Below are 72,089 nucleotides of genomic sequence, written 5' to 3' on the forward strand. Positions count from 1 at the left end.
GGTTATGACCTTCACTCTCCCCTCCAATAATGGAGCAGTTATTCTTTATTTTTGGAGTCTTCTTCTTCTTTTGAACAAACAAAAAGGACCCATCTGTTTGAAAGTCAGTCTGTTCCCTTTGTGGCTTTTTGATTTTACAGGATGCCTCTTGGGTCATAGATATCAGGTGAGTTTGGAAGTGTTCCCTGCTGTCAGGCAGGTTAGATGTAGTTCCTTGAGCCCTCTCATTCTTCTTCTCTCAATGGTCAAACCTGCATTGAATCTGCTTCTCACCTGACTTCTAAAGAACCAGGGTGTGTTCACTTGGGAAAGAGGCGTTAATTGATCTCTGTAAAGATTTTTCCTTTAGACTTATAATGAAACTTATACGGAACATATTTTGTGTTTTCAGTTAGCGGTAAGAACTGAACTAACAAAAAAAAAAAAAGAAAATAAGGAAGAAGAGAAAAATGTAATTTGTAGCCAAAGTTCTTGTTACTGGAATAAGAGAATTCTTGCAGAAATAATTGGATTTCTTGCAGATTTATGTTCTGGACTTTCACTTTTGCAGCAGCTAGGAGATCTCAAAAAACTTCTGGGTGCTTTTCGTTGGCACTGTAAAATTCAGTGAGAAACGGATGCTTCCCTTGAGAAATTTCAGCTATAATTCTGTCCATTTAGGCACCTTTCTTTGCAAAGCAGATCATCATAGCCAGGCTGTGCTCTCCTACGTGTGTGCGCACAGCTTCCTCCAGGCTCAGTAGGATTTCTATACATATGAGAGGGGAGAATTTGTCCCTCAGCTTATCTTAGAGTAAAAGGATCATCTGTTACTGAGGACAACAGTGCAGCTCTGGAATGCTACATTTTAGTAGTATATCTGGAGAACAACATCCTGTATTGATTTTTCATTTTATTTTGTTTTTCCTCAGGGCTTTTTTATTGGTATGATTATGTGAGTTTGCTTCCACCTGCTACCAAGCACTTGCTTTCATCTTATAGGCCCTCATTTGAATAAAACCTAAAAGTGAGAGATAATAACAAATATTTGGCTATTTCATGAATTTTAAAATTGTTTTCATTATCAGGGAGAAATATTTTTGCATAGCCTTTATTTCCTACTGAATTTTTTACTACTATCCTTAAAAAAAAAGAAAAAGGAATTTCCTGTTTATGTTCTCCAGTCTAGTATTTTACATTTGCTGAGCACAAATGCTTTACTGTAAAAGCAATCTGATTAAAAGAAAGCAACCTGCTGCCAGTGCTGTTAAATTCCCAGTAATATTATGGTATGAAAAAAGGAAAGTCCAGTAAGCCAATGGTCCAGTTAGGTTTCTGCCAATCCTAGAAAGGTTTCTTTCAGCTCTGAGAAAGTTGCACATTATATTAAATAAAAAGAAAAAAAGCTCTCTTCAGCTGTCACACTGCTGTGGTAGAATTTGGTTCTGTTCTCAAGAGCTTCCTTGTCCCATGAGTGCAAAGACAATAGTACACTGTATAGAGAGCCAATAAATCAATTAGCTTTAACAGCCAGCGTTCAGGAAATGCATTTATTCTCTTCAATGAAAACACAGTTTTTACTTGTAGCCATACTTCATACTGTTAAGGTCAATTTTTCATGTGGAAATTAAATCCAGTGGATGAAAAACTGCTTGTATATTCCATAAAGCAGGAAAGAACTGTTCTTAGTGATGCGGGATCACAAGTTTGTTTTATTTGTAATTATCATTCTTTAAAGTAATTGAGATTCTAAACAGGGGCTAATAGCTTCGCTGTCTCAAATTACTACTGCCTGTAACTTTACCTTTCTAAAAATAAGTGAGCGTTTCAATTGTAATACAACTACTAAAGCCTGGGTCATTTTAGAACAATTAATTGAGAGAGGTGATTAATAGCTTAATAATGGGTTGCTGTGTAAGTGCAGGGAACACATTGAAAAAGAATATGCAGTTTTGTGCCCCTAAAACATTGCCTAATTGAAAACGCAGTGGTTAGCCTTCCATGCATGCCTAGGACTTTTCTTTTGAGATCTTGGTTTGATGTCATCCAAGGCGACCATAAATCTCTGCTTCCACTTAACCTCTCTGGTATTGAGGGCTGTGCCATGTGGAGGAGTACAGGGCTCCGGACAGGAACACACACCTGAAGTCAGAGTGTTCTGGGAAGCCTTTAAACTTGTGGTGTGATAGCTATGCCAAGGGACTGGGCAATAGGTGGATACTATTAGTCCCATTTTACAGACTGAGGCATGAGGAACAAAAGCCAGAAGAATCACCCACAACAAACCTGGAGAAGCGGAATTGGGATTTTCACTCTTGTGCTTTTTCCTCCGCTTCAAAGGTGTTCGATATCCATACTCCTGGCTCTGTTGGAAGGCTATAAGCTGCTCCCAAGGGGAAGAAATGAAGCTGGAGAAATGCAAATGTAAAGGAAAAAAGGCAAGTTTATAATCAGTGGTCTTAAATTCTTTACATGGGAACCAATACCTCCAAGTTCTAAATAAATTAAAAAAAAACCCAACCAACCAACCAACAAACAAGCAAAAAAATCTGACAAAAAACCCCAAACAAAACCAAAACCCACCAAAACATAAAAAACAACCACCACCACCAAAACCCCACAAAAAACCCCAAACCCTAGGAAGAAAACAAATCTTGAAGGAGAGCCACTACTCAAGATCATGCTGCACAGGAAATCTCAGTGAGACAGAAAAAACATGGTACATTGCCTTGCTTAATGTGCAGATGCTACGTGAGAAGATGCTCATGCCAAGCGGTGGCTGTAAAGTAGGACTGGATTTGTAAAGAGTTACCAATGGGCTTGTATGAACTGGGGTTGCCAGAGAAGGCAGAGTCTGAGCAGAATGGGTCAGGACTCTTTCTGCAAGGTGTTTCAGGTCTCAAGCTGATGTAGGTGTGAGTTGTGGCTTCCACTCCTGCCTGCAGTTAGGAAAAGCAAATTCTGTGTCAGAAAAGCAACTTCTGGTTCACTTTCCTTTTTCTGCAACTTTCCTGGTGCAGGTCAAGTAGATGCAAGGTAAAAGGGGTCTTGTCCATGACCACAGTGCATCACTAATAACGTGTTCACACTTTCTATGTTCGTGTAGGTAGCAGTGTTATGCGGACATGTGTGCATGTGGGATCATCTGGTCTGGACTTTCTGGAACAATTTCAGTAACTTTTCGAAAATGTAATTTCAAAGCCCCAGCTGAGGGGCTGCGAAGGTTGGAAGGCCAGTGCACAGGCCTGGGGCTGCTGCTGTAAGTACCACACACACCACACACTTCGTACTGATGCACAGGATATGTTCTGGGCTGGATCAGCCTGGGGAATGATCAATCTTTTTCTACCCCTTCCTTTTTTCATTTTTTCTTTTTGCTCTCTGTGGGCATGAATGATGTTCACAGCCTTGGTAAGCAATCAGCTTTGCCAGAGGGCTTTGGGCCTGGGGGTCTCTGACAACAGCTAACTTGAGCTTCACCATCCTGGGTTGCACTGTAGGTCCAACCTCAACCACCTGTCTGCTCATTGTAATATGTTAGACGAAGGTTCTGTAGCTTTGGTTTGTGTATGAGAAGTGCACTGATGACAATGCTCAGGTTTGTGTGCCTGAACCTTTCCTCTCTTCAAAGTCACAGGCTTAGCTTTTCTGGTTCAGATGTCCAGAATGAGGCTGATGCAGGCACTTTGTGGGGATAACAGGCGTCAGCTTTGCAGGTAATGTGAATTCCTGAGCTTTTGAAGAAGAGAAAGGGAGTAATTGATGAAGCTGCTATCCCTGATAGTTTGCCTTGAGATTTTTGTACTGGTGAGTGTAAAAGTTTTGTTTTTTTCTTCACCCTAGTTATACAAAGCGAGCAGAACAACTTCAAGCTGCACTGGTTTATCTTATACAAATCATGCTTTGGGGGTCTTGCACTGGCCAGTCATACAGTGTGCCCACAGGGTGTTTGCTAGCAACAGGCACAGCCCACCCCCCAGTGATTTATAGGACAAAAAACTCTTTACAGCCTTTGTCCTCAAATTTTTCCCGAGTTTTGTGTCATATTTATAGAGCTCACGTAAATTTATCTTGGCTTGCTGCTACCCATGCTGTTAACAGGCAGAACAACACAAATCCTTCCAGGGGTCCCTTCCAGCACTTGTTCCTTGGGTATTTATTGTAATGCAAAGACCGATGCAAGTGATAAGAGCAGGCAGTTAAAATGGAACTGAATAGCTTTGTGTCCACAGAGAAAGGTGGAGAAGGGGCTGGAGCTGCTTCAGCGGCAGAGAAGCAAGACCTGAGTTCATGATGCATGTTTCAAAATGATGAACTGTAGTAAAAATATTCTTTATGCTTGGTAGAAGTTTAAGTAAACTTCATTTTAAAACCAGTTAATGCATTCATTTACATTAATTAATGCATCTTAAGCTATAGTAATTAGTTGTAATTATCATTTGGCTGGAGTACAGGTAGAACTTGGAGTGTGACTGTTCAGTCTGATATTTTTGCGTTTTCCATAGGCAAAGCAATTTCTGCAAGATTTGAAGATATTCTTGAATAGTAGATATTTTTGTATAGATTTGGATACTGAATGTCAATGAAAAGATGCTCAACAATTCCATGTAAAACAGTTTAAACTGTCTTGCAGCAATATTACAGGGGCAATACTCTTCAGTGGTGAACTCCAGTATATAAGCAGACAGCCTGTATTTTGCACCAGTTTAATTTGTGCAAGTTTTAGGAGAGCTCATGTGGCAAAGAACAGTGAGAAACGACCATTTGGGAGTGCCAGTGAAAACAGCAGGAAGGCAAGCATGCCCTAAGTACTGGAGCATTAGAAGCCATACTGGCACTGCAGTGAGGAAATTGGGCGGGAAGGGGTTTTGTAAATCTGTGTTGCAGTAGTTGACCTCATGCTGAGTTTCCTCAGACTTGGGTCAATAATGAACACATTTATTCTCTCCTTTTTGTCTGAGAAGTCCATCAGAGAGAGTGAATGGAGGTAAATAGAACAGGTCTCTGAAAAGGGAGCAGAAAATAAGATTTTTATTGTAGCATTTGCATAATAGTCATCTTGCAAAATTGCTTGGAAATAATAGGAGGAGGAGATGGGGATGAATAGGTTAAGTAGAAGGACAGTCAATTTTTAATCATGTTAGAAGTGGTAATGTTTTCTCTTTGATACAAAGAGTAGTACTCCCCATGTAAAGAGGGGAGTTTATGGCAAGGATATGTGAGAGATATTAACTGAATAAAGTGTGTAAAGCTAGAGTAACATTGCACTGCTATTCCAGTCAAGGAGATACCTGGTCAGGAGGAAAGAATATGAGCTCATTATTAATGCTTTGCATGCTGGGTTGCCGCTTACAGAGCCCATGCACATCTGGCACGTGGAACGTCTGTGTGGGCCATGAATAACCAACCTCAAGGACAGCTTGTGTTGCTTGTGTGTAGCAATCTGATTGGGTTTTTTTGTGTGCAGAGGGTGAAGAGCTAGGTGAAAAACACTTATTACACTCAATACATTATAGTAAGTATGTGGACTATCTTACAGATTGCCAGTTGACCTCTAGGTAGAACTTTTTCTGTTCCAAACAGCATCAACTTATTTTTCCCATTTTTTGCACTTGATCTGTGCTTGCAAATGGTGAGAGGCTTAGCATGCATTGCCTTATCCGTCTGAGCTAACAAATGCCGTAGGTAGTACTGAGATCAGGGAACATGATTCTGATTCCAGTATATGGACCCTCTACTGTGGACCAAGGGACTGAGAGACTGCCTGTTGTTATGTTACAGGCAGATTTCTCCACTTGTATGGAGAGTCTTTGAGGCTGTCGTTTACGTATTTTTCTCTTTTCTTTGTGGTTTTGTTTTTCCTCATTACTGTAATGTCAGCAAAGAATATTATTTAGAGAAAATTAACTTCTTGAATAATTTGGTTGTTAGCAAATTCATCAAGCAGCTGAAGTTTCTTCATGTTATGCTGTCAGAACTATTCAACTTCTGTAAAAATGTTAAGATTAAATATACTGACAATGGCAAACCACAGCTAAAATGATAGAAACACGCTTGTTTATTTGATGCTAATTTTGGTGAGTTTGTGAGGTTTGGAAAGAATTTAAATTTATGCTTGAAATGTATTGATTAGTGAGACTTAATTTTTCTTTAGCTCTCTCTAATAGTGTTGTAAATATTTTCATTTGTTACGCATAACAAAATATACATTAATCTGTCAGAATATAAATGGTTTTCTGCTGGCCACTATGGCTTGAGGGATTTATTCCAAGTCAGTCGTGTTACTGTTTGCCCTCAGGATGTATAATATATATTTTAAGGGAATGTGGATTACTGCAAGACACTTATATTATTTGTGTGATTAATATTAGTGTTACAATGAATGAGGTCCTATGGTGTTACTCTGCTCTTATAGTGACTTAATCATTTCTCACAACAGTGAAGTCATCTTAATAAAACATTCTGTATAGTAGTTTGTTTTTTCTCAGATATGACAAATGCAGCTGCACTAAGATGTGAATTTTCTGTTATTAAATATATAGTATCATGAATTTAATTTACTGTAAGACATATACATGATATCATTATGTAGCAGAGTGAAATTTGAATTCAAGCCCATTTCTCGTAGCCCGGGTGGGACTAGAAGGAAGACTATGGTAAAACAGTATATTTCTGAAGTTCATTTCTCAGCACAACCAACTTATTCCTGAAGTTTTGGATGTGGAATTTCACAATCTGAAAAAGGTCAGCCCTGTAGAGGCATATTTAAAGTTTCATGGGTGTAATTTGCCACGACATGTGCACAAACATGGTCCTCTGCACACCTTGGGCTACATCTCCCAGCACTGCATCTTCTCCTTTTTCACTCTGAATCCATGGTCCCAACCTCATGCTGCCAGAGTGGAGTCCAGTTTAAGCATTAAAGCCATGATGGGAAGGATATAAGGCTGACATTTCGCCTCCATGCTGCTTTGTTCTATACTGCGTCAAGAGCCCTGCCAAGCTGACCAAAGGGTGTGGAGAAGTCCCAGCTCACTGTGGTTGCTCTCAGGGGATGCAAATTCCGAAGTGAATTCAGGTCCATGATATGGGCTGAGAGGTGGCCAATGGGCAGGCCTTGCTCACCACCTTACCCAGCAAGGTAGGGGATAGCTGCTGCAGTGGTGGCATGAAGTCCAACCATCACACCTGTCTTCTAGTGCATAAGCTGTTCTCCAATTAAATTATTTAATCATATTACTTGTTAACTGCTATCAAAGCCTTAATAGCTGGATCTTAAAGGAGCTCATTCTGGAATTATGCTCCTGCATGGGGCTTGCAGAGGTGCCTCAAAACTGGTGGTCGAGCACCAAAAGTGCTGGGCAGGAACCCAGCCCCATGTAAGGGAAGTGCATGGGAGTTACCATTTCTTGTTAAGCAGTGAGCATTTGTGTGTTGCTTTAACTAGCTTTTAGGTATGCTTACTATGACTATATTAGCACAGCCAAAGGTTGGCCTGGTACTCTTGCACTTCTTTAAAATCAGTAAGTTAATAAGATGTATTACACACAGCAGCACAACATGCAGTTCAGTATGGCGTGTTTGTGGTAATGGACATTACCATGAGGCAAAGCCAGTGGAACACTCAGTTAAATAAATTCCCACCTGAGTAGGGTGTCTGCACCCTTTTTGTGTGTCTGACCACTTGGGAAAATTCTGAATAGATAAATAATCTTTGTGCTGTCTCCAAGTTGAAACCTTTTGCCCCTGTGGCAGGATACACCTCCTCTCCAGAAGCACCGTGTCCCCAGCAAGAGATGCATGAGTGGAGATGGAGGCTTTGATGGCAGAGGTGGTCAGCCATGGTGTCTAAGGTGCATAGATATTGCCCCTAAATTTAACCCATGCACTGCTGTGCCACTTGCTATGACACTGGCTCTGTGTTATTAAGCACTGCTTTATGGTACAGCAAATAATGGATGTTCAGGAAGCAGAGACCCTTCTCCAAAGCTTTGAAAACAGCTTATGTGGTGTAAACAGGATGTTTTATGAAAGAACCATAGTAAAACACTGGCCTTCTGACGTAGGAAATATATCATGCATTTTGCGGTTTAAAAGTACTTAAAATTACCATGCTTCTAGTGAAAGTTGTCTACAGCGCAAAAGAATGGTGTCGGTAATTACAATAAATTCAGCTAGGATACGGTGGACAAGAGCTTTAAAAACTTCAGAAACATCAATTAAAGCCCAAGTTCTGTGCAATAAGCATCAAAAATTGATAAAAACTCAAATTTAGGTTTTTAGATTTAGTGTTTAAATCAATCAACTGCAAACAAGATTTAATTAAAGAATATTATTTCAAAGTGTAATTACCTACTGGGATTAGAATGAACCTCTATTGCCCATAATGTTCTCCTACTGTGATCCCACACTGAAAAATGTTGAGTTTTAGATTAATATGCATCTTGTAAGTACAAGTCCTAATCTCAATCTTAAAGGACATTTAAAACACACTTGGAACCTTCTATGCAATCAAGCACAGTGTGACTACAATGTCCACCATGCTAAATTTGTGATTACATTTTTTATGTGCATGATTTAAATCGCTTTAGCAGCCGTCCAGGGAGCATTTTACCCTGCATATTAATTACACAAAGGCTTTGTCATGTGAGGGTCTCAGTGGTCATGGTCATCCAGCTCATTTGAACTGTGAGTACAGTTTTTGAGCATGCTGTGCACATCAAGATCAGCTATAAAGCTAGAATATGCTGAGATGGTTAACAGGTATGGTTCCTGCTTAAGGAATGAATGCCATTTATTTAGTTATATCTGCAAACTAATTGTTTCAAAATCTGAAACTGAAAAAGTGTGCTCACAAAGCTTTTGCAAGTACATGGTAGAAGAGGGTCTGTTATTCCAGCATCTTCTTATCTCCAAAACTCAAAATCCCAGTAAAAAATACTAGAAAACAACTGCAATTCTTAGTCAAATAGATACTAGTGTTGTTCTTTTGACTCAAACAACCAACAGTTAAAACTGCTTAGTACTTTTTGATTACTTCTTTCTTCTCATCTGAATACCCTTTCCTTTATAACCCCCCCCATCTGGTCTATTTTTTTCACTTGTCCATCTTATTTAGATCATAAGCTTTTAGTCTGCCAGAAATTTACTCTTGTGTATGGTACTGCAAATCAAGTCTAACATTAATAAAGCTGTCGTAAACATTTTGATACACATACTTTTCTCTGCATGTCTTTTTAAAATAATTAATAATTTTAAAATCCATCATTATCGTACCTATGAAAATATATGTTTTGTGATTAAATCTAGGAATACAAGTGACGAAAGAGCTGATGGGATCCCAGAGCACTGCCTTCTAGCTCAGGAGACTAGGCTGAACTGCGTTTGCCACATGCATTGCATGGTCTTATTCTCATCAATAGATTTCTTGTGTCAACAAAGAGACCAGGATTTGCTTTTTTAGTTTAGACATAGACCAGATGCTTGAGATCCTTAATTATTTCTCACTTAGGAAACATTTAATTGAAGCCATAAGTAGGCCATATTCTTATTATTCTAATGAGATTCACAGGACTAATCGTATAGCAGAGACAGACTTGGAACCTCTGTTCCCTTTCCTTTTGCACAAGAGCAAAATGAGAATAACTATACTTTAGAATGGTGCTCAAACCTTTAGAAAAAGCACTTTTTGACAAATCTGTGTGAGCGGTTTGTTGAAGGCATTGCCATGCAAAATCAGCTCACCGACAAACTTACCAGTATTTAAGAGACACATCTCACTAGATGTGTCTTCATGATTAATGGCAAAATTTTTGGTAGAGTTAAAAAACATGGTCACTGGGGCTGGCTGCTGTGAGCAGCTCTCACAGCTCCCAGAGTGCTCCAGTGGCTCTGTGTGATGAGCTCTGCCCATTCTCAGGAGCAGATACCATGGATCCAGAATTGGAGAAGGTCTCCCCACCTGCAGCTCCTGCTGCCAGGGGACCAAGTGCAGGGATGTGGTGAAGGGCAGCCTAGCCCAGCAGGTTTGGCTTTGCTGGCTCCCTCTGTACCTCAGCCACTTAATGTTCACTCTGTGGGGTCTCTGGGAGAGGAGTGGGCTGCAGCTAGGTCTCCTGCCACTTTTCCATGAAAAGCAGGCAGCTATGGCATTTTAGTGTGAGGTAGAACAGAAAACAGTCAAAATCCTGAGCAGTACAGAATTCCAGAGTATTAGGTCTTTGCTGCATAACAGGGAGCCTTCTCAGGCTCTTGCACCATGTTCAGCAGAGACAAGGAGAGAGTAGGCAGTGCAGTGACCAACAGGACTTGGAACTGATCACTTGACTGCTGATGGACTTTTTGCTCGTTCTCTGGTTTTCTTAGGAAACACAGATTACTTTTATATTCTTTGAGGTTTGTACAACTCCAGATTTTTCAAAATGTGTATTTAGAAGAATCAACCACATTTCAAGTGATAGGATTTTACAGTTAACTAAAAGGAAGCTTTTTCCTCTCAATTTCCCCCGTTTTTAAACTTGATTTTATTAAATATCTCAAGATACTTTACCTGTAAAAAGACAAAATGCCAAAGCAAATAAATTTGGAAAATGTATTTTTGTTGTTCTACTCCCTGTTTGTAGTTGTGCATATTCTGTTGGTCTTAACAAATAGGGAAGAAAACCCAACCCCTTTTCTAAATAATCTGGAGTAGGGGTTGTTATAGTTCGTCCTCATGAAATCTGAAGGGTAGTTTGCATGGTAAGGATACTGGTAGGATTCCAGTTGGTGAAAGAAATAGGAGAGTGATGTCTGTGAGTAATTTCTTAATTCATAACCTAATTTAAAAGAGAAACAAAGTAATTTCAGTTACATCATTTGAATGGAAACCCTTCTTCTACCTTTGTCTTAAGATTTTAAATACTAAACGAGTAAGCAAATTGGAGAGGAAAGCACAAGACAAAAAAACAAGCTCTGTTTAGCTTTGAAATATTCATATAAAATATTTTTAACGTTTTTTTTTTCCACAGTGAAAACTGTCAGATTTAGCCAAATCTGTGAATTTGAATCTTTGAGCAGATGTTTTCCTGGTTTTTTTTTTTTTTTTTTTTTTTTTTTTTTTTTTTTGCTTTTCCCCAAAATATGATCAGACCAACCATAACACACACACATTATTAATAGTTACTCTTTGCAGTTCCATTTCTGGTGTTTCCTGAAGGGAACATGTGCTAGCTTCAGAGCAGCTGGTTATTTCCCTTGACCAGTGGAGTGCGGTCAGTGCTGCGTGGCAGGCGTGACTCTGTGCCCAAGGCAGAGCTCAGGCACTGCCACTCTCCAGCCTTCCAGCAGAACTTTCTTTTTCTTGAAACTTATGCTAAAAGATCCATGCAGATTGTTGAAGTGAAAATGCCATTTCAGCGCTCAGGCTGTGCCTCTAATGTGTTTTATAGTGCCTTCTAATAAAGATGCACATTAATGAAATCTATACTTGCAAGTTGGGAAGCCATTTTTCTTGAAAACCCACCCCAAATCTGTGGCCTTTTACATTAAATTTTAATCAGTCTTGAATTTTGAAATCTCAGCATAAAGCTGTTGATATCGGTCTCCTTTGATAAATTATAAAGGTAAACTTTAATGAACAGTGAATAGAATCACCTTTGATACTTGGGGGTAATAGAATAAAAAAGCAAACAAACACATTTTTCTTACTGCCACATGCCTCTCCTTAATAATAAGTTTTGTGTCTTCTGCAGAAATAGATGCTGTATAAAGTCTCATTAAATTAGCTGACTGATGGAATAAATACACAGCCCATGGCTCTCCAGTCCATAGTAAACTAAGCAAGGGTCTTGATATCTCAGAGTTCTGCTTATTTACACATGCCTCGGACTCTTCTCACAGATATGTAAATTATTCTGGTTAAAACTAAATGCTAAAGTCTACACCATTAGTCTTCCACTTCATGATCTCCACATGGGGCTGTTAGAGGGATAATGTACCATACAATACACGGTTTACTTTTAATTAATAGAAAAAAAATGTGAAATGAATATTAAATGTAGCTTAATGTGAAAGAAACCTCAAAGCAGTATGGTTGTTATTTTTTTTTTTTTCAAATACTCAGCTCTGCTTCAGCATTAGAAAATAAAGAATCTAGTAACAGCCTGGAAACATCATTAAAGCATGGGAAAAGAAGGAGAAACAGGTAAAGACACTGGCAAAAAGAGGTCAGCCCAGCCTGTTTGCCCTTGGAGGGGGAATGCCTGTCAGGGAGGCACGAGGGGCTCTGCTCAGAGCCCCCCAGATAGATAGCAAGCATGGTTGTGCTCACAGCTCCCTGGGCACTTGGCTGGAGTCGTACCCCACCACATAACACATGAATTGCAGAATCTGGTATTAAATCTTAATATAAAAAAGCCTTCATCAGATACAAGCATTTAATTAAAACACAAGATCTGTTTGTGTGCGTTATAATTCAATGTGTCAAAATTAATGCCCCTGTTTTTAATAAATAGAATTACCAATTCACAAACAGTTTATCACACTGTTCGCAACAACGGAATGGAATTTTAATTATATACCATTATTTATTGCAATGAAATGAGTGTGTTCCATAATATTTGCCAACAGCACAAGTTAGGATTTAAGAAGAAAAGCTCTGTTAAGTCCTGATTTTCCCAGGTGGCACCCCCTTTGTCTCACCTAGGATAAGGTAGGAATCTTGGAATGAGACAAAGACTGTGAACAGCCCTGCGGAGGCTTTAGGTGATAACAAGGTACTCATTGAAGGCACTTATTTGTAAGATTAAAGGGTTTGAACTAAAGCCTGAAATTAGTAACTTTTCATCCCTTTTACCCAGACAAGCCAGTGTTTTGCAACAAAATAAAGACCCTGCATTTTAAAGCCCCTTCAGCAAGTGGAGTGTGAAAGTAAATGCTACTTGCTCATTTCTAAATTATTCATACATTCTTAATTGTGATGTTATCCTTATAAATGATAGTAATGGCACCATTTAAAGCCCCAAAACTTGCAAGAACCTACCAGTGAAACAGGTTCATTTAATGCATGGCAGCTGAATCCTTAATACAGGGGATAAATGAGAAGGTTCTGCTGGCAAAAAGTGAGACACTCAATTTTTACAGTAAGGTATTAAGTAATCTGAGCCAACTGCTGGCTGGGAAGGGAAATCCAGTGCCTGGTTCCTGAGGAAAACTCACAGACAGGATAGATTAACTGTCCTGGGCTCTGGCTGGAAAATACCAGTGAATTTCACATGCAAGAAGTTCAACTTCCAAGGAATATTTCTCTTTTTACTAGAAAAATGACCTAGTCTGTGCACATACACATGAACAAGGTAAAAGCATGAACCTCAGCTGGAGAGTGGTGGTTTTATGCGAGGGGCACAGCCTGGGCTGCTGACACAGACCAGTAGTGGTCTGAGCCTGTGGCTTGGGGACATTTCCTTGCTGTGGTCCTCGCTGTGTCCTGTCATAGGTAGGTAGAACCATAGGGCACACCTTCCTATACCATGGTATTTCTTCTAGCAAACAAGAAGAATTACAGAAGAAATATAGCCCATGAAGAAGAAATAGGACCTGGAGTGGGTGGTGCAAGTTGTCTCTCAAGCAACAGGCTGATGCAACAGTCAGTGTTCCCATGTTTAGAGAGGGCACATCCCTTCTTTTGATTGAAATAACAATATTGTTCTGAAATTTGCACTTTTTAAGGATTGGTCATTGAAAGCAAAAAATAAAGATCAGAACTTCGAACACTTATTTTTATTATTTAAAGTTTGCAAAGTCATGTTGGTTCAAAAAATTTCAGGAGATGCAAGATTGGAGTTATTTTAAATCCACTGATCAACAGCTGAGCACTAGGCTTTTGTGCACAAAGCTATATTGATTTCTTTGTGATTCCTGAAGTGGGTCACAGTTTGGGAGGCTTTTAAGGGCTTTTACATCCTCTTATTTTTCCAGACACTCATTCCTACTAGGCTTGTTTGCAGTCAACCCAGTCACATTACTCTTTGAGGCAGCTGCCAGTGCTTCAGCTGAACCCTTCTAAAGCTAACGGTGTATTGCCACAGATGGTGGTAATGGCAATCATCTTCCTCGTTGTCTTGGTATGGTCACTTGTTTGGGAGGAGTAGTGTGTCTGGGAAAGGAGGGTCATGGGCAATTTCTTTCATTAACTGGTGGGGTTGAGGCAAAGCAGCTCTTGGGAATGTAAAGCAATGTGCTCCAGTGTGGTTCTGGGAACAGGAGTGGTTAGGTAAGCTCTTGGTGAGTGGAAGTGGAAAAGAAGCTGTTATTTGGCTATGGAATGTTTTTAATTTATTTGCAGCTTCTTCAAAAGCAGTAATCAAGAAACATACTTAAAGTATAATTTTCTTTTTAAGATGTATTTTTTGTGCATCATTGAGACTGCTGGTAGCTTGCATTTTACTGGGCTCTGAGGGGGTGTAAATCAGGTGAGTTTTGTTTCTGTTTGGTTTCACTGTCTGCTCCTTGTACCACTGCCAAAGACCACTGAACAGACAGAGATGAGGGGGGTGTGAGCTGTCTCCAGGGAAACGCTGTGATGTGGTCTGTTTCTTGATCTTTTAAGAATCATTACTGTTGGTTACTAAAACACTAAATTTGTGACAGGGGTGAGGAACTCTGGAACTATTTTAGTGGAGTCTGAGATTTTCTGAAACTTTTGGTGGCAAAATGGGCTTTAAAAAACTTGTGTGATTCTGTTTTCTGGAAATTCTTTCCTGTTAGGGTGGTGAGACACTGGAATCGGTTGCCCAGGGAGGTTGTGAGTGCTCCATCTCTGGCGGTGTTCAAGGCCAGGTTGGATGAAGCCTTGTGTGGGATGGTTTAGTGTGAGGTGTCCCTGCCCATGGCAGGGGGGTTGGAACTAGATGATCTTGAGGTCCTTTCCAACCCTAACTATTCTATGATTCTATGATTATGTTAGCTCTAAACTGAACTGATATTTCTTTTAATGTAATTAATGCAATTAATTTCTGGATAGTTTTTATAATTATGTTTATTGAATGCTTCTTTGGGATCTCTCAGGTTGTCTCTTGGAGTAAAGTCCCTAAGTCTGGTGGTGGCTGGGACTTTTTGTCTCTTGGATGCTGGTGAAGTTAAGGAAAAGGCCATATTGTCCAGGGAAATGCCTTTTGCCTTCCAGGATTTGGCTGTAAAACTCAGGAAGGATGCTTGTTTATTAGGGTAGAATAAAATACTTGCTTCCAGAGCCAGGCACTTGTCTTTTTCCACATGGGCCAGACTGTGGAGGGAAGTGTCCCTCTAATTAGATTCTGTATCTTTAGTTAAAAATCTGGAAAGATCTTTTCTTCACAATTGGTATTTGGAACCTCACCTGCACCACAAACCTGATAACATGGGAAGCCTTCCTGTCTGATTTTTTACCTTTAAGGAATATTGTGAACTGCCCATTCTAAGGGGAGAGGAGGCAGAAGGTAATTTCTTTCTGGTGTGTGTATCTGAAATCTGCTGTGATAGATAAGATCTGCAGTGAAATAATCACTGTTAATCATGAGTTTTCTTCAGAATTAGAAGCAAACAAACAGAAAAGCCGCAGTATTTCCTAGTGTGCTCCCTAATATGTCACTGGACTTTAAAGTGAATCTAATGAATGCATTCTTGTATTTTACAACAAACTCACAAGAAAGTATTACTAGCACTCCCAGTCTCTGTTACAGGAATACACTTAGCCCAGGCTTATTTATAATAAGCATCACATTTAACATCACTCAAGATCCCAAAAGCCAAAATAAATATATTTACAGATGAATATGTCCCAGTGCTGTAACAAATGCAGCAAATTCCCAGTGGGATTCCTTTTCCATGCTCTCTTCAAAGCGTGAGTCACAGACAATTTTCTGTACGGGTTGTGCCTCAGGGCACTGTTGGGGGGTGAATGGAGGGAAGAAAAGTAGATTAATTTAGTTAATCAGTCTTTTATACCTTTTCTTCATAGTCAGCTCTAGGTAGGGTTTTAATTTTCTAAATAACAGGGCCCAAAGCCCTGGTTTGGGAGTCTCATTGATGCTACAGGGACTAACTTTTTTACAGGATAAAAGAACACTTTCAGCTGTGTTTGTGTGTTTGTTTTGTGTTTGGTTTTGGTTTGTTGATTTTTTTTTCTTTATCTCAGCATAAGGAAATGCACAGTCCTAGCAAAGCCCAGAACAGTAAGTAAATATGAGAGGAAAACTGCAAAAGCTGTGAGAACAGTTGTGAATAGCTTGTGTATGATGTTAGCAGGATGAGTGGACGGAAGACGCTTTTCTTCCCCCAGTAGGCTGGGGTCACTAATACTGCAATCTGAGGGGCCTCTGGGTGCACACCCCTGGAACCACGAAGGGTTGCCGAGCCAGATGTCTTAACAGTCCTCTTGGTGTTGTCCATCTGTGAAACTGTATAGCATAAGCCAATCTTGTGTAGGATGGATGTTGTATGGAGTAAGCCAGTCTTATACTGTATGGTTAGATTCCCCTATCTTTCTGGGGAGGAAAAGAAATCTATTTAAATGTACCTTTAGTGAAATCTGAGCACAGTAGTTTTATAGACAGCAGGGGCAGTCTTAATTCTGTAGATGTGAGCGTTGTTTGCGAATAAATGCCCTTCATAGTCTCTAAAAATTATTATTCAGGATGTCTTCCCATCTCACAGATGAACTATGAACTAATGGTTCCTTTTTGCATAGTTCACTTGACAAAGAATTGGTAGATTTTCTGTGTAATTTGCTATTATCCTAAAACTCTCAGCAAACCAAAATGCCAACCTGGGTTTTAAAATGTGATGTGTTTGAAAATGGAAATTTGACCACTCCAAATAGCAAAATCTTCATTTCCATTAGGATTTTTATGAACTGTCTGATTATAGATCAGAAAAACTCACACTGTTCTACACCCTCCTGCGATGCACTAGACAAAATGATGAAAACAAAGGCAATTATTTGTACTGGGAATGGCGTGTTTCATTTAATGTTTTATCAGAGAATATAGTCACATTGGAGGCTATTACATTTCCAAGGATTTATTTACTTTCAAAGGCTGTAAGTCTCTCTCAGACCTTGCACTCTTCTGTCTATGGAGAACAAGTGAGATCTCCCTAGAGCAGAAGGCAATGTGGCAGAGCACTGTTACTGTTAGGATGCATCTACAACTCCCTGACATGCTGACCCCACTGAGGACATTGGGGATGTCCTTTTTGGCAGAAGCAGGGACTGTGACTGCTGCCATGTCCTCTCCTTGAGCTGGGTTACCATCTCATGGCCACAGTCTTGCAAGGCACTGGAGCAGTACAAGAGGGGTAGGCAGGGACAGCAGCGTTCAGCCTGTTTGTGAGGGTTGCCCAGGGTTTCCAAAGGAGCCTGACATGTAATTTTGGAGAGGTGTATTGCTTTCAATAACTTTTCCCCTATCGTGTGGATTTTTCTTCAGTATCTTGGCTGCAGGGGGAATATGTTGTCAATATGTAAGCAATAGCTCTTGCTCCTTTGTAATTCTTTGTGCTTGCCATTCAGGTGTACTTTGATGGAGCAAGGGTGTGGTTTCCGGTCCGACTAGCTGTGTAACTGATGTTGCCTCTTCCCATCAGTAATGGCTGTCCTGAGCAAATCTATCAGCAGGGTTTTATGTTAATGTGCTCCATGTTCAGTCCCTCTCTCCAAGTGAGGCTCTGCTATCCCTGGGGCTCCTAAGGCGGCTGGATGTGTTATTGCCTAAAGCAACCTGTACACAAAGGAAGCCACGATTCACAGTGAGATGTGGTTCTGTCCCCACAAATGTGCAGCACAGCTGGAGGAGGTCTCCAGCGGCTCATTTGTATCTCTTCTCTCCCTCGGGGCTGAGCCTGTCTTTGGTGCATAAGCAGTGTCTTGGGAGTGGTGCCAAGCCTCAAAGTTCCTGTGTGCGCTCACTGCAGCCCAAATCCCAAGGACTGAGTTAGGATCCCTGTATGCTCCCTGACTGGATTCCAACATCCCGAGCAGACTGCAAAATTATGATGCATGTCAAAACTGCCAATGGGCAGAGACGGGAGCAGCAGGAGGAGGCAAAAACACAGTTCCGCACTACTCTGAAAGCTCGCTTTGCATCAAATGCTTGTGCCAGATTGTGCTACGATGTGTGTCCATTTCTAAGTAGGTCCCTTCACTTTGTTGCTAATCTATACAGTCTGACTAGTGTGAACTTGTATGCATACTGGGAAGGAGGTTGTTAATTTGTTGGAGGCAGGTTTTGTCTACTGCTTCTTCTTAGCACCACTCTTAGCGTTTGGAAGGGTTCCACAAAGAAAGTTACATTCAGATCATAAATGAATTATATCCCAGCTCGCATCACGTGGGCACCCTGGGTTTGGCAGAATGCTTTGACTTCAGAATGAAATGCTGCATGGAGAAGAGCCTAGGCAAAATGAGGAGGATGCAACTCACAACAAGCAGCTGTGCAAACAAGTTCTCCTAAAACAACCATACAGATCTGATGCCACACTCTATAATATTGTGACAAATCCATGTTTATGAGCGGTCTCATGCCTGTCACCACCCTGCAAAATGTACAGACACAGCGCCTCTTGTCAGCAGGTAGGGGGACTTTGCTTGCATCCCTGCAGACTTGCTGGGGGGTCAGGGCTAGTGGTAGTGGGCAGAAATTGGGCATTGCTTAGCAGAGGAGGGAGAGCTGCAAAATAAAGGCATAAATATACGTATCTCTATACAGGATGCTCATAAGACAAGGTCTGGGATTTAATTATTTTTTTTCTAAGTGTTTGGATTCTTTTGCTATTAATTATTTCACTCTTGATAGCAAGACAGATTAACAGTTCTAGAGAGGATTTAAGCTCTTATGAACTTTGAGGGTATGCTCTTTAAAAAGAATTCCCACCTCTGCCTTCACATGGGATGGAACATCGTGTGTTCTAGACCAAGTTTGGGGATAATTAAACTGAAGTATTTGAAAATTTTAGGTATTTGATTTAGGTGCAGCAGTCGAAATAAATTGTGAAAGCCCTGACTTCTAGCCCTTACTCTTCTCTTGGGACCACCCTGCCAGGAACAGATGCTGTTAACCCCTTAAAGCAGCTCTGCGATCAGTGGTCTGAGCTCCCTTCTATAGCACAACTTTTGAAAATAGCAAAACAATGCACTGCCATGTTAGTAAGTCACTGTGGTTTGCTGGTGGTTTAGTTGTTTGTTTTTTTTTTTGGGGGGAGGGGGCATGGTTTGCAGGTTTGTTTGGTTTTTTGTTGTTTTTTTTTGGGTGGGTTTGGGTTTTTTTTATTTATCTTTTTTTTTTTTTTTTAATACACATAAAAACTCTTTAACACACTGCTGGTTTTGTAAATTAAAGCATTGCCCAAGTGTGGAGTGTTATGTGCAATCACACACTTGCTAGCAAAAACTTCTTCCAGTAGGTGTTTTTTCAGTAGGTGTTTTCTCTGATGCTCTCCTTTTCATGAAAACTTAGCTATCCTGTGTATGTATTCATAGTACCCTATGTAGTATTTATCTCTTGTGACCCTTGTAAACATCCCAGAACTCTCATAATCTAATCCCCTGATCAACTCCTATAGTTAATCTATAGTATCCAATCTCTGTCTTTCCTCCCACTTTTTTCCCTGGCCGCTCTGCATATTTCCCGTGTTCCTCTGTTCCCGGACTGTGGCTCAACACAAATGTCGGCAATTGGTGTAGGTATGTGAACACAGATGGGCATTGGGGCAGCAGCCGTGGTCCTGGAAGACAGGCTGAGCATTTGTTTTTGAGGCATTCTAGAAGCTGAAGTAAGGATTTACTTCTTGTGGAAATGGATGTGTCTTCAGACTGTTTCATAGACATGGAGCTGGTCTAGAATACAGATGCATTTTGCAGATAGTTGTGTGTTTTTCTGGGGTTTTTTGTTTGTTTTGTTGTTTTTTCAATAGGTGCAATCGGTTGCACGGGAAAAGGTGAAGTCTAAGGCCCAAAATTTATTCTGTCAATTTTTTTCTAATACTCTTATAAAGAAAAAAATTTGTAAAATATTTTAGTTTGGGTCCTGTACTTGTCTCTTGAATGGCTTATACAATGAATCTCCGTTTAAGCATGAAGTAAGAAAGCTAAGTGCTACAGCTTAATTTCAGAGAACAAAAGTACTTTTATTCCTTTTTTAGTGAAATTCTAAAAGTTAGAATAAAATAAATAAATCTCAGTATTCCTCCTTTTAATTCTCGTGTATTTTCTTTTTGTTGCAAAGCTAGTTTTTTTTTTTTAAACATCCTAATAGTCTAAACATTGCGATGCTATTTCTAAGCAGAGATATGTTGTGAAATATTAGAAATTACAGGATACAGTAATAATCAATTTTACAGGATATTAAAGATGTTGGGAAAAATCTTCCAAAGCATACAGAAGGACCTGTGTCTTGTTTCTGTTGACTTTCACCAATGTTGACCAAGGAATAGAGTGTCTCTTCTTCTTTCACTACTGGTACGTAAAACCTGTAATTTAGGAATTTTATACTCTATCAAAACTCAGAAATGTGATAGGCATATGCTTGGATCTACTCCAACAAAGACAAAAGAACAAAACCCCAGAAAGATAGTTACCATGGAAGAAATTCTATTTTTTGTGCCTAATCTATATTTTGCATATTTTTGCTAGTCCTAAGAAGCAGTTCTGCCAGACAAAGTACTAGATCTGACTCTTTCCATATTAGGATGGTTTTTAAAATAAAATTGGAAAAAAAAACTAATAAAAATTGTAGTGAATCTCCAAATTTTGGAGCAGCGATTTTTCCAAGATACAGCTATTTCTCAAATGGGTGCTGCAGCCCACTGGCACCAGGTGCTGCCTTTCTCCTGAGCTGCTGTTTGCTCTTGGCAGACGAGTGCTGCGTCCAGTCATGGCTCCAGTGGCAGCAAACACTGATCCTTTGTTGTTGTTGAGCAAAGCGTTGGCGTTCCTGTCCTGGGGCCGGCTAATGCTGCTGGAGTGATTGTGGTGCCTGATGCTGACGATGACAATATGCTGCTTGTGCCCACTCAGGCTGTGGGGGGCTGCCATGACTCACCGTCATGCGCGGGTGCCACGTCCGATCCCAAATGACTGCATGCCTCTTCCCGCCCCTTGACCATACTCATCCAAACTTCCATCTGAATCTCTGCTCAACAATGAGTGTTTTCAGTGTCTGGGTATGCAGTTACTTTCTTCTGTGCTATATGTTGTTTCAGTATTTTTCATCAGTGGAAGCCTAGTCTCTTGAGGTTTTCTTTTCCTGATTAAATGAGGTTGGAAAATAAAGCTGGAGATGTGTGTCTTTCCCACAGAGCTGGCTGCGGGGGGTGAGGGGGGGGATGGTGAGGTGTGATGGTGTTGGTGAATGCTGGCCAAAACCCCTCATCCCTGGGTGCTAGCCGCTGTGCCCCATGGGCCAAGTTGCATCCCCATCCCACTGCTGCAGAAGGGGTCCATTGCAGGCAATGGCACTCACTGCTGTGGTGGAGTGATGCCTCTCCCACCAAAGGGATTGCAAGATAGAAATCCCAAAGGTTAATCTATCCATTATTATAAATATTTATAAATGGGTTGGATAAATCATACTGTGTAATTATCTACCTAACTAGTCAAGCCATTAGGACATTAAATAGCACAAATCAGAACTCATTTGGTTCATCATGAGCCTGATATTGTTATGAAACAGCTGAGCAGTGCTGTGAACCTTCAAGGGGTTTCAGGGAAGGGAGTCTGGTACGAAGCTCACCTGCAAGGCATGGTGGGCCTTTAAAAAACAGCAAACCTGAGGTATTGGGTTAAAAATGAATGTTCGCAGGGAGAAGGTCCTTAAGCAACATAATGTTTTATCTAAGTCAAATGCTAACACACCCAGAAAACCACAATGGAAGTAAAATACAGCACTTAACATCAATATCGTTGTCTCTGTTTTGCAGCATCTTAACAAGACAGCTTATACAAAGAATGTTCTAACTTAATGTTTGTGCATATGGGAGGAGCAGAATATTTTTTTGCCTCAAAGACTTTCAAGGATATTGCAACCAATTGAAGAGAAATTGCTTATAGGTCATGTTTTCCCAGTGTGCTTTCCATGTAGTTAACTACTAAACTCTTGTAGAATTCTCCAGTCATTTCTTTAAAGTTCCCAGCACGCATGTCTAAAACCTCTTGTGTGTCTCCTACTGCTGAGTGTAGCTTTATTATGGTATTCCTGTCACTGTAACGAGTAGGCCTTTTTTTCCTGTCTTCTCCATTCAGAGATGAAACTGAAGAGAAGAAAGGAAACAGTGCTGCTTCATGTAGCACTCTGGTTGGTGTTTTGTAGCTGAAAAAGAGAACAAGCTGCCTGCACTTCTCTTAGCTCAATTTCCAAGTCCAGTTTGCAGCAATGAGATAAAGGAACAACTGTCTGTTGCACTTTTATGTTTCAGGTAACTCACAGGCAGGAAAAAAAAACCCAACAGATTGGGGGTTTTGGAAGTATTCAAAACAGCACAGCTCATTTCATGGGTATGGAAGTTAGGGATGACACAGAGAAGTCAGATTGCTGTTCAAAGTCAGGCAGAGTAAAGCCTATGACAAGATTTGTGTAGAGATTGTATTGGAGTGGATTAGCAGGATTCCTCAGTAATAACAAACTATTTATCTCGTCTATTAAAAAAGCCTTCATGGTATTCCCACTTGACGTTGATTTTTGTAAACAAACAAACAAAATTCTGTCTTTCATACCAAGCCTAAATTTCACTTGCTTCTGGCTCATTTAAATGATAAGAGCCACTAAGTAATTAGTACTTGCTCTCAAGCCCCTGAATTCAGCCTGTTGCTGAAAGGATGTGTGGTAGATCTTGGGTTCAGGTGCACTTTGTGGCTGCGCCTGAGGATTTTCCCTCTGCCCTCCACAGGGCAGAGCTCTTGTGAGATCTCCTATTGGTACCAAGCCTGCCATGGCCCCAGCAGTGGGGCTCGGGCGTTAGCCTCCTTTGTGTGGTGCATTAACCTCTAAAGTAGCACAAACAGCTGTTAAAATGCAGGAGTGGTGGATTGTGGGTGCTGTCGTCTGGTGGCTGTGGCTTTGTTTGCAGAGTTCCCTTACCTGGCAGTGTCCTTTAAACTTCAGCTTTCCATTAGTTTGACGGAGAAGTATCAAGATTGACAGTGGAGACACCCAGCCCTGTGCACTCGGCAGCGGGGCGAGCAGCCTGGGGGTACCAGCAGCTGACACCCCCCAGGCAATCTGCAGTGATTTCACTCTGATCTGAGGCAGCAGCTCTGGATGTGTAGTACTGAGCAGATTTGCTGGGGTCTTATTTGCTTTTTTTTTGTATACAAATTGGAGAAATAATTTTGCTATGACATTTAAATAACAACGATAAAAAGTAGGATGTAACTCCTCGGGAGTATGTTCTTCTCTTGGTGTCTGCATGTAGTTCCCACTGGTATTGATAGGAATTTTGCAGATGTATCTGAGGAAGAAAAAACCTTTAGCATTGCATAACCAACCTGAATTTCTCCTGAGATTATCAGATACAGAATCAGTTGTTTGAGATAGCTGCATTTGAGAAGCTATTTGTTTTACCTGCATATCAAACTCCAACTTATATTTTTGTTTCAACAGCATATTGCACATCCTGCTTCTGGGAAAATTCTGCATACACGTTCAAGTTAAATTATATTTCACATTGTGCCTAAACACATTTACTGAAATGAGATTCAAACAATTAAATGTGTCTTCTATGATTTTCTCTCTGTTAGTCCAGTAGCCTAATAATTATCTCAACTGTTTTAATATGACTTGCACAGTGTTGTTAATTTATTTAGTTGGAATTAGTTTTCTATTTCTTCTTGTAAGTGTTGCCTGTTTACTTAACAATATTTGGCTTTGGCTAATGATATGTACAGAAGACAGGGCTAAGTGGAACATCAGCTGTTTACATCAGCTCCAACAATTAATGCATGTTAATTTTTAATTACAGTGATTGTACTAGAGGCAGAATGTATGTTTTTTCACAGAACAGATGTACTAGTCAGCTTTGCTGGTGAACATGCATATCGATTGGATGTTGATGCTGCCAGCGTTTTAGAGGGTGTCAGCTCCTAATGTACTTGCAGATGTATGGATTGCAGTCCTGAGACAGTTATGCATGCAAGCTAACCACATAGATCATTTTCTGCTGGGAAGATTGTGTTACAACAGCATCCAGGTTGCTGTGGCAGGCCCTCGAAAGTTAGAGAAATCCAGGGCTGATTGCCTGCAGGGTTATAATCCACCTTTAAGCTCCTTCAGTAGCTGGTGGGTTTGTTTTCCAAGTAGAATAAAAGCTGTCCTAGTGGTTTTTGTCAGCACTGTTGACTCTTAGATCTGTGACAGAGAAGGACATTAGATGGCCTGCAGAGCAGAGCCCTCTGCCTCAACAGGCATGAAATGCGTGTTTTACTGGTGGTTTACTGAAAACCTCCAGCCAGCAGTAGCTGTAGTAGTAGTGTTCCTGGTTGTGAAGAATTTGCCCATAAACACAACAAAGCCTATGTCTGCCTCTGATGCAAGCATGTCAGAAGTATTTGACACATCTGTGATGAAAGGTGGGGTGGCAAGAGCTACAGGCCATGGACTGGAGTTAGGTTTTGCAGTTGTAGTGATGTGTGGCAGCCTGTGAGCATTTGTTGGGGCGAGACCTCCAAGAATTGCTAGGTAGGTTCCTCACTGGCATCCCAGTGAAGTGGCAGTAGCACTGCCTGTGTTCTCAGTCTGTGAAACCAGAAATGCTTGGAGTCATTTGCAGGTCTCTGAGCTCAAGTACGTGGTGAGCAGAGCCTCAAGAGGTGTTACCAGCAACAGCACCTTTGGGTTGATCTCCCTCTTTCATGCCAGCATCAAGCCTCGAATGTTGGAACTGGGCCCTTTAATTTAAAACATGGGGACTCTTTAACCTTGTATGTGTCCTTGCTATGCAAATGATATGATAAGTGCACCACGGTAACAGGGACCCTGTTAGGTGTTTAGGTTTACGTCCTCAGTGTCACTGAAGACAGTAATACTCTTTCTTGTATCAGGTTGGTTTTGTGTTCAGCACTTTCGAAGTTCTCATCAGCAAACATTTATAAAAAATAAACACAAAATTGTCAGAAGTGAACTTTCAAACAGAAAATTGGTGTAATTCCAGGGGGCTGTGAGAAATAAGGAACCATATTAAAATGTGCCTCTCTTAATTGGTAACACTCATTTACATTGTAAGTATGAGACCAGAGCTGCCGGACCAAATGTAATGATGGTCCTGTTTCACAACATATTCACCCTTATGTGCATTCTTGCATCTGTTAGATATCCAAGTTGCTATTAAAGAATTCAAGAATTACAAATATTGCAGGTATCAGACTTTTCATGCATAAACTACAATATTCATAGCATACCAGTAAAGCAACCTAATGAGTAGTAAAAATGAATCATAGTCCTCTCACAAGACTTATTATGCGCAAGTATTATAATGGCTGTGAGGAGAACCTTGCTAGCTCTATCTCATGGGCCTCACATAGAAGCGACAGTGGTAGCAGTTATTGGAAAAAAGGGGAAAACCAGAAATACACTGATGTGATATTTCCTCTTTTCTGTCATTTTACTGCAACGGTGAAGTCTTCGTCTTGTAGAAACCAGTGGGGGGTTTGTTGTTCAGTTCAATGGGACTAAAACTTCTAGACATCATGATGATCATAGATGTTTGAATGATGCATGATATTAAATAGACAAGACCCTAAAGCTTACTAAAGGTAGTTTGGTGGCCTCAGTGCACGAGTGAGTTGAGAAATATCTGATGCAGATAACAGGAGAGCACTACCAGGGACATAGTAATGTTACTCAACTAGTCATAACTATTAGGTTACAAATAACTCGGAATAGAGCATTATGTCAATAAACAGCCAGTTTATTGGAATGCTTGTTTTCACGATGTTGAATAAATCATGGTTCCAGAATAGTACTGAGTTAGTATGATGGTGAACTTATATGTAGCAAACTTGATAAACAGACCCTTATTTTAATAAATCTTTAGAATATTTTTCTGTGGTAAATCAACCTGGTCTGCAGACAGAATATGAAGAAGAGTATTTAAGCCAGACTTTCACCCATGGCATCAAGATTCGAACCCTTGCATTTTGAGCACTCATCTTCAAGCTTCGTTGAAATTTCTTTTTCTTCCTTTTCTGCTTCCAAAAGAACCTTTTCTTCTTCCACTCCTACCTTGTTGAAATTTCCTTTAGAAATAAAGTAGACAGATATCCAAGTTGGAGTCTGATAGAAAAGCTTGTATATGCATGGTTAATGTGAATTTGGACTAAAATCTTCCCTGAATCCACACCGCCTGCCCCTGATGCAGTGGACCTATATGATACAGTGGACCTATATGGCGTATGGACCTATATGATACGGTGGGCATATATGGCATATTCAAGTACTGTGTCAGTAGAGTTGTAGGTAAGTTAGCCAGGGTATGAGGGGCAAGAAGAATTCACCCCAGAAGTCTGTGGGTGTGGAGAATGGGTAGTTGGTGGTGCCTGAACCAGGTCTGGTTTCTGTCAGGTTGAGGCTATAGACCTCATCCATATTTCTGTCTGGGTTATCCCCGGTGTAGGATTGTCTGGCTTTGGCCTTCCAGTGGTCAGTGGTAGAAAGGATTAATATATTTTGTGTGTGGTGCTGGTAGCCCATGCTCCAGTTTCCCTCATCCTTCACGTCTCTGTGGGCACGGAAATTACCACAGACCAGGTTCTTATCTATTTGGGGGCTTTCAATGCAATCTTAATATGAGCTCTGTGTGGCCATGGGTCGATCCTTCTTTCTGAGCTATTCTGTAGGCGATCCCTAGGTCAAGTGAGTGTGGCCATAGCACAGTCAACTTTCATTGGATGCAATTTGTGCCATAAACTTGATTCCTGTTATATAATACTCTTACCGAGTTTGAATGTGCTCTGTAAGTACAGTTGTGTAACCTCTGTTGAAAGAACCTACAACAAGAGTTTGCTTCACCTTGAACAGAACTACAACCACCTTTGGAGGGAAACATGACAGCTCAACAGCATGCAGCAAAACAGCTCAGAGATGGGGACAGAAAACATGTGTGGGTTTGTGTATATGTACATATGTGAGTAATGTAAGAGGCTGCATGAGCTGATAGCTGTGAGGTCGTCATATGGCAGCAGAATGCAATTACCCAGAAAAAATTTCCCTTTCTTGGTAATAAGCTCGCGGAGCGTTTTGCTCCCTGGCGCAGGCGCAGCAGATGTCAGTGAGTCCCAGCAACAAGGGGTTAATGAGAACAACTTGCTCTGTTCGTTATCTCTGTTAGCGAAGAGGTGCCAAAAAATAGGCAACTGGCTTTTTTTTTTTTCTCTTTTCATTTATTTACCTTTGATTGCCCTGCAAATGCAGCTGTGTGTTAAATGTGATTTAATGCTTCGTGATTTTCTGTGGGTCCCTCCCTTCTCCCCAGTTCACCCCGGAAGCATGGAGGGGCAGCAGCCATCAGTCTCTCCACCAAGTTTTGGTGTGGTGCAGAGGTGGTGCAGGGCTTATACATTTACTGGACACAGTTTGGAAGAAAAATGCTGAAGCCTACAGAGCCAGTGACCAGCATTATTCATGGGAGACAGCTCCCTCTCCTCCTCTCCTGTTCCCTGAGTGCCTGCAGAGAGGCAGCCGTGCCGGGGAATGGTGCTTGGGCACTAATTGCACTAATTGTCTTGGACTGGGCGCAGCCGCACTGGATCACAGTGAGAGCACTGGCAGCACCAGCACCTCCAACTGGGCTGCTTGTCTGCCACAGAGCTCCATAGGGCAAAAATGAGAAAAACACAAATAGAAATACTTACTAATTTAGTGATTTTGAAGTCTTAAATATTTTTAAAGGCTGTAGATAATTTGTGACTTGCTGTCCCATTGAAGGACCCCTTGCTGCCAGTTTCAGATGCCTTGTGCTGTGGTGGCTGCAAGTGCCTTTGGGCAGGGCTGGGCCTTTCTTGTGTTTGGCCTGGTTGGCTAGCCCGTACTCTACTGATGGAACATTGTCTTGAAAATATAAATAATGATAGTTGTAAAAAAAACCAAAGCCTATGCTTTCTGTGATGTTATGTATTGCAAAATTTTCATGCAGAGGTGTTAATTGCTGGTTATATAAAATATTGCTTTTTCTTTTGAGAATTATTTTTCCAATTTCTATCTCAACCTTACTATAAATTCCCTGGATAAGCATTTCTCCAGCTCCTGTGCAAGCCTGTTTCAAACCATCACTGCTGTGCAAAGCTGAGTCACCAGCACCAAGTGGCACAGGGTGACTCTAAGATGAGCAGCTTTCTCACGCTGGCTGCTGAAACTTGGGTGCATACTGCTTATCGGGTGGATTAACAACATCCCTTGTTTCTGATAGGGCAGGGGAAAGAGGCACTTTGGAAAGAAATGTCTATTAAAAATAGCAGACACATAGCTGGATGGCAGGCTGAGGCATTGTAGGCGGCTTGGCAGTGGCCCAGCCATGCTCTCCGTTGTTCCCCATTTTTCCTTATGTTTGGTGTGAGGAACCCAATCCCTTGCATGTACAAGGTGTGGAAACAATACCTCAGGTGAATTATTTTGAGCAGCAGTTAGGGATCGTTTTTCATTCTCTGAAAGTCTTCTATGTGGAGAATAACCCCCATGCATCCCTGGGGTGCTGGTGCTGATGGGCGGTAATGGCCCTAGGACCGGCTGCAGCAAGGAGCTGGGAAGTGGAGCTTCTGGGAGTGGGCGCTCTCAGTTCCTTTTGGGCATCCTTATCACAAGAAAAACTTTGTGCTTTTTAAATGTAAGCAAAGTTGTGCGAATATTTACTGGGGAGATGGTGTCTTTTTGCTCTTTATGGATAAACAGATTGCTCTAAACCCTTTCTTTTTTTTTTTTTTTTTCCTGGACTTCTTTAGAAGTTATCATTTCAAAGAGACGGTTTTCTTTCTTGACTTATATGAGCATAGGCACATATATGAGAGACTGAAATTATTATGGTTTTCTCTCTAGTGTCAGACTAGTTTGCATATATATGTGTGTGTGCATGTTTGTTTAAATGGTTGTGGTGGACCAGGTACCCATAAAATCACTTTGGTGTTTTTTTTGGCACATGCAAGCAACAGTATCTAAAACTAGTGTGTTGCAATCTATATTTCAGAGAGACAGCAAACATATTAGTCCAGAGGGAATGTATCATTTTAAATGAAAAATCTATAAATAACAGCATTTGGTGGTTTTTTAATGTTAAAATATGTTCCTTTTTAATTAGTCATTATATGTATTGATTGATGCTTACTGTACTTCTGATGCCTTTCCTTCAGGGCTTTGTGTATTTCATAGATTGTAAGATGTAAAAATACTTTAAATCAAAGCAGTAAAATAAGCATAGTTAGAGGGAGAACATGAGGGTTTTTTCTTCATTTACATTCATTACATATTATGAGTTTAATTACCTCCCTCAAATAATACCAGTATGAAGGAATGATGCTAAAGAAGGCGTACTTCTATGATGATTTTATTGATTGTGACTGATGGATGGCATCAACATTTCATAGTGAAGAATCATGGTTTTGTTACATCAGGAAAATTAAATTGGGAGAGTTATTTTCTTTCCCAGTGATAGTGGCAGTTAGAATATTTCACCTGTAATGAGATGTGTGCGTTATGTGCCATAGTGAACCACTGCTGAGCCATTAAATATATGTAAATGAAGAGAAACACAAGAGAGCCTGGGCATAATAACGTGCAGAACAGAGAAATGGATCCTGGAAAGTGATTAATTTATTTGATGATGCCTCAAGTGAGGAATTTTAGGTCACAAATGAAGTGACAGAATGACAAATTACCATTTTAAAGAATTTACTGGGCATCATTACTGAACAATTGTCAGGTAGTTTATGGTGGCTGAGAAGATGGTATAAATATAGATCTTTTCCTTATCTGAGATGAATTATTAATCACCTTTTTAAAAATCTTTGTGAGTGATGGTTGGCTGTCTGATTGGAAATAATGTGTTCTACAATTTTAACTAAATTCTAATATGCTATGTAACAGGAATCTTTACAATTAAAGTCTCAGTGGAGAGTGGTAGGAGGTTTACAGTCAATTGCAGTTTTAATGTGATAAAAGAGGATGAATTCACTAGCATATTTCAATAGGTTTCCTTAGGTATATTATCCCTGCTGTGATGTTATTCAAATGTTTACAGTTTATTTTCGTTTGAAAAATGACATTCAGATACTTAAATTGTTTTCCTTGGTTTATTAGTTAATGAAAATGAAATCCTTGTAATTACTATATTTTTGCTGCCTGCCACATTATTTAAAGTGAAGTGACTGGCTTTGTCAGCTGGGTTGTAAATGCCGTCGTCTTGTGTTTTGTTCAGCTTCTGTTTGCTTTATGTATGTCATGTCCCTTCCCTGTCTATATGTCACTGCCTGTGCTACTGGTAGCAGCCAGAGTATATATGGGGAAAAAGGAGCTATGGGAAATTAAATGAAAAGTAGTAATGCTTTTTTTTTTTGAAGTTCATATCATCTGTTTGATGAAGAAACCCACTTCAGTTTGTCTTTGAGAAGTTGTGATTCAGTCCCCACTGCAAATTTGTTGAAGCTTCTGACTGGAAATATTGTCGAGAATTTCTGAATATATGTATGGATGTTTTATTGCTTGTTTGTGATGGGTTTGGTTTTGGTTGTTTTGTTTTGTTTGTTTCCTAGTTCTATACATATATAGAAACACCTCTATACTCACAGCATTACAGAAAGAGTTGAGTTTACAGCAGGAATCCACGGAAGTGCATTTAATGAACAGAAGTGCATTAAAAGAGGGCATTTACTCTCTATTTCTCAATAAAGATTTGCTAGCCAATCTGCATCTTGTATTGTTAAAATTCTGCGGTTTTGTATTCACCCTTCCTACTCAAAAGTATTGAAAAAATCAGGATAAATACAACTGCGCCATAATTAAGAGTAATTAAGAATTTTTTTTTCACCCATGTAATTTTGTTTGTTCGTTTTCTGACTGCTTTGCAAACCCTCACAACTCCGGTGGGTCTCAGCTGTTGTGTAGCTGTAGGGCTTTGGTTGTTACTTTCTGCTTTGGGATCTCTGTGTAGGTTAAGGACACTTACAGAAGGTGGATGCAGGGCTGGGAGCAGCCCTAGAATCTGCTGGGAAAAGCTCCTTGCTGAGCTGTGCCTTCCTGGCAGAGGGCATTGGACTGCGCGGGGGAAAAGAAGCTGCTGTTGGAGGTCTGCAAAGCTGTGATGTCCCTCCAACTCAGTTCCTTCTTGCTCTGTAACCAACCTGCCACATCTATGTTATAAAACTTCTGAGCTCCTTGTGGTAGTTTCTGTTTTCATTTTGTAATACTCAATTTAATTGTTTGTTTGTTTTTCTAATTTTAGCCATAATAGTTGCCCATTTCATTCTCTGCCCACTGAAAAGAGTATCTCTAGAATTACAAAAAAAAAAAAAGCTAACCATTGTTGGCTCTTGCTGTCACTGTTTTGCATTGTTAAAGGTAAAGTAAATTTAAGTGAATTCCTTTTTATCCACTTCTGAAAATTTTCTTTTTTTATTTTATTTCTTGTTTTTATTTTTTTCATCCTCCAACAGAGTATTGAAATCAGCTGTTTTCTTATTGCGCTTTTGTTTTGTAGCTGATTACCCGCTCAGCATCTCCCACTGCTACAGCACTGTTACATCTGGTTCTCTGGCAGTGTGTGTTTTGGATGAAATGGACTACATCTAAAATGTAAAATAAAAAACAGCTGATGAGGCTGCTTGAGTTTGGTTTGTTTGAAAAATAAGCCTTGAATACAAAATTCTGCTTTTACTGATATTTTCTTGTTGTTCAGCCTTAACCCACCTATCTTGAGTTCTACAGAGCACATGCAGAAATAAGCTATGATAACCAAATCTGTCCTGCATTTAACATTGAGTGTTGTCGGTCAAATTGGTGCTTATCATTGACTGCGCCCACAGATCTGTGCTCTGCTGCAGCACGGTCTATTCCAGTGACAAATGTGAGCGGTTTTGATGCTGCTGTATACGGCACCTCTCAGAGACATCGCAAAACGTGTGAGTACTGAAACTGCTAATTACCTGTTTTGCTTGTGAGATGAGGTACCCAAGATCCTCAAAGGACGCTCACTTACAGTCACATTGAGGAATTCTTTCCCTCTCGTGGATTTTGGATTACTCCCTCTGGTTGCTCAGGTTCATGAGCAAGAGAAAGACCTTTTCATATTCACACCTTACAATAGCAGTAAATAAAGAAGTAACTCTTCTGCTTTGGGTTCAAGGCTGGCTGGGGCATAAAATGGATGTAAATGATCTTGATTTTTTCTTTTGCAACAATAATTCCTAAAAGAATTGACATTTTGCAGATAACTTGGTAAGGCATTAAGCAAGATGTTTGAGTTCTAAGGACATGAAAAGCTTTTTCTTTTTTTTTTTTTTTTTCTTTCTTCCCTTTTTTTTCCTTCCCCCTTCATACTTGCAAGTTGCTGCTTAAGGTTAAGGACACGTTAAAGACAAGTGCAGAACAGGAATTAGGGAATTTAGGGCATGCTCAAAACTCTCCTTCAAGAATGAAGTTTTTTGGTGGATGAAGTTGCAGTCTAGGTCAGCAGAGAGCTGGCTTTACCACACTGTCTTTTCACCACAAAGAAGCAGGGCTGTTTGTGTCCCTCAGGGATTCACCCTAAATTATGGCTAAACTCGCAAAACTTTACTGCCTTTGTTTTTCACAAGTGCTTGGGAAGACCTGCACATACATGCCTGTGCAGAGCTCATGGTTGTGGATTGGTGGTGTGATAAAGTGCTTGCAAACTTCTGTATGTATCTGTTATAAGGATTATTGTCATAAATTCACCTTAATTGTTACTTACTGACGGGGTAAAAGAAAGTACATGATGGATGCAGCCCAGTAGAAATCCAATAAAATATATAATCTATTCTAGTCTACAAATTTTGAGCTCATAACTTACTGGGACTCGGATCTGACAAACTTCAAATTACATACATTGTAGAAAATTTAATATTTAATAAAATCCATTCTCTCCCCTATAATCCTTAATAGACACACTGTATTTTAAGAAGAGGTGTGAAAATAAGGTAGTAGTAGAAAAAAATACACAGCTCTCTCTAAAAGATTCAGTAATCGTGTATCAGGGGCAGGATTTACTCCTGTATTTATTTCAAAACATTCAGGCACCTGAGGTGCTTCGGTGCTGCCCAGTATATTGGGACCTGCGATTTAGAAAGTTGCAGGATTAGGACAATAATTCTAGTGAGAATTAAGAGGTTTGCGTAGCAGATAGAGAATGGACTGCAAGCAAAAGCTGTGCCGAGGTGCTGTATGCAGTTTTTGATCCGTTGAACTTGTCCCCACTGAGTCAATGCTGCTGCGAAGCCAGTGTTTCTAGGAGGCTGTGAGCAATAGACGGTGTGCCTGTGGGCTGGGACCATGGCCAAACAGCGATAAAGCTTTGTGATACAGGGAAGCGTAATTCTGTGCTGAATGTAGCATGTATTTCTAAACAAAATCCAGATTCATTGTGAAGTCGCAGCATCAGCAAAAATACCAAAGGGTGTGATTGTGGATCAATGATTCCTGTAGGTTTTTAATTAAAATGAGGTTCGTGCAGCCTGCCCATGCAGGAGAGCCATCCTTTTTTGTCAGGGTGACAGGAAAGTGATGGGTTGCATCACAGTCAATTTATTTTAGGTTTGTGAATTTTTACTTGCTGGACATGGAAAAAGAGACTCTCTTGTATAGTGATTGAGCTAATGGCTATAGTGCTCCAGGGATCATTTATAAGCATCAGTGAGGTGCTCAGGAAGCTGGAGATGAAGCTGTAGGGAAAATGTGGTGCTCGGTGGAAGAAATACTGCTACAGGAAACAAGTAGCATTGGGTCCTGGTGGACACCAAGGTAGCCATAAGCCAGCCATGTGCATTTGTTACAGAGAAAGTGAACTGTCCTGGGCTGCACCTGGAAGAGCATTGCCAGCAGGTCAAGGCAGGGGATCATTCCTTCTGCTTGGCACTGGTGAGGCTGCACCTGGAGTGCCGGGTCCAGTTCTGGGGCTCCCCAGTGTGAGAGAGGCAGGGATGTACTGGGGAGATTCCAACAATGGTCTGCAAAGATGATGAGGGACTAGAGTGTGTCTTCTCCCAGAAAAGGCTGAGAGCTGGGGCTGTTCTGCCTGGAGAATAGAATGCTTGGAGGTGGGTCTCATCAGTGTGTGTAAATATTTGGAAGGAGGATGCGAAGAGGACAGAGCCAGGCTCTTTTCAGAGGTGCCCAACGACAGGATAATAAGGGGCAATGGACACAGACAAACATACCAGGGGTGGAGGGGAAAGGAGTTTAAAAATTAATCTGGGGAAATTAGAAGGGGAATTTATATGGTATGTGAGGGATTTTCTTTGGTTTACAAAGGTTTAATCTTTTTTATTAAAAAAAAAAAAAAAGAAATTAAGAGGTCTGAAAGGAAAGAGAGAAAAGGTCAAGACTGTTACCCCCGAACATTAGGAAACACTTTTTTTACTGTGAGAGTGACTGAGCACTGGCACAGGTTGCCCAGAGAGTTTGTGGAGGATCCATTCTTGGAGATACTTGGAAGCGGCCTGGATGTGGTCGTGGGCAGTGGGCTCTGGGTGACCCTGATGGAGCAGGGAGTTGGACAAGGTGATCTCTAGAGGCCCCTTCCAACTTCAACTGTTCTGCCAATTAATACCTTGTTGTCTGCCTTGTTACTAGTGTAAAAGGAAAGGGACAGGACTCCAGTCTCTTCATCACTGCACAACGTGGAGAGTTCTTCTTCAGAGTCAAAAGAAGCAAGCCTGGGGCTTGCTCCCCTCACAAGTGGTATTTCCCAGCTGTTTTATGACTGAGAAAACTGCATTCTGTGAATTGTGAGGGTTATTCTGCTCAAGCAGGCTCCCATGAACACATGGGGCTGTCGCAGAGACACAGTTCCATTTCACTCGTTTGTTACATGTTCTGCTTTTGTTTTCTGCAATTTCTTTTATTTCCCAAAATATTCTGTACCAGCCTTTCACGGTTGATATGTGACATTAGGATAATTTGTGGATTTTTTTCTATGTGGGGAAGCCTTGATGAGGAATTACTGCGATTTGTGAAAGCTTTATTTGTGCTGCTGATGACTCAAAAGTTAGTAATGCTGCTTTGCTGTGATTACTAGGTTTAAAAAAAATTACACAAATGAAAGTGGGACTTTTTGATTTCAGCAAAAGTACTTTGAGACAGAGAATAAAAGTATTTATTTATCATCAGCTTTCACTCATTTTAGAAGAGCTCTGCTTATTAAAAACTTTAAAAGGCACAATGAATCTAAAAGTAGTATTAATCCACTTAGGGCACTTCTAGCAAAATTAATAAGCAAATGCCAAACAGGAAACCTTCGGAGCATTTGGGAAGGGAGTGAGTTACAAGCAAACTTGAGGCCAGGGAAAATATGTTAGGTGAAGAAAAGATGCTGTACTTTTCTGAATTGCCTGAGAAAGGAATCCACCCACTGCCTGTCCTCAGCTGAATGAGGTCCTTAATATTTCATTAATATTAACCTTCAAAGGCTAATGCAAAGCTGTATCACTGAGGCTGCAGGAAATGCTAATGTGTGATGTGAAGGGGCTAGCTGAACTCTGAGGGCAGTCCCAAAGCAAGAGCCTTGTCCCAGGCTTCTGCACAGAGAGAGCTGGGCAGATTGACGGGGTGGCAGGTTTGGAGGACTGACAGAAAAGTAGATACCGAGGGGAAAGTGTTGCCAGTTTCTCTTGGCAGCTTTTTTTTTTTTTTTTTTTTTTTTAAAAAAGGAGTTTCAAAATGAATCTGGGAAAATTAGAAGGGGAATTTACATGGTATTTGAGGGATTTCCTTTGTTTTACAAATATTTTATCTTTTCTATTAAAAAAAACCATTAGGAGGTCTGAAAGGAAGGAGAGAAAAGGTCAAGCTGTGTGCTCGTTTGCTCTGGTGTAAGTCCCAACCAATACCTTTAATATCAGTGGAGCCGCTCTGGATTTGTCAAAGTGCGGACAAACGAAATCTGAGCATGGAAGGCATCTCTGTGGCTCGGGATGGCTTGCTCTGTGGAGTGAAAGCAGAAAAGACAGATGAACTTGGATTTTCTGCAGCAGGGTGTACAGCCTGTGGAAGGAAAGAGTGGAAAACACCTGGAGAGTTGGAAAGCCTCGGGGATACAAAGAATCTGAGGCCAGCTACACCCCAACTGAGAAAGTGATACTGGCAGCCTGTGAAGGGGTTCGAGCTGCTTCGGAAGTGATTGGCACTGAAGCACAGCTCCTCCTGGCACCCCAGTTGCCCGTGCTGGGCTTGATGTTCAAAGGCAGGGTGTCCTCTACACATCATGCAGCTGATGCTACATGGAGTAAATGGGCTGCACTAATTACACAATGAGCTCGAATAGGAGATCACAGTTGTCCAGGCATTTTAGAGTCATCATGGACTGGCCAGAGGGCAAAGATTTTGTAATGTCACCAGAGGAGGAGGTGATGCATGCTGAGGAGGCCCCACCATATAACAAACTGTCAGATAGTGAAAAACAGTATGCCTTGTTTACTGATGGGTCCTGCCGTATTGTGGGAAAGCATCAGAGATGGAAGGCAGCCGTATGGAGTCCTCTGTGACAAGTTGCCGAAACTGCTGAAGGAGAGGGCGAATCGAGTCAGTTTGCCGAGGTGAAAGCCATCCAGCTGGCCCTGGACATTGCTGAACGAGAGAAGTGGCCAGTACTTTATCTCTCCACTGACTCATGGATGGTGGCAAATGCCCTGTGGGGGTGGTTGCAGCAATGGAAGCGAAGCAACTGGCAATGCAGAGGTAAACCCATCTGGGCTGCTGCACTGTGGCAAGATATCGCTGCCCGGGTGCAGAACCTGGTGGTGAAGGTACGCCATGTAGATGCACATGTACCCAAGAGTCGGGCCACTGAGGAACACCCGAACAACCAACAAGTGGATAAAGCTGCTAAGATTGAAGTGGCTCAGATGGACTTAGACTGGCAACATAAAGGTGAATTATTTTTGGCCCGATGGGCCCATGACGCTTCAGGCCATCAGGGCAGAGATGTAACATATAGATGGGCCCGTGACCAAGGGGTGGACTTAACAATGGACAGTATTGCCCAGGTTATTCATGAGTGTGAAACGTGCTGCAATTAAACAAGCCAAACGGTTAAAACCTCTTTGGTATGGAGGGCGATGGCTGAAGTACAAATATGGGGAGGCCTGGCAGATTGCCTATATCATACTCCCACCAACCCGCCAAGGCAAGCACCATGTGCTTACCATGGTGGAAGCAACCACCGGATGGCTGGAAACTTATGCTGTGCCCCACGCCACTGCCCGGAACACTATCCTGGGCCTTGAGAAACAGATTTTGTGGTGACATGGCACCCCACAGAGAACTGAGTCAGACAATGGGACTCATTTCCGGAATAACTTTATAGACACTTGGGCCAAAGAGCGTGGCATTGAGTGGGTATATCACATCCCATACCATGCACCAGCCTCTGGGAAAATCGAACGGTACAATGGGCTGTTAAAAACCACACTGAGAGCAATGGGTGGGGGAACTTTCAAGCATTGGGATACACACTTAACAAAGGCCACCTGGTTGGTCAACACCAGGGGATCTGCCAACAGAACTGGCCCAGCCCAGTCAGAATTTTTACATATTGTAGAGGGGGACAAAGTTCCTGTGGTGCATGTGAAGAATTTGCTGGAGAAGACAGTCTGGGTTATTCCTGCTTCACGTAAAGGCAAACCCACTCGTGGGATTGCTTTTGCTGAGGGACCCGGATATACTTGGTGGGTAATGTGGGAAGATGGGGAAGTCCGATGTATACCTCAAGGGGATTTGATTTTAGGGGAAAACAGCCAATGAACTTAATTGTATGCTGTTGCCTGCTGTGTAATACTTTTATAGCCCATCAATTAGATCTCTTCAGGTCACCAGCGACTGGCCCTGACTTCCCTCTGACCATCATCCCAACAGAGAATGAACTTTGATAGAACCAGACGAGTTCTGCAGTAGAGGAACAATCCAGCACTGCACACAGCTTTTCCTGCCCTGAAAGACTGTTACAAGGGATGGAACCTGACATCATGGACCAAATGGACTCAGCAGCATTATAGAGATTGGTTCATGCACTAAGAAATTATCTCTTTCTCTCTGTTTGTGTATGTGGATGTATATATATAAGAGCGATGGTATATAGAAAATGCAGGATCTGAGCATGACGTGAATGGTATGGAATAAGGGGTGGATAATGTCCTGGGTTTAGCAGTAGCAGTCAGTTTTTCTCCTTCTTAGTAGCTAGTGCAGCACTGTATTTTGACTTTCAGCCTGGGAACAGAGCTGATAATACTGATGTTTACTCTGACAAAGGACTTTGTGAGCCTCATGCTCTGCCAGGGAGGAGGGGAGGCCGGGAGGAAGCAGGGACAGGACACCTGACCCAAACTAGCCAAAGAGGTATTCCATACCACAGCACGTCATGCCCAGGGAGGTAACTGGGAGGGAACTAGAAGGGCACTCTCTTCTCGGTCGGGCTTTTTTTGGTGGGTGGTATTGTATTCTCTTCCCTTGTTATTTCCCTTATCATTATTATTGTCAGTGGTAGCAGTAGTGGTTTGTGTTATACCTTAGTTACTGGGCTGTTCTTATCTCAACCCGTGGGAGTTATATTCTTTCTCTCCTCCTCCCCATCCCTCCAGGAGCAGGGAAGGGGTGGGGGGAGAGTAGAAACTGTGTGGCTGACTGGGTTTAAACCATGACAGGTGTCCATGGTGATGTTCTTGCATATGTAGCTTTGGAGGATTGCTATATTAAAGACAGCAATTCCTGGGAAAACAGAACTGGGAAAAAATTACTCCATGGATACAATTTTTAATGTGGGTTGTAGGGTTTTTGGTTCAGTTTTTTTCTGTTTATTTTTTTGTGGGTTTTTTTGGTGTATCTTTCTTTTGAATTGATACCTTTACATTACTAAGTATACAAATTCCTCAGGTATGTCGACGTGAATGTTCAGGGAGGCTGGAGGACTGAGTGTGGGGGGGAGCGTTTTGGATATAGCAAACCAGCACATCCTGGAGGCTGAGCTGAGTGCTGGCAGGCTTTGGCTCCAGCAGTTCACACAAGGATGGCAGAAAAACACAGTGACCAAACTGCCCCATTAGAGAGGAGAGAAAAGTATATAAAAAACCAACAGTAGAAACTAGTGTAAACTGTCAGTGGAACAGAGGTGGGGGAGGCTGAGGGTCCAAGGAGCCCAGTGCCTTCAAGAGGAGCCTGCCCTCGGCTGAATGTGGCAGACTCTTGTTTTCTGCTTTTCCCTTCATTCTGCCTGTGTTTCTCACCCTTATGCCTACATGTTTAAGGAGTGAGTATTATTTCTATGAAGCAGTAATGTACTGAAGTAATTTGGTTTATGCATTAGTAGCTTCCTCAAGACCATGTTGTGTTTCTATGATTGTTGGTATTATCTTTGTTCATATCAGAGAAAGTAATTGAAAGACTCTTCCCCCTTCTCCGTCCCACCATGCCTCCACCCCCCCCCCCCCCCTTTTTTAAGGTGATGGAGCTTACAGTTGTGTTTCTGTGCATTTAATTTGTTGGGTATGTGAAGGGTTTTTTTTTTCTTGATTTTTTTTTTTTTTGCTGGTGGTTTTGTTTGTTTGGGGTTTCTTTTGTTTAACTGTGTTGTATGAAGCAATGCCTGGTTAAAGGCACAGAAGTAGAAGGACCATTTGTTACCACACTTACAACCAACATTTTATACTTTTTTGGCAAGTAATCCCTGACAAGCCCTTGCAAATGCAGAACTGAGGATGTCTCTTGGGATGCTTCCATGTTCTCCTGTCCCCATTCTCCCACTTCCTCTGCTCATTTCCATACCCTTGCAATGATTATCTGTTGCTTCTAACTACACAAATGAACACTGTCATCTTCACTAATACACAGTGTCATTGTTGCACTGTTGTACAATAGTTTACCAATGTAAAAATTTTTTAATTTGTGATGGAAGCATGAGGGAGGGCATGGCAGGAATGCAGTAGAGTACTGGATGAGACTTCTTGGCAATGTTGAGACTTGTCCCATAGAGCTCAGTAAATGCCAGCATTAGAAAAGAATGAGCTGCATTTAATAGACTGCTTATGCAAATTAGAGGGGGAAACCCCTATGATGATAAATAAAGGCATTTATTTTTTTTCTTGCATAAGGCATGCCATGGAAAGGTGTGCAACCAGAGCTCTGGAAATATAACTTACAAAGGCCAAAGAGAAATAACAGAATTTATAGATGTCCCTGAGTAACAGAACTGGCCAATTATTCTTTGTAAGTAACTTACCAAACACTTTTTCATCTTGTGTCAGACAAATTACTAGCAGTTGAAGCAGACTTCTTAGATTCTCAGATCACCCCCTTTCTCATATTTCTGTTTCTTTGGGGAAGCAAGTTTATAATCTCAGAAGTCTTTTATTTACAGGAGACTTTAAAAATCCTAGCCTAGAAGAGGAAATGGAAATGAATAGTGAGACACTTGGCAACAGAGTACATTTTCACCCATTCTTGCAGCAGTTCAAGCCAGAAAGCTGAATTTTGCACCCTGCCATATAGTGGATATATTCCTGTCTAAGATGTACTGGCTTACAAATGCAGAGGTTACTTGCAGATCAGTTGGCAGAGCTTTTTCCCCACTGCCTGACATATCCAGCCCTGCTTCGAGGCTCTTCTTAGCTCTATCACACTCCCGTTCTGGATGAGGTTTGGGAGAAACAGAGGCTTTCCCATAGGATTTTTTCCCTCTCTTTTTTATTTTAATAGAAATGGGGAGGGCACATCCAAGAAGACCGTCTCTCTGGCAACAGACGTCTGAGGGAATTAAGCCTAGCTGGAGTGGGTTCCACATGAGTTCATGAGTTTCCTCATTTTCCTAGATGAGGATAAGCAACTTGCATTCAAGTTCCTCCTATTTGTATTGCTGGAGTCTTTCCCCTGTCAGGTCAAACTTTAGTGAGCTCACCCCCAGTCTGATAGCATTTGTGGGGAGGGAATACCTCGAAAATCACTGATTAGTTTCATTTACTAGGTATATTCTAAGAATAATGTTTCTGTGTATATTTTGAAAATTCACTCAAGTCTCAACATTTTCCTTGTCTTGCCTCGAGAAAAATAGCTGCAGTTGAAAATCAGGAATTGTCAGTGTGCATTGTCAAAACAACTTTATTTTATCGAGTCAAGATAATGTTGAGAGAAGTCTATACCCACTTTAATTGCTTTGACATTCAATTAGCAAGACATTCTACTCCACTCCAATAGAGTGAGCTTTTATGTGGCTCATAGGAAAACATGGCTGGAAAAGCACCAGGGGATGACATTGGGGCTCTGTGCTCGGCATGGCTCACCTTACCCATTTCATTGCTGACAAGGTACACATGTTCCCTACTCTCCGGTGTTAAAAATTCCCCAAGAAACCTGTTCCAGTGGTTTATTCTCCCATGTTGTTCAATTTATTTCTTCCCCTGCCCCAAGACCTGAGTCTCCCATGTGGCAATTTAAATGCCTTATTTTTTTGCCCAATCCACCATAAATACAAAAAACTGGTTGTTTTTTTTCCATCTTTGCTACAGCTGTTGACATAGTTGAAAATTGTTATCATGTCCTCTACTAAATGTTCTTTTTTAGGATAAACAACCCCAATTCTTTTAATCTTTCCTCAGATGTCAGGTTTTCCAGACCTCTGATTAATTTCATTGCTTTCCTTGAGATGCATTATGCTTGGTGAATAATGGCTCTTGTCCCCTAGGATAGGTCATTTATACATATAGCTGAATATTTATTCATTTAATCATTTTACAATATGTCAATTGACGTAGCAGCTGAGCACTTGCATAGTTCTTGCAAACATGAGCACAAAACTGTAAGAAGCCTCGGTATGTGGTAACAATTAAATCCAGTAAGTATATTTGTTGTGCTCTGAAACTTGTCAGGCTCTGGCATTAGCAAACTGTTCAAATGAACTTTAATTCTGATGAGCTGGACTTGTTGCATGTAGACATTAGAACAAATGCCTCTGGAGTTAATGTGGTCCTGCTGCTGCAAATACATTGAGTCTACCCAAGAAGTGGCCAAAATCCTAACTTATGGAGGCAAAAGAAAAGTTTGTGCAGTGCTCTGGTTTTGGTATTTAGGTTTGCTTAAACTTGTCATACAGGAAACTGCTTGGCCTGTGAAACTGTGAAGGACTGTAAGCATAAATTCTACATAAAATATTTGTTGGAAGTTGAAGTAGGTTTAAGCGAGAAGTGACATAGACATGGACAAGCTTTCTAGATGACCAGGAAGTCTTTAAATTTGCTGTAATTAATGAAAATGTTACAGACCACCACTATTATGTGCTATTCCCACTATTATGTGCTATTCCTGCTACTTGTTCATTAAGTATGGAAACTGCAGCCTACTTAGTTGCAAATATTGCGCATTCCAAACCCAGTACAAGTGCATCTGAAACAGTTTGTAATTTTTGCTCTGCTTCCTGTGTCAACAGACCTTGTTTGTGTTTGCACACTGGAAGCAGCTCACAGCAATGTATTATTGCATGGAACAGTCTTCCCTCCCTAAAAAGAATAAAATAAATAAAAAGGGTAACCATATTCTCTTGCTTCAATGCACTGAGGGTTAACTTACCCGTTTTTTATAACACATTTGAGCTTTCCAGTGGGAAGTGGGACAGAAAGAAGAGGGAGATTTGGATGCAATTTCTTCATTTCATTATGTGTTGTTCTGACAAATGTTTAATTTTAAAAGATGCAATAATTTCATGAGAAATTTGTCGTACATTAAAAAAAAAATAAAAAAATCCCAAGGAACAAGGTCAAGGGGTGAGATTTTCCTCAAACTGGTAACAACCTAAAAATCAGAGGGAAGTGAGACAGAGTAGGAACTGAAATGAAATGACTTGGTGTGCTTTCCATAGCTTTCACTTTTCCTTGAGCTAAAATATTTGATGGACCTAAAGTAAAATGCATAACTATGTTTTGTTTTTCTTTTTTTTTTTCTTTTTTTTTTTTTTTCAGGTATAGAACTTCTTTTAAAACTTTTTTTCATCATCTTTAGAAATGCTTTAGGATAATTTTCACCAAAATTATATCATGAAACTTTGAAACATTGTTTTTGCTCTGAGTTGACCAAAGTACTTCTGATTCAACAAAAATAAAATAATTACCATTTTCCCTTCTCTTCTGTATTTTAATAATTAAATATTTTTCACCAAAAATACTTGACTATTTCTAAACCACTGTATTTTTATTTATTTTCTTTTGCCTTCCCCCCCCCCCCCCCCCCCCCCCTTGGCCCTGGCCTGGCACCACAAATCCATGTCTTGGGTCAAACTTTCTTCTGCCTGATCACCCTTTCTGGGGACAAATAGCAAATGGCTTCATGACCCAGAGTTTTCCTGTACTTTTTTTTTTTTTTGTTTCTGAGGTTTGTCTAAGGAGGTAGGGAAACCATCAGAAATCCGGTCTCAGGTGTAATTCAATGGCCAAATGGTCAGGGACTCTTAACAGTGGGGTTTAGGATACATTCATCTTATGAAAACATAAAGGAAGCCGTAAGGGCATCTAATTTCTGACTTTTATTTCCTCTGCAGAAGAACTTCAAAAAATACTAAACAAATCACCTTGCATTAAAATAATCTTTTTCAGTAGAAGCCAATAGACCACTGAGAAGATCATTCCAGCTGTACCATTACTTATAGAACATCCCTGTTCAGCAGAGAACTGCCCCTTCCTGCCTTTAGTCAAGGTTTGTTACTTTTCCTCCCTTGTTTCTTAGAAATATGCAGTTGTCTGGCTTTTAGAGTGGCTTTTAGGCCAACAACCAGCTGTTTTGTTTTTGTGCAATAATCACTGTCTAACTTCTACACATCTGAGTTATATTTACTGATATTATTCAATGCAGAAATCTGTTAGATTTTATTATTTATTTACTTGCCTTCATCACGCAAAATTTCTCTTTACATAGTTACAGGAAAAAATTATTTGGATTTCAAAACTCTAAACTTCCTTGAGAGTTTGTGTCTTTACTTTGTGGGCAGAGTGGGCATCCTTCACTGGGATTTCTCCAGTCCTGCCTGATATCTAATCTGCATTAAAATTTAAGAAGAAAATATGTGTTTCACATTTCATATCTGCTCTGAATGATTAGGTAATTTACACTTAATCTTAGCCTGATGTTAATTTACTTAGCTTTTTCGTTACTAGATTGAGAACTATCTATCAAATTTACATGCAATGAATTTTTAATAAACAGCTTAAGTATAATGATGTTTAGAATGGCGGATGGTCAGAAGGTGTGGTGGGAAAAGCTGCATCATCACCGCTTGAGCAACACAGGAGACCAGGCCATGTCTGTCAGGATGGATCTCAGTGGTGTGTCTAGGGCTTTGCGGAGGACCTGATGAGCACAAATATGTCTACAACTGGCTGTGATTTCTTCTCTCTGATTACAGGAGGAAGAAGTCTTACACTGTGGTAGGATTACATGATCTGAAAAATGTCAGCCAAGATTGTCAAATGATTTATTCCTTTGGGCATTTTCATTTTTAATTTTCCAGGTTTTCACCCTGATTTTGAGAAGTGCTGAGTATCTTCATCACGGAAATAGTATAAAGGAAAGGAATGGGATGCAAGACCTGAACAAAACTAAAAGCAAAACTCTTTTGGTAAAAGTGTTTTCTGCTTGAGGCCTGCAAGTGTTGAATATGTGATATTTTGAGCTGGAAAAGCAGAGTTTGCAAGTGGCAGTTAATACATGTGCATATAAAACATTTGATTGCTTCCAAAACAAACTGACAGAAAAGTCAGTTTCTCCAATGTATGGAAGTGTGAGAACTGTTAGTAGAGCTCTTTAAATTGCAAAGTCTCTTTTTAACCCATAAATATTTACACTCCACATTACTTGAAACATCTGTTCTAAATAGCAGACAAGTAGCCCCATAACCATACATATGACACTAATATTTAAACTGATAAAGAGTAATAATTAATGCAAAATTTCCAAGAAATTAACTAGCTAATTTGCATTTTCAGATTGTGCCATTTCAGAAACTGATAAAGCATTGCTTTTGTTTGCATACCTCTGGCCTCCTGGAGGGGGTGAGAAGGTGGTCTTTGAGAGCTCTTCCCTCCTGTCTTCCACCCGCCTTGTTTTTCACAGTAAGAAGGTGCACCTTCAAGGTATTTTCTAGGGATTAAAGTCTGTGCCCTCCAACATGTTATTTTGCAAAGCCGTTTGAGTGAATATGTTTTATTTTCCTCCTTTAAAAACTGCAAAGTGAAAAAATTTCTGTGATGTAAAATAACTTGCACGTTGATGGGAAAACCGTCTTTATGTCTGTGGGGCCAGGTAGTGTGTATTGTAGTGAAGTAGGGGCTGCACAGGTTTATTGTACTAGAAAGACTTTGTCCTTAATGAACAGCTTATTTGATGGGCACATGGCAAGTCAGTTGCCTTGAAGTGATCCTAACTTATAGATGCTTTTTGTTTGTTTGTTTGCTTGTTTTCCTAAATTGGAACTGGTTTGATGTATGTGTATACATGAAATGTTAGGACGTGTACTGTCCTTTTCTGGCTGTATTTTTATTTGTGACAAGTGCTGAGGAGCAATGAAGAGATGGAGATGTGTATCAGTGTCTAAATGGCCACAGTGTTTTTAATACAGCCACAGCATTCTGCCAGAGCAGCATCTTAGTAGCAGTTCATGCTCAGTGAAACCTGTACTGGGTGAGCTCTCCTGAGTTTCATCCAGGCAGGGCTCTGGCAGTGTCCCGCAGGGTCTGATCCTGCAGATTATTGCCACCTCCATGGCAGCAGCTGGTTGCAACCTCTGCAGTCTCAGTATATCGTCTATACAAGATCTAGCATTCTTGTAGCCTTACAGACTTGGTTTAGGTTTCAGGCTGCTGACCTGGGACAATGTACCCACTGTGGGACTGGCTTCGACAGCAGCATACCTGGGTTACTGGGAGGTGTCTCACGTGGTGCGCTCCACCTGAGAGCAACTGCTGTGGTGGTTGACTGCCATCCAGAGAAGACCTGCGTGAACAAGATTGCTTGTTTGCTTGCTTAGAGTATTCCTGGTACCCTGTGTGTGTCATACTGCCTCTTACAAATATGTAAAAAATAAAACCTGTAGAAAAAGATGTTGAAATGCTGTCTGATGCTCAACTTTTTCTGCTTGTCTTCTCCATAATCCATATGCTCTACAGATGATGCTCTGTGAAACAGATATTTCCAGCCACAGTTATGTGTGGTATTCTCCAGGTAAGCGTACATCTGAGCTGGAATGTAGATTACCAGACTTTATCCTATTTATCTTCAATATTTCGTGTAGCAGCTCAGCTGTACTGTTTTTTTCTAATGATAAATTGTGGCTATTGTAAACAGAAGTACTCAAATCATGGTCTCACTGCACATGTCTTTCATGACTGTGCTGCCACAATAATGAGGAATGGGAGATAATGACTTAAGGAAAAAGTGCTAGATTAAGTGGGACAGTAAATTAGGCATTTATCTCTCTCCATTGGAGGCCTGTTTCCAGTTCCCTTCTAGGTCTCAGCTGAGCTCTATTTAAAAGTAAACCGCGTCGTATTTCACACAGCCAACCCACTCCATAGAAATCAGCATATAAGCACTCACATTAAATTACCATATTACCCAGGAGGTCCTGGTTTTCAGGAAGGTCAGAGTTGAGGTGTATTAGCAAGAAAAAAATAAGCTTGTACCATTCTATCTTTTTACTATGCATCCAAAGTGTGGAAAATTCCCACTTACTATCTGTTTCTGTTTTGGTTTTTTTAACTACCGTGTGTTTTATTTTAGACCATAAGAAAACTACTGTATACAAAATCGCATGTCTGCAGGTTCCTCTCAAGGGAAAGGGATTGTAAGGGTATTAGATTCAATGAAGTGGGTTTGACTATGCATATGCTAGAGCATTTTACTCTGAAAACTATGGCAAAGCTTATTATTACAGTTGCAAAGTCATAGGACCCTTGCTTTATTTAATTCGGAAGGTTGAGCTACTTAGAAGATGACTTGAAATTGCATAATCGAGAAGACTGGTTTTCTGTCCTTAGTTGTTGCAAATGTAGAAAGGGTTTTGAAGAGAGAGATACAGGCAGCTGATGCTGGTTTTGATAAATCTGATGCTCTCCCTATATCTGGGACATATTTGCAGTGTGACATTACTTACAAGGATGAACTACAATGATCAGTCTTCTGCTATTTTTTTCTTCTATGTTCTAAACTAAGGATATGATCATAATGATGTCTTGTAAGTATTATCTGAAGCACCCAGTCACATTAACCAAACCTTTAACTAGTGACCACTTTAATGGGCATGAGACTTTGGTCTGATTTGGAGAAGTGCTCAGCTCTCTTCTCCACAACTTAAATTTATGGAAGCCGCATTTTGAATAGGAAATTGTAAAAATGCATGTTGTTTATGAGCAGCAGATCTCATATATCCCAGAATGTTTCCCATGTTGATTTTTTTGCTGACTATTAGGTCGATTTATCAGCTGCTTTTTTGTTTGTGTTTTGTTTTTTTTTTTTTTCCTGGAGTGGGGAGGAAGAACTCCCATCCTTAGCTAGACAACTAGGTTTATAAAATACGGAAGAACTGGAGCACTTTCTGTTGTCTACCATTCTGCTGAATGGCTGAAATTAGGCATTGTCTGCAAAGTTATTAGGAGGGGATACAGGAGAGAATTTGCTCTCTTGCATGTGCACACACAGCAGTAATGTGGTGGCTTTGCAGGCTAAAAGTGATATGCTGTTATATAGCTGAAGATGAAAGCATCTCTATAAGCAGGCAGTGAATATATAGTACGCAACATTGGCATTTCAGCTGGATCCAAAGTAAACAGAGTACCAAACTCCCATATTTCCATGTGAGTTATAAACCTCTGAGACACATTTTTGCTTCTAATGGCTGAGCAGCCTCCAATCTCTGATTAGAAAAGATTATTGAGGAGTCACTGAAATGATGCTCTGACAGTGCCTGTTTCCTCTGTTCCACTGGATTTCCATTAGTTATCATTGATATGTCTGTGGATTCGTAGAGGAACTGCATATTTTTTAGTACTGATGAAGGATTTTTTTTATTCTTTTTTTTTATTTTTTTGTGCCAGCAAAAACATCGATGGATATCTTTAATCAAGAATCTATTGGATCTGACTCCAATGACCACCATGACTTTCTTTTTGAAGGGATATGAGGGAATGGCATTTCTTTTCACACCTCCCACTACCAGATCAGCCTCTTCTCTCCTTGCTTTCTATAAACAGGCGAATACCAGCAAGATAATTCCCAGCAGTTTGTCCTGGAAGTTGATATCCTAGTTAGTTACCTTGTAGGTCAGAACACCATTAATAAATTGCATTAAGTGTTGAGGCAAAGGTTGGAGACAGCATCAGCATTTTACTTGGCTATAATATTTAATTAAAATATGTAAAATTATATATTTCTGCATACATATTTTGTCTTCACGATGTTTTCTAAAACAAATTTCCTTTAACTTACAGAAAGTAATGCAGAAATATACCCTAAACATTACAGAATCCACATCTAAACTCAGGCAGGGTCAGAGGGGCAAACTTTTTAGGTGTTAGCACCATGGAAGTTGATAATCAGAAAAAGGAGTCTGATACCATGAAAATATCAATGATTCTAATTGCTGTGAATTCAAGTCCTGACCTTCATTTCTAACAAACTTTGAAGATTAATTCAGACCTGAGATATTTATATAGCATGATCTGTGACAGTTTATAACTTCCAATTTTTCAAGGCAAGAATAATATCTGGAATAAAAGTTTAACTTATAGCATCTCCTGAGCACTGAGGCAACAGCAGGTACCAGGAGTTAAGGTTCTCACCCGTGAGAGTGAGAAAGAAACAATAATGGAATACAGCGCAGAGCCACAAAGATGATTAAGGGAGTGGAACATCTCCCTTATGAGGAGAGGCTGAGGGAGCTGGGTCTCTTTAGCTTGCAAAAGAGGAGACTGAGGGGTGACCTCATCAATGTTTACAAATATGTGAAGGGTAGGTGTCAGGATGATGGAGCTAGGCTTTTTTCAGTGATATCCAGTGATAGGACAAGGGGCAATGGGTGTAAACTGGAACATAGGAAGTTCCACGTTAACATCAGGAAGAACTTCTTTACTGTAAGAGTGACAGAGCACTGGAACAGGTTGCCCAGGGGGGTTGTGGAGTCTCCTACACTGGAGATATTCAAGGCCCGCCTGGACAAGTTCCTGTGTGATGTACTGTAGGTTACCCTGCTCTTGCAGGGGGGTTGGACTAGATGATCTTTTTAGGTCCCTTCCAACCCTTGGGATTCTGTGATTCTGTGATATAGCTGAAACAATATGGAAGTCATCCACATGAAGGACTTCAAATGGAGCTTGTTTTCTGTTACAATATCAATGGAAGGAAACTCTCAAGGTGTTGGATAAGAGCAAGAAAAATGTGATGTATAGCACATATCATATAACTTACTATAATGTAAGTTCACTCAAAGTGCTGCCTAGTTCCCTTTGTCAGTACAGACTCTTAAGTCCAGTGCTGCACCTATTAACAAATGCTGTTGATACAACTGCTCTGTTGATGCCCTGCCTGTGCCAGCAGCAGCATGTCCTCATGATAACTGCTGGGACATGACTTGTCATAGAATCATAGAATAGTTAGGGTTGGAAAAGACCATCATCAAGTTCCAACTCCCCTGCCATGGGCAGGGGCACCTCACAATAAGCCATGCCGCCCAAGGCTCTGTCCAACCTGGCCTTGAACACCACCAGGGATGGAGCATTCACAGCTTCCTTGGGTAACCCATTCCAGTGCCTCACCACCCTTGCAGTAAGGAACTTCCTCCTTCTATCCAATCTAGACTTCACCTGTTTAAGTTTGAACCCATTACCTCTTGTCCTACCACTACAGTTCCTAACGAAGAGTCCCTCCCCATCACCCTTATAAGCCCCAACATGGGTGGCAGCGAAAGCAAGGGAAAATGCTCAGGTGTCAGTCTCTTAGCTAGTGTGTGAACTATTAGAATAAATACACTAATTGCAGATAACATATTTCAACAATATTTTGTTAGATTTATTATAAAGCCAAAAGAGGAAGGAGAGGATAAAGCAGGAGGAAGGAATACCACCTCTCCAATCTTTTCTTCTGGTTCCTTGCCCTCCTTTCACTCTCCAGGTTTCTACTTTTTCAGGACATCTTTTCTTTGGAGTTTTATTTGGTTTCCTGTGAGCAGAATAATATGGGTGCCTTCTTGCCTGTTGTGGTAGCTTAGCTTTTCCATGCTTCTGGTTTTAGAGTTGTATATGAGAGACCAGCCTAGGGAAGGAGTCCTCTGCTTGTGAGTGAAGCTGGTTCTGTTTCATTTTGTATTTACTTAATTCTTTAGAAGAGCATACAGAGGCAGGTAGACACGGCTCAATTAAGAACGTCATTGAAGTGAGTTCTCCTTGTCCCCAGCAGTTTTTCTATGCTTTTTTCCCCTCAGAAAGGACAAATTCTGTGTTTTCACACCAGTCAACAGAATGCATGTCCGACATCTGATAGGGCAATCCAATAGCCCATCGTGGCACAGCAGGTGATGGAAGCTACAGCTGGGCTGAATACAACTGGGCTTCTTCTGAGGTGGTCAGAAACATGGACTGAATTTTAGGCTTACAGCACTTTAAGTAATATTAATCGGATCCACATGTTGGAAGAAGTCTGTGTTGGGATCTTTTTTTCTTAGAAGTCTTTTCTTCTTTTTTTTTTTTTTTCTTTCTAGATTTTCCATAGTCTCAAGACTTGACTAAGTTGCCCATGTGCACTGAAATTCATAAACTGCCTATTTGCCAAGATTTAAATACCTAACCTTTCTGATGGCACTTGGGATTGAACTATGGTTCTTGAGAGAGGTTATTAAGCCACTGTGCCCGTTATGCTTAATTTTTGAGAATAGGAAGTAACGTCTGCACTGTAGCCAGAATTCGTCTCTTTGCTCAGCTCAGCATATTTTTTAATGTCAACAATTAAGAATTGCCATTAAAGAGTATCACAATCAAAGAATGTCTGCAATCCAGGACAAATTAATGAGGTACACTAAAACCTCTACCACGTTTTCATGTTCCTTGAGATGCTTTCCCCCTCCTCCTTTCCATTCCGTAGTAGAGCCACCTGTAACCATTGTAATTCCTCAAGAGTTTAAATGAAATTATTCAGCTATTAATATAATGATAAAAACTAGGCAGAGTATATGGATGCATACATCTAGAACATACATGTCTAACCTGCTGATGTGGTGGCTATGTTACAGGCTTCCCATGTGTGACCTGATTGGCATGTGCAGGATGAAGGGCGTTGAACACAAGTACAGCCCATAGACATAACAGCCCTAGTATTTACCAGGCTAACAGGCCTCCAGCAATCAGAAAATGAAATTGAAAGGTGGAATTTAAGATGTTGAGTTCAGTGAAGTGGTTTGTTGATTTACATAGAGTCAAGATCTTGCCTCTGTAGTCTTCCTCATTTCCGTACGGACTGGGGTCTCTGGTTTTGTCTGTGGAACTGAATGCGTGACACTTCTATCATAGATGACACTTCAGTAACTTGGGTGTAAAGCTTAATTCCTATTTTTAATTAAACATAATACAAAAAATTCTAGAGAATTTTTTATTCTGTTTATGTGATATTCCACCAGCTTTAGCTCTGAGCAGCCTATTTTTGGTGACAAGCAGGATTCAGATCCCACTTTTTGGGAAGTTCCTAAAGCAACTGTTCCTACCTTGAAATATTTTTATTTCAGTATAAAACTGTGTCAGCAGGGAATGGGGGGAGACGACGACAGGATGGGACAAGAGGAACACACACCACCAAAAACAAACAATAACAAAAAGCCCTGACTTGCTTGGCTTAGGGGGTGCGGATAGCATTTTCAAACAGATTCGAAGCAATTTGGTTTTTAAATTCTTGGGTGTGCATTTTGTCATGCTTTATGATCAACACCTTGCAGAATATTTCTATTCCTTTCCATTTTCCTTTGCGATGTTTGTTTCTCAGATGGTTGTTTATCCTGTGGGTAAGCGTTACTCTCGGGAAGAAATAGTCTAAGGGAGGGAAATTTTATTTTCAGAAAAACTTTGTTTGATGAATTTATAAGAAGCTTTGTGGTTTATGCTACTGAGTTTCTGGACAAACGATGGTGAGACAGGAGGAGATGATAGCGGTGGTAAGATCTGGAGAAAGGCTGGGCTCAGGCTTGGTGCTCATCTTCTCAGGCATTTTCACTCCAAGACAGCAGTGGGTTAAATTTTAAGTGTGGACAGTTCTAGCAACTGAATAACATACATCTCCAACAGCCCCTGAAATCCACTGGGGAATGTGATTCGTAACAATGAAGAGAAGGAGAAATGAGCTGCTGTAGGACAAGACATTTGAAGGAACTTCCCTCCCTTTCCTTATGAAAGCAATCCAGCTGGGAGCATGGACTGAAAAACCCTTGTGAAGCGATGTTTTGATTTGAATAGCCAGGTAATGTTTTGATGTGAAGCGGCGACCAAAGTATGTGAACAGCAAAACTTTGTTTTGAGAGCTCAAAACTTAATAAAATAGAATTGGGGTTATTTTGTTTTGTTTGGGTTTTGTTGGTTTTTTAATTATTTTTTTTTTTTTTAATGAAACATCAGTGACCACAAACCAGTGGGGAATTTGAACAGAGAGTTGAGGGAAATTATTTTAGTCTTGTCCCAAAACTGGGCTCAGTCCCAAGACTGAGCTGAATGCTCTGTTGTGCGATGAAGAGATACGTGGCTTTACCGTTAAAGGATTTTGGAGGAGAAAGTAAAAAATAATGAAAAAACTGTACTTTGGGCTTAAAAATTATTTTGTTTTGTTGGGGGGGCAGGGAAGAGAAAATGTATGCAGGCTGTATTTATTAACTGATTAATTATTTTTATTCTTTACTCTCCAGAAAGTACTGGCAGCTGAATTGCTCTGATCAATAAAATTATAGCATGGTAGCAAGTCGCAGCTTGTCTGCAGGTTCAAATTCAGCTCTAGTGAGGTAATCAATAACTTTGTTTATAACGACATCTAGCTGGCAATGTGTCGTTGTTGCTGAAAAAAATAAAAGAAGTTGGACTGAGTAGTAATAATACTTGTATTATCATACAAGGCTGGGCATGGTCTCTTCCCAAGTTAAAATACCAAAGCAGAATGGGAAGAAACACAGGTATGGTGGCTCCCTTATATGCTTGAAAAGAAGGGCTAAGTTTTGTACTTCCTCATGATGCTTTGTGAAGAATTACGTACCTATCCTGTCCTGTTGATGTGGTTATAAATCCCACTTCACTGACGGTTCACAACCACCACTCATGAGGGTCTGTGTTTGCTTGCAGGGGGCTATTCTGCTTTCACATCTATTTTTGTCAAAAATAGATGCTTTGAGGCACCCACATGCTCCTGGGACCTCTCTGTTTGGCTATTCCCAGCCTGTTTCTTGGGCACAGATTGAAATCCCAGTCTCAGTTTAGTCTGGAATACATGAGAATACTGGATTAGGCTCTGAGGTATTGGACTATTGTATGGAGAAAGCAGTGGCATAAAAAGGCTCTTTAAAAATAAATTTGCTTTGTAAGTACTAGAGATCATATAGAAACTTTTAAATAACATGATGAAAACATGTATTTGTTAGCTTTTAATTACAAAGTAGTTTAAAATAATGGCCAAGTGAAAGATGTACCATGCCCTTTTACAAGATGTGCTATGGATGTCAGTGACCAGTTTCTGGTCCTTGTGTTTCTAATCACTTTTTAGTATTGAATCGTTTGGGCCTGGTCCTCTGTTACCTGGTGCATGGCTGCCATGCTGGACTATAGGACGTGGAGGAAGGTGATGAAGAGGAAGTGGTGGCCCCTAGCCGGGTAGTTTGCATTGGGCATGACGGTAATGTGTTGAGGTGGGCATGCTGAAGTTGCAGGACCAGGAGGATCCAAGGGCTAATTGTCTGGTTTCAGGGAGCTGGCATTATTGGCAGCTGCCATTACCCCATCCGGGCGGCCGTCACCAGCTCAGCCGACCCGCCTGCGCTAATTGCAGTGGCCTTTTCATCATGCAGGATCACCCAGCTGACTGCAAAGAGCTCTCTCTCCATTAGCACCAGTGGCTGCCGGCTCTGTCGGCCGGGCTCGGTGGGCATGGTTGGGCTGTCAGTGCACAGTGACGTGCCAGCTTTGGGAGTATTTAGCCGGCACCCTTTGCCCCCCTGTCTGCACCTGAATCCCCTAACCTGGCTGCCCTGCTCGTTTCTGAGGGTGCTCTGGCTTCGCAAAGTTCAGCGAGGCACAATCGCAGGCGGGCAGGCGGTCTCTGACAAGAGATCAATACTGTCCTCCCCAGCGCAGGAGCAGGCTGCCGGCCCTGTCAGAGGGATGTGTGCCGTAATTGGATCATGGATGCGGGAGTCATCCCAGCCTCCCGTCAGCACTGTCACAGCTGTCAGATGTCATCCCTCTGTACAGCTGTCATCGCGGGAGGGCCTGGGCTCCTTCTCCTTTCTAACCCAATGCAAATGTCCACTTAGCGGATGAATATTGAAGATATTAGACACTTCTCTATGCCTTTATGCAAAATAAAGATCTGTGTCATCTGTGAATTTCATGGAAATAAGTTGCAATTTATTCACTGTGAGAAAAGTGAAGTGAAGCCTGTAAAAATGAGAAATTATTTGGTTCAGGCTATTAAAAAAGGAGAATATTTTCAAGAATAAACAAAATATGCAGATTTTAATCTAAGAGTAAAAACTACCAGATAAATATATTTTTATGAGAATAGAGTAAAAGCTTTTTATTAGAATATCATTCTATTCAAGTAAAATTTTTCATTTCTGGATACCCTAATTGAGAGAAGAATGCAATTGGAGTAAACTTTGATTTCTGGGGAAAAAAAAAGAAAAATCATTACAAATTATTGAGCAGTATAATCTTAATATTTGTTTGCAAAAAAGCTAGATGGTGAAGAAATCTGAGAGGTGCACCGATAGGTAGAATGGGAGGTTGCTGTACAACTGCCAGATGGGAAGATAAACCTGCAGACGTAAATACATCAGCTCTTAGAAAGCCGGCTGCTTTGCTGTGGTGAGGAGCGGAGCCCGGCAGCTGGGAGCCGGGACAGAAGCGCTTTGCTCTGCTCCATTCCGCTGGCACGTTCGCTGCCTCCCTGCCCTCTCCGTGCAGAGAAAGTTCTCAAAGAACATAACAAAGCAAATGCAAACTGGAACAAATGAGTGTGGTTTTGTTGGGGGGTGTGGGGGGGTGTGTGTTTTGTTTTCTTTTTCTCCCCTCTCTTGTCAGTCCCCTGGCTTGCGTGTGGATGTGGCATCAACCAGACCATTGTGGTTAACTTGAAAACGTGATTCAGTGAAATAACAGAACCTGTCAATCTGTGGGGATACAGCACGAGTAGTGCCATGGGTAGCCTGAGCGGAAGCCCTATGGTATTGTTCCCTGTAATCGGGAGCAGTTTATACGTGGCAGAGTGGGATCCAGGTCTCTGGTGCTGTTGTTAGAGAGGAATAAACTACTGTATTATCTGTTAGGGAATTAAACCCCAGTAGACTACTAGATTTTGTCATGTGTTCTCCCCCCTCCCCCAGTGATGTCAACATCATCCCCGGCTTTCAGTTACGGCTATTCCCGATTTGGCTGGCTGGTTGGTGGTTTGTTTATTTATTCATTGCATTTCTCTGCCAGAGCCCAGAGCCCTGGGCTGCCCCGCTGACAGAGAAGCATGAACCTGATTTCCACCGTGTAACCCCAGGGTTCAGTGAGGCACTGTGGGAGCCACTGAACCTGTTTGCAGTCACTTGTGCCCACACACCAGGAAAAGCCATGGCCAGGCTGACTGTTACAGCCATGCCCAATTTGCAACACGGGAATAGTAGTAAAAGGGCAAACTGGAGAGAGCAGCAGTGGTGTTCTGTTGGAGCAAGAGCAGGTCCTAAGGGGAACTTAAAGAAGGTGGCCTGAATATCAACTTAAAATGCAAAACTTCCTCCCCCTTGCCTTGCTTCAATAACAGTAGGATCCAGGAACTGTTTCATTGTTTGTGCTATTTGGAAAGTTAAGAACAAACTAGGCTTGCCTTCTTCTCCAGTTTCTTCCACTGTAATACTTGCAGTGCCAAAGAGACAACCCATGCGCAACAAACTCTGCGGGCACGGGCCCTGCCATGGGCTGCAGCCCTCTCTGGAGTGTCTCCATCTCCATGTACAAGTCTGCACGCAATCATAGTGACAAAGGAAATACTATTTAATTTTTTTTTTTACTACTTTTTTTTTTTTTTTTAAACATGGTTTATGGCTAATTACATCAGAGATCCAAAACAATCCTTCTTACATTTGCATTAATAAGGTGTATCACATGATCCATACTGAAGCAGGAGTATACATCAAAGGTAGATTAAAGGTTGGTTAGGCATCAAACTATGTTCTATATGTAAATTTATAGCAATGATGTGCTGTGGAAAGATAGCTTACCCTCTATTTCTGTGCTACTAAATAAAATTAAAAATTCACAACTCTGGTTTATGGGATTTTAAATGAATTTGATCTCTCTTTTGGGCAAGGCAAATAAGTGTTTTGTGATGTATTATTTTACAAAAAAAAAAAAAAAAGAAAAAAAAAAGCCCATCGTTCTGGCTCATTTAATTTTGCAAGTGAATGATCTAAGATTAACTACAGACTAGTCAGTGCAGTTTAAAAGCTGAAAGCAATTTTCAGCCATAGATGGTAATGCCACATTTAGTCCACAACCGAATGACTCTAAATGACTAAGCTGCAAGGTCTTTGTATATGACCACAGGGCCTGATAAAGCCATAGGAACACAGTAAAAGCACAAAAATAGTTCCAATTTATTTGGTGCCATCACCTTAATGAGATTAATACAGACGTGTTCATGTGCCTAATTGGTGATTTTGTTTTAACTGGTAATGAAGGATTAAATCTTCAGGCAACAGGCTACTTGCAGGAAAGGGGATTGGAGAAAGAAAGTTTTAATTATAAAAAGCGGCTAGTGAAATATACCACTACAAAGTTAATAATGCATCCTTAATAAAATATATATGTATGTTGCCTTTGCCACTTGACTGTTTGCCTGAGTGGTTTTAGGGAGTGTTTGTTTGGAAGAAGGGGATAACAGTGAAGTCAGTCGTGTGTCATTGGCATCTTTTGGTACAGGGGAAGACAAAAGCTGTGCATGCAGCGTGCTCTGTTTCCAGACCTGGGCACCTAGAAAAACCACCAAGTCTGTGGGTTCAAAACCACTTCTATGGATCCTGTTGTATTCCTTAGAGCTTACATTTATGGATCAGAGTGGGGAAAACCCAGCTCCCAGAAAGGCTAGACAGAGCTCCGTCCTAGCTGGCAGCAGCTCCTCTCATGAACAGCAGCACCAGAAGGGTGAACTTCACCCTCAAAGGCAGCGAGCTCTGCCCTTCGGAGTCCAGTTGTGACCATTTAAATGCTAACACTATTAAACATGCTGCCAAAACACAAACACCCAGCCTAAGTCATTAAAACGTAATTATGAGGGGGCAGCTGAGCCTGGTTTGAGTTTTGACTCAGAGGAATCTTGCAAAAGACACGAATGCATAAACCTAAACTCACCCCAGCTTCAGGTCAAGCCCGTGGACCTCTTACAGGGAATAATCCAGTCTATCTCTTAAAATGGCCCTTTGCAGTAATTTTATTAAATTTAGCCCTTTTTTTTTTTTTTTCTCTGCCCTTTTGTACCTTTCAGAAATGGATGTATAGCATGGGCCTTGTTGGTGCTCTTCTTTTAAGCTGAACTTTCAAGAGAGACAATGGCAAAGAGGTCTTTAACATCTTTGGTGTAAGATCCCCTCACATTTTTAAAATGTTGCTTTAAATGGCATGCAAGTAAAGTGTTTTTTATCAAGCAAATGGATTTTTATAAAAAAGGTAGCTTTGGAATTTTTCTTGACAAAAGAGCAGCTCTATCACTCAGTTTTATCATCTCTACCCTGTTGTTTGTGAAAGTAAGAAGCGTGGTCTAAAATTTCTTGTTTGCCACAATTTTATTTTGCTCCCGGCAGAGCTGGGGTGTGGGGGGGAATAAAAAGCCCAACAACCACCAAAAAGCAAAAATAAAAAACAAATCAAGCCATCACTGCACTGCATGGCAAAACAAACCCTACCCCAACGCTCAAAGTGCTTCTAGCATCTTTAGATTTTCACGATGTATTAGAAAGCGCTTTAAAAGGACTCTGGGTAGTGATACCCCACGCTGCAAGATGCTACCTTCCCGGTGAATGAAGACAGAACTATATTTTACATTTCTTGTCAGATTGAACTTTAAGACATCTTGACTGCTTTCTCTCTAATTTAAACATCACAGTCCAAATGGCAACACGCTTTGTTCGGTTCCAGTTGCATGGAGGCTGGGTGCTCCGCTGGCTCGGGGCAGCGGCAGCAGCCCCTCCGCCAGCATCCCGCTCTCCCCGCAGCGTGTCAAGCCATTATACCAGGGACCAGAATGTCACCCTGGTCTCAATGGTTCGTCAGCTGAAGGATATGGTTAACAAATGTAAAACCAAACTTCAGAGGAGCTGCTTTTCTGTGCTAAGTGATCTGTATTCCCTCTGAATTTACTTTCCTCTAACCCCGTGAAATTAACAGTACTTTCTGACATTCGACCCCCTGACCTCACATATAATAAGAATTTAAAAAGCACCATGCATGAGTGTGTCTGTGTAATGCAAAACTGGGAAAAATGACCATGTCACCGTTTTATTATACAAAACCTTCTCCATCTCCATTGCATGCTTCATATATGAGTGCTCAGTTTAAAGTTATTATAAAGAAAAACACAGTTTTAACTGTAATAATTCACCGCTCGTGACTTTTATAGACAATAAATTGTAGCAAATACATATTGCTGCACAAGAGCCCCGTACTCCATTAATGCAGATATTTACCAGGATAAGTGTTAAAAATAGTCTGTGGGAAGAGGCCAGCGGTTCAGAGGCAGCGGCTTCTGGGGGGCTGGCTGCCGGGGGTGCAAGTGCGTGCACAATGTGTAGGTCTTGAGGTTTAAGAGGCAGAAGCAGAAAAGTGTTATGTGGAAATGATTTTGCAGTTATCAGGCTCAGGGGATGACAGCATACAAGAGTAAGAACAAGGTGCTATGTGGCTTTTTCTTCACTATGAAGTAAAGATTGGCAGCTGGAAGTAAGGCTTACAGGCAGACCTGCACACAGGACCTCTTCACCCAGGACTCATAATCACTACTCAAAGGAAAACGCATTTACCAGTAAAAAGCGGCTGTAGCCATCAGAAGTGTGCTTAAAACACCACTTAAATATCACTTTATACGCTATTACTTGCAAACTGTGCCTTGGTATTAAATTATACTTGCATAGGCTTTTGCTTAGGTGCTGATAATGCTTTTGAGGTTGCATTGGTGAAGAAGAATTTAGGCTGCTTTACAAGAGACGTGACTGGAATATCCCCTGGTGCTGACAGTGACAGGGTGAAAAATTGCAGAACTGTACTTTCTTTCCCCATATAGATTGTAATTTTAATTGTCATTGTGGCCCTTCTGTTTTAATTATGGGACTTCTTTGATATATACCAGGACATCGTATTGAATGAAAATATGGTGCTATAATAGTCTCTTTATAATTAATGACCACATGTAGATCTTGGTGCATAAAAGGAAAGGAATAAATGAACAATTTATTTAACTAGGTTTTGGATTTCTTTCTGTCTTCCAGTGAATATAAAATGATCCTGGGGCTTCTGAGACTGTTTGATGTAAGAACTGCACTGAATATCTAATAAAATTACATTGGTGTAGATTACAAAACATATTAGGTGGTTTTATTTAAAAATGTTCCCATTACAGATGGTAAATTTCTTCTATTTACTGCGTTAGCCTCCCTTGGCTTTAGATTTTGAAACAAATGATCATTTTCTTTAGTTTATTTGCAAAAACGGTTTGAAAAATTAAAGCAGACTTTACTCATGAAGGCAGCAGTTTTGCAGGTGTGCTCGTATGTGGACGGTAGGTAACATCTCCTCTGGAAGGTGGTTTGTATACCTATTGCACACTGCAAACAGCAGTTCCTCCTCCTAACTTTGGCTTTTGAAATGATGGATTTATGTTCTATTAATTTCTGGCTGAAGAACTTACTCTGTGCATATGATCTTAAGCAGGAGCGTTTGTGGGAAAGCACAGTGAAAATATAAGTGACCGGTGGTTTAGTGTTTTTGCATATTCTGGGGAGGGGAAATAAACCCCCAAAATAAAAGCCTGTCAGGGCACACCGCAACCCACGGCCAGCCCTCACAGGTTGCTGCTGTACAGGCACACACAGACTTGCAAATACACCCGGCTGATATACATTTCAGGAGAGTAGAAACCTCTATGGATTTCTGAAAAGCAGACATATTTGTCCAGCGTCTGTCAGTGTAAAACTAGAAAATATACCCTGACAAGCTTCTGCTAATTTTATTGCGGCACGGCACAGTGTGCATGCATCCTGGGCGGGCTGACTGCAGTTCAATTGCCGAGCAGGATGAAATTGGATCGGCAGAGACAGGGACTACCCTGGGGTCAGCCGCGACCATGCCACTTCCATGTGATTTCTAGTTGGGGTGATGGTGTGTAAATAAACGTGGAGAATTGCAAATCTTGTCATGGCCACGCAGAGCAGCTCAAGCATTTAAAGATGGTTGCCCGCAAACCTAACTGGAAGGTGGTTGCTCTCTGTGGTGGCTGAAGCAAAACTCCCTTCCTCGCCCTGGTCTTCTCCTTCCTGACATCTCCGAGAGCACTGACCCAGCACCGCATTGCTGAAGGGATTAATCACCAAATTGTTTTTCATTTCAGCGGAAAGTAAAGAAACTAACTAACCACCTTCTAATATTGTTCTTTTAAAGCCAGGCTGTGCTGGGGCTGGCAAATGCTTTGTATTTATGTTATCTGACTTGATTTATTTGTTTTTTACAATGAGGTGAGGAATCTTAATGTCCTACTGTTTAATGAATTTAGGTACATTAAAGTTCCATGAGGTCTTTTCATTATTATGAACTTTACTAATGTTAGAAAATAAAATATTATAGAATCCACATTTTCTGCTTATGAATCTAATTTTATTTAAATACTACTTACAATGGTCATTAAAATACACTTAAATTTTGCTGTCTTCTACCAGTAAGATGTATTTTTTACCAGTTTTACATTTACACATATCTGTTTTTCTGTTACTTTTCCACATGACAATTACCTTTCATTACAAATTTATAAAATCATTTACATTTTAGCAGTTTAAATGTTTCTGCTGACATTTTGTAACTATTACCCTCTTCTAGAATGGCATATGTTCAGGCAGTTAATAAAAAATTAAATGGAATAGCACTAGACAAGGTGAAGCTTTGTATCAGAATGTTCTGCACATTTCTGAAAATACCATCTTTGTGTTGCAAACTGTGAAGTGAGGTTAGGGCTATGCCAATATGTGTATTTGTCATAACTGTCACAGAGTCCATGAACTAGCCAATCATTCTGCTCCTAATTAGACAGTTACATTTTGCTTTTTAGAAAGCATCCTCATGTAAAATGGTGTCTGAGATTCAAGAAAGGTGCTTGGAGCAGAGGGGGCAGAGAATATCAGCATCAAAACACTTTTTATCTGGATGAGGCAGAGTTTTTAACTGCTGCCTGACTCCTAAACGAGGGATATAGATTATATACCATTAAGAATCCTCTCAGATTTTAAACAGAGGAAATGTCGCCTTAGACTTCTTGAAGAAGGAGGCAACAAAACTGCTTAGGTGTAGGATATTTAGGTACATGCTGCATGTGTCGCATAAATAAATTAAAATGGCCATTACGGGGGGGGGGGGGGGGGTGCGGGGAGGGAGAGGAAAGAAAAGGTGTACCATTAGCTCACTTGGAGATTGTTAAGCGTCTGAAGACGGCACTTGAGTTGCGTGTGCTGGTATGAAGCTAGAAGGGCTTGTCTGCATAAAGCCATGGATCTCTTCAGGCACACGGTTTCTCAGTCTCATAAATCTGATCTGACTTCACAAAGATATTTACAGTACGTTCTGCTAAATGTAGATTCTGTGGCCAGACTTAGGGTAAAGGAAGCAACAAACATGAGTAAAAATAATTCTGCCTGCCTGTTGTATTTCAGTTTCCCTTTTTTTCTCATTATGTCAATAGCTATTTGGATTTTTTTTTTTTAAGACAACAAACCCCAAAATTTCAGTTCTTTTATGACTGTGTTGTTTACAGCTATATCATAATCCTGTATATACGTGTGAAGTTCACAAAGATCCTTTTAAAAAATAAACGTTGATTCACGCTAGTAGGAGGCAGGGTTTGTCTAATAAGTGCTGGGTGTCCAAGAAGGATTATTAGTGTTTGCCACTCGATTCACCTTGGGATATGGCTGTGATAAATTCCTTGGCTCCTTATTTAAGCAAAGGAATGCTGTATTGAATTCAGTATAAAAGAGAAATTCTGTTCTCTGTAAAAGGCCACTCTGCTTTGTTTTCCAACACCACTCCTTTGGCGTTGTATGAAACATTTCTAATAGTTCAGGACTTCCCCTTTTCCATTGAGGGCAGCATATTTGAGATGGGGTACCTTGAAATAAGCTGTTAATAGTTGTCAAAATCTGGGCAGTTGGGCAATAAATGCAAACCAAAGTATTCTTTGTGGGGCTCCTGAAAGTGCAGCCCAGGTGGGTGATTTTCAGCTCCCTTTCTGCCAGTGGAGATGATGTGATTCAGAGCAAAACTTTAAGGAAAAGAAGAAATAGAAAACAGTTTGGGGTAACTTGCATGGTTCATCCTGTTTTAAATCTTTATTCAATAGGCGTATCGCAGAAGTTTTAACAGTCATAGCAGATTAACCTTGCCTGTGCATTTGGAGGCTAGTCATCTGATGAATTTACATGCAGCCGGATGAAAATGCTATTTGGAGAGAGATTGAGAGTTTATTTGATTAAATCCTTTTCTCCAATACCTTGACCTCTTTCTTGTGAAATAATCAGAACTGTTTAGCAAGAATATTCTGGCATTAATAATGAATTGCTTTGGAGCAGTTTTTTTCTGCTCTGTGACAAACCCATTGGTGTCTGTGCTTTTAGGGGTGCAGTGGGGATGCTGCTGCATGCTCTGCATGGAGGGAACACCACTCAGAACAGGCTGACAAAAATGCATTTTAGTTTTTCTTTTGAAATTTACAGTCTGTGGGATGATTTACAAGCCAATGTATTATTTAGGGAGTGCATTCTCCTTACACATCTACCAGTAACTATTGTTTTTTTCTGACTTGCTGATGAAAATGAAGACTGAAAAGCACGCGCTCTTTGCCTGTTAGGGTGGGTGGCAGGTCTGCGGGTACAAAAGGCGATTTTATCTGCAGTAGCCACTGCGAGCGCTTAGCAAGCGGCACCGCAAGGAGACCGATCTTGTTGTTTTTAACTCTTGTGTTGACTCCAGCTCTGCGCTTGATCCTGTGCTGTGTTCGAAGCAGTTGAAATGTGCCTTCTGCCCAAACTTTGCTCCAAGTGTGCAGTATTTGAATACTAATCAGCTTTGTATTTGTTATTTTGAAAAGAGCATTTGTCAGTCGTGATCACAGAGTGTATTTGAAGCCAAATTGATGACTTTATAGTATTACTTGACTTTAAGGTAATGAGATCACATGTGAGTCTTAAAAGGTATGATGCTGGTGCCTATGTACGTTTGTGCTGGAGATACTTAAGCTGCACATAAGTTGGTATAATAGCTCCATAAGATACCTTACTACATTGTCAGCTGTGATAAGGCTACGGTATCTTGTCTCACAAGTAAATTAAGCTTCATTATAATTTGTTTCTTAATAACATGCACTTCACTGTAATATGTAAAATGCTTGGCTTTCATGAACAACTCTATGGAAAAGCTGTACAGTAACTCATTTGCATTTAGCAATTATATTATATTACAATATATTAAGCTGCAGAAAACCTAATCTAACATCATAATTTAAAATCATAATTTACAGTACTTTACAAGGAGCATACAATGCAGGTTACAATAACACATTGCCCTCCCATATCAGCCAGTGAAATTATTTACTCATCTATTATTTAGTTTTCCAAAATGTTCTTAGTAAATTTTATTCATAAAATTCAGGGAGTCCTTAAAGCAGAGCTCCATTAGGATGTCCAAGTATTCTAGTATACTGTTTACCGAAACTTAGTGACTGGTGCTCTTTCTTGTAATTGTTTGGGTTGGGTGTTTGCATTAAAAGGAGTGTGGCTTCAGAAAAGGATGGTTGTTCAAGGAAGTCTTGATTTATCCAGATATTCTTTGCTAAAAACCAAACAGAAGGAGGAAGAATCTATTTATAAAATATTTTATACAGGTTGTGACACAGCATTTGATGAATCATTTAATATGCAACACGTGATGCAGAGTGTCAACAACTGGCTCCTGTTGCCGTCTTTGTTTGGAGCTCAGTTCCACTCGGTCTCAGATAAACTTCAGGCAGCAGCAGATTGGAGCCAGCTCCAGGTGTTTCTAGTCACTTGAGTATTTTGAATGAGCTTTTGTCAAATATGTATTACTCTTTAAATCTAGTATTAAGAATCTAGTATTAAAAGGAATATGGGTTACCTAGTGGCTGATTTACCAGTTAATGGTTTAATTCCAGTACAGTACCTGGCTTAAATTTATTACTCCAGTAAGCAATATTTTATCTGAATATGTATTAAACAGTGCTTCTGAGTTTGCAGTGCAGAAGTGAGCAAGGTGCTTGTCTCAGGCTTATATAACCTAAATCTTTTATATTACAAAGAGTAGAACAAGCTGATGACCAGTACTGTGACAGTAGCTCAGTCTTGATAGTGCAAACCACTGGACATTATGAATGAAGAGGGTACTCCCAGCCCTGAAGAGAAGTTGGCCACCTGAAACAGGCCACATAAGGTTTAGATGACACTTGGGGACATGCAATGCCCTCCCAGTGCCATGCTGTAGATCCTGGTAGGAGGTCAGGTCTTGTCAGCTGTTGAAGCAGCTTTGCAGGGACTGCATGGCCACTGGGTTGAACTCCAGCTTTGCTCTGAACCCAAGGCTCAATGAAAATATTAAAAGATGATAGAGTGACAGAAAGGGAAGAGGGAGAGTCTTTTTACCTGCAATAAAGTAAAATAAATAAAAGCTCCTTCTTGCTGTCATGCCTCCCTACCCAGTCCCTGCAAATCAGTGTTTTGGTACTGGTGCATCATGTCAACATACTATGTGAAAAGCCCAGAAAATGCCTGAAAATGAGAGAAGCTTGGATCAAAATGATATATTTTGTTTAAAAACATGTTAACACAGGGATGGTTTGCAGTGTTGAGGGATCCACTTTTCTGCGGGTAATATTCTCTGGGAATAAGCCAGACATCAGGAAAAAAGGGAGACCTTAGTGTTTGGATGCAAGGTCTTTTATGTAGCAGGAGTGGCTCTTTACTTGCAAGTGCATGGTCTGTGCTTGAAACACGATGCTGTACAAGTGACTGATGCCTGTGGTCTCTGTCATGCTTTACATAAACAAAAATACTTTGCATACTTTAATTAAACTGTATGCTGAATCATTTTGCACAGTGATATTAATGCTCCAGTCTATGACATTAGTGTGCTTTCCTTGTTGAGAATATTAATGATGTCATTGTGCATTTGCAAGCATGTTGGCAGTTTATGTGATAATTGTATAATTGTCAGAACTAGAAATTGCCCCTGCTAGCTTGGGATGCGAAGGCTGCAAGATTTATTTTGTCCCTCTCTGAGGAGCATTTTATTTGTCATGACTGTCTCCATAATTGTGGTCTCACTAAGGCATGCATCTTGAAGTCTGGGTGACTGGAAGAGGTCGCTGCTCTTCCTGATAAAACTGGTGGGCTCTTTCTTCCAGGGAGCTGGATTTTGGAGGATCCAGCTTAGTGCTAGAGAGTTAGCATGGATAAGATCTTGACAGAAAAGACCACCATCTCACAATGAAGCTTTCCAAATTCACACACATGTATTTCATTTTTGGAGTTCCACTGTATAAGAGATGAAAACAAACTGTTAATTGGGGTAAGCCTTTTCTTTAGCCCCTTTCCTCTGACCTAACTACTCCAGTATGTTCTGTCCCTTTGCATCTTTAAAAGTGCCCATATGAGAGATGGTCCAGCTCTCCTCTAATCTTCACTTGTATACAGTGCTCTCTGTCTCTTCAGACCCTTTTAGTTTTTTGCCTTTTCTTTCAAATATGATAATCTTTCTTTTTCTAGCTTTCCTACAGACTTTCCTTTCACACCTTTCCTTTCACACACAGCAGGTTGGTTGTGCCCTGCTTTTCTTTACCCAAATATCTTTCTTCAAGATTTCTTCACTGTGTCATCATACAGCATCGTCACATTGAGCTCTTTGGCCCTTCCCATGCTCTCATGCTCACCCTCTGTGCATCCTGAAAACCTGCCTTGCTATTCCTATGAACTCTTGGAGTTGGACCAAAGTTAAGTTTTCTCTTCCAAAGGCTGAAATGGGGATAAAGTCTGAGACTTTGCTAAATCCTAAGCCAGCTTCTTACCACCTGGCAAAAAAGAAATGAGATGCAATTTTTCCACCTCACGCTTCCAAGCTTCATCTTGCACTGAATCCCAATTGCAATCTGCGATTCGCTCTACATTCTTAGCAAAGGCAGCAAACAGCATCATTTCCATAGAAAGCCTATGCTCTGTGATGTCCCAGTGAAGTCTTCAGTATAAATGGTGTGGGTGTGCAAATTGCCACCTACTTTTAAAATACTTAATGGATACCACAATTACAGGTTGTAAATCAAATCCACTGTTAAACTTTGTCTTATATACTAGTAATTTTCCTATATTATGATGAAGAATAAACAACAGTTAGGGAAATAAATGTGTATAAAAAGAATAAATCTAAAACATGCACAGCTAATATAGTGTATTAACATTTCAATATTAGTGAAAGCATAGAGCAAAGTCAATGCAATTATTCTGTCAAGTTTGTGATGTTTTTCTGTGATAAACTTAACCAGTGAAACCAAAGCAGGAAAAGATAGATTACATCATTGCCCGGCAAAAAAAAAAAGATTAAAATTTGTCCTTTCCTTCAAAAATGTTCCAATTCAGGTTGCTTCTCTGGGTCTTATGCCTGTATTTTGGAGGGCTGTTCCCTGAAATTGAAGATGTTTTCTGTTTCTGTATATTATTCTGATCCCTCGAGCTGACTTCCAAGGTATACAGACTTCTATAGACTTCAGCAGGTTGACTTCCAGCCATAGCAAAGCCCTAGGTGAAAAGTCCTTGAACTTTCTTTTCATTGTCTGTCGTCGTCTTTATTACATTTAAATTGATTGACTCAGCAATGCCATCAGAAGTATAATATTTCCCAAGTTATTTAGCTGTGCTCTAGTTTTGCTGGGGACTTGTAGTGTGTTGAATATTCAACCCTGGCAAACCTCATTCTATACCAAGATTTCTTATATCTGAGAGATTTCAGGTCATAGGTACGAAGTTCTCCCTGATAAATACTTTTGTTTTAGGAAACCCATTTCATGTGTGCACTTACTACATGTTAAAAATCAGTGGAAAAAAAGAGAGGTGGAATCTGGGTAATACGGTCTCATGCTAAAGGATAACTACCATGTCTAATTTTTTTAATTGTTATAGAAACAATGCTGATGCAATCAACACATCTTTCCAGTCAGAGTGGACGTTGGCGTACTTGTTTTCTTCTAGGCCTCAGGCAACTCCACTTTGGAAATGTCTCTCAGCTACAGGCTAGAGGTATACAAATTACAATAAGAATATTTTCCTTGTCTCTCCCCAGGGGGTCAGCATATTGCACTGCTAGCACCCAAGGGTCTTTGCAAGCAGGGCTGGAGGTCATGGGATGTCACAGGCTTTCCCTTCCTACCTGAAATGGGCTTACCTACCTGCCATCTCATACACAAAAAGAACAGCACTGAATAGACCAAATGCAGTGCTTGGATAACGTTATCTCTTGTCCACAATAGAAGCCATATGATTTAGTGTATTCAAGAGCACACAGTGACATCCAGAAAAAAAATTTACATATAGCTATAATACTGAAATGTAAAAAGGATTCTTTTGACTTTTCCCTTGCTTGTTCAAACATATGTTTTAATCTTGATCCTCCAGACAAAACAAAGATGATAGCCAGGTGCTGCAGAGTGTGTTCTGCATTTCCTCTACCTATGGAGATATCGCTCCTTCTCTTCTGCAGATCCTCACAGTTGTGAGGCAGTTGACATTAATAACACAATGCAATGCCTTTTAATCACTTGGGTGCATTTTTGTGTGTGTGTTTTAGAAAGGGGTTCAGGTTCTTTAGTTACTTACTGTAAATTCAGCTCTTGGATCTCCAAACTTCCAACATCCTCATAGTCGCTGCGCCTGTGTTAGTGAGATCTCTGGCAGCTTTCCCACCTCAGCTGGGGAAGTAGAGGGTGGTGGATAGGAGCTCTGCAAATGTGGGTAATTACATCATAAGCCATCCTGAGATGTGCTGAAGGCTTTTTAACAGTGCCGGCTGCTTTCACCCTGTGCCAAGACCAGGATTCACTGGACCTGCAGGACCCAGCTCCATGCCGAGTACTGCTAGAGGAAAAGATCCACATTCATCCAAAACTATATGGTCAGCTTCAACAAGTGGAGCAAACGTGTGTTTGGTCTAAATTACAGGAGGACAATAATCTCCTGTGGAAAAGGCCCAGATGATTAAGAAATGCCGTCTCCAGCTTGGCAGGTCTGCTGAGAGGCCAAGTTGGTGCCTGTTATCGCAAGCACAAGCACATCGGACCATCTTATCACCAGGCAGAGAGGGTGAGATAACGCCGATAATCTCAAGTTTCTTGGTTATGTGAATGTGTTTTTAACGCCTCACAGGGTTTTGAGATGGAAAGGACCATGAGGGAAGAAAAAGATATGTACATATATATATGTGCAGAGTATCTTTTACCCTTTATTATGCAAGTATTTTCAGGAGTTTTAAATGCCATCTTTGGAGCAGAAGATTCAGATAACACATGGAGGGAAGGGAGAGAAGCTGCGAGGACCTTCTTTTCAAGCTCACTTGAAAGAGCACAATATAGGTAAATTAATTGCCACAACACTGCTATCTGCCATAGATGAGATCATATCTCACTCTGGTTGAGGGCCTATAAGCCTCTATGGATGGTTTACATGAGGCGTGTATGATTGAGGGTATCTATAACAGCTTTTTCTACTTCGGAAGACTGCAACTTCAAAAGTGCCGTCTTTACATCCGCTCACTTTCACCCACATAGCACTGTTAATTAATTACAATACAATATAGAAAAATTGAAAATACAGTTTGAACAAAGTTCTTTTGCCTACTCAGGGTAACCTCTCATGTAAAAGTATTGACTGCTGGGGGTTTTGTAATAAATTAGGATTAATATTAACAGAGTTAAAGCAATGAAAGCATCTGGTTCTGGGCATCACCTTGGCTGGGAGCAGCCTTACAAAGGCATGCTAAGGAGAAGCCACACTGGCTCTGAAGTTAACAGCCTTTTACTGCAGCGTTTAAATTGAGATGTTTTTATCCTATGTTTTCTTTCCCATATTTTATTTTATTCTTCTCATAGTTTCCTCATCCATGCAGTGATCAGCCCTGTTATATGATAAGAATTTTCACTCGAAGGACTGTGCATCTTTAAAATGTCTTCCCTTTATTCTTCCTAGTTCTTACACATGTAATTTCCCCTTTAATTTGACATCATTTAACGGCACATTACACGTCAATGATGTGATCTGTGAATATTTACAATGTTCGTGTCATTTTTATTTTCTAATCCAATTTAAGTAGCTCTGCTTTTTATGACATCATGAATTCTTCAGTCTTTTTAGTCTTTTTGGAACTAATTATTCCATTAGCTCCTTTGAACTAGCTCCATGTTGTCAGTCATTTTCTTCCCGTTTGATCATAAGACCTTTGCTGCCCTCCTTTGCATCTGCTGTTGGAGCTGGAGGAGGATGTGACCACTGCTAATAACTACCCTGGGCACCTCACCCACACCCCCAAAGCTTTTTTACTACTGAAACAAAATGACAAGATTATATGTAAAGTCTTTTAAATATATTCAACTGAGAAACTTTCTTCCGATTCGAACTTTTATATCTTTACAGTAAATGTCTTTATGTTGTACTTTATGATGCATGGTCTCTAGGCTGTAGAGGACACACTTTCCACCTGTTTGGCTTTTGGCTTCATTGTCTATCAAGAGACATAACAGAAAACAAAGCAACTGGCTTTGAACGTAAAGTGGGAAAGAAAACACAAAACGAATTTAAGTTGCTACCATATGTTCCAGCTCATATATTATGATTTATGCTTATTTTTAATATCTGGGTTTGATAAATTGACAAAAGATAGACTTAACTCATTAAGCAGTCCAGGCTTCCCTAAGACTTTCCAAACCTGCTTGCCTGTTAGCGCCCAAGGGAGGCTGAAATGTGTAATAAACAGTCTCTGAACGCTCTCCGGCAAAGATCCTTGGTCTGCCCGCAGGACCAGCCTCTCCTCGCTCCCCTGTTTACTGGGAATGTTTAACATTTCCTCTGTAATGCTAAAGAGCTCTGTTGTCTGTTGCTGCCCTCTGTAGTGATAGAGTAGAGACCACAAGATTTCTCTTGCGCAGCAATAACCTGATTATTAGCAATTGTAAATGTATTATGAAATTTACTGTCACTGTGAATTGAGGGTGTTCCTAGTTTTTGCTTCTGTAGCTTTCTTTTATTTAGGATTATCTGCTCTTCGCAAAATTATCATATTGATGGGTCTTCAGGTTTTGGTTTGGGGGGTTTTTAGGGGTAATATTTTTCTTTTCAATTAATGTTTAGAATATGTCATATAATATTTTTAGCATTCTGACCTACTCTAAGTACAGCATCTTAAAACCTATAAACACTCAGATAATCTCACACAGGCCATAGAAAATAGAGTGGCTGTTCTTCTAGATTTCACAACATAAATTTTTTTCGTAAAGAAAAAGGCAAATGAACAGAAAACCCCATTCACTGAATCATTATCTCATTTCTCTGAAACTTCAGCTAGATAAAGCAACTTTTTTTTTTATTTTTTTTTATTGTACAATCAGATGTAAAATGCACACTACTTGGGGGATAAGAAGCAAATATTGACATATGTCTGTTGTCTGGCCTCGTACTTTGTTAAACAGATTTCTCCTCAGGACAGGGCTTGCTGGTAGCCATCAGTATTTTATGGTAGTAATAAGTGCAATATAAACTCTGATTGCTGAGAAAATAATGTTACGAGGTAGTGTAATTACCTTACCTCTTCATATTGCCTTTTTTTTTCGTTTGGTATAAAAATTAAAATAATTAATCTTTGAATACAGAAGAGTTCATAAAACTTGGAGTAAAATTAGACTGTGTGTGATAAATAGTAACCCTCACATTTATGTGATGGAAATAGAAGTCTCTCACATATTTAGAGAGGTTTTCAAATAGCACTGGTTGTGGACTCTATTTTAATTTTTGCATAATGGAAAATAACTTGATTTGCAGAAGGAAATCTCTAAAGTTTGCCCTGGCCATCTTCCAACATGCTTAACATGAGTGAATGATTAATTTTCAAAGTCTGAAATGGGTGGGTCATGGTGTTTGGAACACAGGTGCTTCAGCCTTGGCTGGATTTGGTGAAACAGGGTAGAATGACTACGCTGTTTAAACGGGGTCATATATTTGTGCCAGCTGGTTTAAAGATGTTTAAGTGTCAGTGGTGGCCATACTCTTGTAGCATTTGAGATAGTTCTTCAATGGCTGCAGCTGGCACAGTTGACGTAGAGAAGTTCACCTGTGGTGGTTCTCCACCCACTGTTGTGGGT

Source organism: Lathamus discolor, chromosome 3 (assembly GCF_037157495.1).
Source record: "Lathamus discolor isolate bLatDis1 chromosome 3, bLatDis1.hap1, whole genome shotgun sequence".
Taxonomy (NCBI): Eukaryota; Metazoa; Chordata; class Aves; order Psittaciformes; family Psittacidae; genus Lathamus; species Lathamus discolor.